The sequence below is a fragment of the Bufo bufo genome, chromosome 9 (genome assembly GCF_905171765.1).
Source record: "Bufo bufo chromosome 9, aBufBuf1.1, whole genome shotgun sequence".
In the NCBI taxonomy this organism is placed as follows: Eukaryota; Metazoa; Chordata; class Amphibia; order Anura; family Bufonidae; genus Bufo; species Bufo bufo.
This window is the reverse complement of record NC_053397.1, coordinates 68,892,647-68,964,735: the sequence shown is the minus strand read 5'-3', so window position 1 is coordinate 68,964,735 and position 72,089 is coordinate 68,892,647. Positions and strand designations below refer to the sequence as shown.

General features: G+C 45.0%; 2 protein-coding genes and 1 long non-coding RNA gene across 7 annotated transcripts in view; 1 reads left to right on the top strand and 2 right to left on the bottom strand.

Annotated features, from left to right (window-relative positions):
- LOC120978744 (carboxyl-terminal PDZ ligand of neuronal nitric oxide synthase protein-like) overlaps positions 1–19,159 on the top strand; it is a 106,026-nt gene extending 86,867 nt beyond the window's left edge. For both annotated transcript variants that reach the window (XM_040407060.1, XM_040407059.1), the window contains exons 11-12: positions 15,136–15,436; positions 17,247–19,159. In XM_040407060.1, coding sequence (XP_040262994.1) covers positions 15,136–15,436; positions 17,247–17,757 — 812 coding nt within the window. In that variant the 3' untranslated portion in view covers positions 17,758–19,159. The remainder of the gene's footprint in view (positions 1–15,135; positions 15,437–17,246) is intronic.
- Positions 15,908–22,662, bottom strand: LOC120978745. Its single transcript, XR_005774182.1, has 3 exons — positions 21,967–22,662; positions 20,806–20,815; positions 15,908–15,917 (listed from the first exon to the last, which is right to left on the bottom strand). It is a non-coding gene; the product is annotated as an uncharacterized LOC120978745 (long non-coding RNA).
- A 19,831-nt stretch (positions 22,663–42,493) lies between these two features.
- Positions 42,494–62,639, bottom strand: UAP1 (UDP-N-acetylglucosamine pyrophosphorylase 1). Of its 4 annotated transcripts, none has more exons than XM_040407354.1 (11): positions 62,505–62,639; positions 60,937–61,232; positions 60,420–60,624; positions 59,782–59,957; positions 55,173–55,345; positions 50,205–50,398; positions 49,989–50,129; positions 49,370–49,558; positions 47,594–47,641; positions 44,289–44,355; positions 42,494–42,946 (listed from the first exon to the last, which is right to left on the bottom strand). In XM_040407354.1, the coding sequence occupies exons 2-11, from the start codon at positions 61,214–61,216 to the stop codon at positions 42,848–42,850; spliced, it is 1,572 nt and encodes a 523-aa protein (XP_040263288.1). In that variant the 5' UTR covers positions 61,217–61,232; positions 62,505–62,639; the 3' UTR covers positions 42,494–42,847. The 4 variants fall into 4 exon arrangements, with proteins under 4 accessions (XP_040263288.1, XP_040263289.1, XP_040263286.1 ...); XM_040407355.1 differs by lacking the exon at positions 62,505–62,639 and adding an exon at positions 61,923–62,138; XM_040407352.1 differs by lacking the exon at positions 62,505–62,639 and adding an exon at positions 61,449–61,667.
- Positions 62,640–72,089: the final 9,450 nt, after the last annotated feature.

Below are 72,089 nucleotides of genomic sequence, written 5' to 3'. Positions count from 1 at the left end.
TCCCATTCAGGTGGCCACATTATGTGCTAGTTATCAGGACTGTTTGCCCAGACAGGATCTTCTGGCCACCTATATGGCATTATGGGTGCAGCAGGAGATACTGTAGAAGGCAGTATACGGCATCTGATTGTAACTTTTAGGGCTGGTCAGATATACAAAGTTGTCTCGTCTGCTGACCAGCAGAGTCATGTGAGATGTTCTGGTTGATAGGAATGTCTCGGTTGGAATGAAGCTGAAGGAGAAGATGAGGCTTGGTTATATAGTATTGGTGTAAAAATAAATTTAGGAGAGCCATTTTAAATAGGGCCTCTCACCTCTCCTGACCTCTGGTTCAGTAACTACTTTTCACCATTTAACTCTAATACCTATTCTTATGACTTTATGTTGTGCCGCTCCTCAATTCTTCCTGCTAAAAGTTACTAATGAATTGCTAGCAGGTTGCAATGAAGGCTACCAATTGGGCGTGTGTCCCTGCCCAGTCTGACACTGGCATCACTGACTCTATCAGACTCTACAAAGACTCACCCCTGGTAACACGCAGTTGGACCTTTACTGCAGATGGCTAGCAATTCATGCAAGTAGGAGTACTAGAGGAATGTAACAACATAGAATTAGATGAAGATGCTCCAGAATTGTTATTACATGGAGAATGCACGTAGCTACTAAACCACATGTCGGGAGAGATGAGAGGTCCTCTTTAAAGTGGTATTCCCATCTGAGACTATGGGGGCATATCGCTAGCTAATGGTGCTAATTGGTGCAGGTCCCACTGCAGGGGCCCGCACCTATATCGAGAACAGAGCGGGGAAAGTGGTGACTGGAGCTCTCTGGTCCGGCCACCACCAAGCGCTCTCCCCATAGAAGTTAATGGGAGCGCACCGCGTGTGACCGGCCACCGCTCTCATTTATTTCTATGGGTCTGATGGAAATAGCAGAATCATCTGAAGGCAGACCCTTCCTGGCGGTGTAAAATCAATAATTCCTTAGCTGTTTTCTTCTTGAATGGTTTTGTGTGTACCATTTATTTTTATATTAGCTGGGTCCTTGTAGTAACTCAGGGGTTCCTTTTTGGTTTTGTTAACGACATCATGTTTTGTACTCCGGAGTAGTGTTTCTGGTTCCTCTTCCTTTCTGGTGCGTTTCTTCACATCCCCAGCAGGAGGCGCTTGCTGCCAGCTGTTTACAGTTTAGGATGATCAGGTAGGATCTGAGCTTACGTGTGATGCTATACCATGTAGTATTCATTTGTTGGAATAAAACGACTCTTCATTACCAGAGTGGCGCCTAAAACGTATCAGCTTCTTCCATACACCTGTGTAGTCTTTACTGTCATACAGTCTATAACAGGTCAGACTTCTCCTCGTTCCCTTTCACTTCAGTTCCTATAGCCCTCAAGAGAAGGCTTGTTTGTCCCCCTATTGATGTCTATGGGGACGGAAGATGCTCCAGTCTCCCTGCTGGCACCCATGGGCCACTAAAAGCCATGTATAAGCCTTACAACTCTAATCCCTTAGAAAAACTATTATAAAGAACAGTAAAATAAAGAAAACACTAAGAGGGAAATTAATCAAAACTGGTGTAAAGTAGTACTGGCTTAGTTGCCCATAGCAACCAATCAGATTCCAGCTTTCATCTTCTAAAGGAGCTGTGAAAAATGAAAGGTGGAATCTAATTGGTTGCTATGGGCAACTAAGCCAGTTTTCCTTGTTGTACTTGCTGGTGTTATGATATGGTGTTAAAATAAAAATAAACCAGTTTTCCTTTACACCAGTTTTGATAAATTTCCAATTTATCATTGGATGTCCCCTTTTAAAGGGCATCTGTCAGCAGTTTTGCACCTATGACACTGGCTGACCTGAAGACATCTGTGTTTTAATATATGCAAATGAGCCTCTAGGAGCAACGGGGGCGTTGCTGTTACTCCTAGGGGCTCTGCTCCCACTGCACTTTGGTTGACAGGGCAAACATCATCATGCCTGTACCTGTCAATCAAAGTGCAGTGGGTGCGGCAGTTGCAGAGAGAGCTGAGCCTCTAGGTGTAATGGCAACGCCCCGGTTGCTCCTAGAAGCTCATTTGCATATATTTAAACTTCATTTTTCTCAGCAGTGCGGGCACATATGAACATGAGACCAGCACAGATGCCTTCAGCTGCCAAGTGTACATGCACCCATTGACAATGTTTTTAGTGCCGAATCCGGTTTGTTCCGTTTTTTTGTTTAATACAACCGCATCCAAACGGAACGGATGCATCCTGACACTGAAGCGTTTTGTTCTGGTTTTGAGATCCTCTGCTGGATTTCAAAACCGGAATGCAAAATTCATATGTGAAAGAAGCCTAAGATGTTCCCCTGCACTCATTATAGTCCCCCCCCCCCCATCCATTCCTGCATTGGTGCGGCTTCGCCGAAACATAGAAATCTTTGTGTGCCTGCAGCTTTACCTGGCAGTGTTCCAGCAGCGCACCTGGAGATCTATTCATTATCTGAAGAAGGACTTGAGGACAGAGCGTTGACCTGATGGGACCACTACCCCTTTAGGGTCCATTCACACGTCCGCAAATGGATCCGCATCCGTTCCGCAATTTTGCGGACCCATTCATTTTCTATGGGGACGGAATGGATGTGGACAGCACACAGTGTGCTGTCCGCATTTGCGGAGCGCGACCCCGATATTCAGGTCCGCAGCTCCGCAAAAGCTAGAACGTGTCCTATTCTTGTCCGCAGCTTGCAGACAAGAATAGGCATTTCTATAGGGGTGCCGGGCGGGTGTGTTGCGGATCCGCAATTTGCGGGTCCGCAACACACCACGGACATGTGAATGAAGCCTTACTCTGTATCTATTGCTTGGAGCTGCTTTTAGTCCAGTAAATTGCACAAGTGATATTGCAATCCCAACATAACGTGGAGAATGGTGGTGACCACATGTGCGGTGCCAGAAGCACTTCTATAGGTACATCAATATGCCATCATATGAGCTTTCCAAGCAGAGGAGCTTATTCAGATCTTCTCGCTTCCTTTTGCTGTGTTTGTCCTGAAAACTAAAATCTTTAGCTGTTTCATTAAGGTCCAACCTCGTCGTAAGTGTAACGCTCCTCACCAGCGCAGCTTACCCAGTGACTTACGGCTTAGGCCTTCACGTTGTATGGATGAAAGCATCTGCCAGACACCTGGTGTTGTATATAACATAAGGGGACGAGGGATCAGACTGGTTAAAATCCAACCACTTTGACCTTGGTTTACTCCTGAGACGTTAGATTAGTGGTTGTCCAGTCGCAACCATCTGCTGGCATATACGGTAGCTCATGTATGGAAAAGATCTGTAGATTTTATATCTAGAGCGGAATGCAGAGCCAAAGTTGGTGCTCTAGTTCGGTTCCCTCTGGACGGTAGATCCTAGTATATTTTGGGTTCCATCCGTTTTTTTAATTCTGATTCAATATTATTTATTTTTCTCAGTAACCAAGATTTTTTTTTACTATAATTTTATTACATATTTGTTTATTTTGGCAGCTAAGTCTTACACTTGGAGAAGCCTGTCGCATTGATTTTCTGTTTCCTATGTGTATAATATAATACTGTACAGATGTAGATAGTAATGATAAAGCAGTGATGCCTCCCTCCCGTCCCTGGTCTTAGTACTTGACTCTTTGCTGCCCCCTGGTGTGAAAGACCTGATCTACATGTAAATCCTCGTGTTGGTAATTCTTTAGAGAAATGCTGACTTTTCCGTGTCTGTATTAAGTGCACTTACCTCTTCTTTGTTTAATGACAATAAACCTTATATTTCTATCATTTCTCTCTGTCTTTTGTATTCTTTGCCCTCGCTGTATCTTTTTCTGACTCTGTGCATTAACACGTTTATCTGCAGTTTCTTGTAATCCTTTCTCGTTTCGTGTTTTTAACATGACGCTACATCTTTTTTCTTCTCTTACAAATTGTCCCCCCTCCTTTTAGTGAGTCACAGGCACAAAATGATGAGCATCCTCCCGATCACTAGAATAGAATTGCAGAAATGTTGTAGAGATGATTTACTGAGTAACGCGTGCCAAACTTCCTTCGCAAATTGGAGTACATGTCGTGCCGAATTTACCAAATGTAAAAGAAGACCCCGCTTGGGGAGAGCGCTGCTCACACTTTTCAAAAGATGCCAATTGGCTACTGTGCCCAACTTGCCCTAAACATATTAGAGTGAAATAAAATTGATCCTTTTATTATATAATTCATTAAAAAGTAGTAATGATGAAAGTGCGTGAAAGATTAAAAATAGCAAGCCTAGATCTGTATTCTTTGATGGTGCAGCTAGGCATAACAGGTGTGCACAACCTGTATAATCCCTATACTGCTGCTTTTAGTAATGGTCTATTTGAACGGATCAGTTCACTTCACTGACTGGATTATCGAGTGACTAACATCAGCTTGACACCTAAAATCTAACCACTGCCCCCCAACATGTTTCGCCAGTTAAATTGGCTTCATCAGGGGTATCGGACAGGAAAGGTAAGAGACGCCAGAGAACTAACTTAGGGCTCTTTCACACTTGCGTTGTCCGGATCCGGCGTGTACTCCATTTGCCAGGATTACATGCCGGATCCGGAAAAACGCAAGTGAACTGAAAGCATTTGAAGACGGATCCGTCTTCAAAATGCGTTCAGTGTTACTATGGCAGCCAGGACGCTATTAAAGTGTAGTAGGACGCTATTAAACTGTCATAGTAGTAGTGGGGAGCGGGGGAGCAGTATACTTACAGTCCGTGCGGCTCCCGGGGCGCTCCAGAATGACGTCAGAGCGCCCCATGCGCATGGATGACGTGTCCATGCAATCACGTCATCCATGAGCGTGGGGCGCCCTGACGTCACTCTGGAGCGCCCGGGGAGCCGCAGGGACGGTAAGTATACTGCTCCCCCGCTCCCCACTACACTTTACCATGGCTGCCAGGACTTTAGCGTCTTGGCAGCCATGGTAACCATTCAGAAAAAGCTAAACGTCGGATCCGGTAATGCGCCGAAACGACGTTTAGCTTAAGGCCGGATCCGGATTAATGCCTTTCAATGGGCATTAATTCCGGATCCGGCCTTGCGGCAAGTGTTCAGGATTTTTGGCCGGAGCAAAAAGCGCAGCATGCTGCGGTATTTTCTCCGGCCAAAAAACGTTCCGTTCCGGAACTGAAGACATCCTGATGCATCCTGAACGGATTTCTCTCCATTCAGAATGCATGGGGATAATCCTGATCAGGATTCTTCCGGCATAGAGCCCCGACGACGGAACTCTATGCCGGAAGACAAGAACGCAAGTGTGAAAGAGCCCTTACAAAGCCTTCTATGCTACTCCCTAAAACATTAACAGGGAGTAACATAGAAGGCTTCACACTAATCTGTTTGGGGCAGGTTGGGCACAGTAGCCGATTGGTATCTTTTGAAAAGAATTCACCAAATGTAACGCAGTTCCCTCCAGAAATAGCGGATTCTCCATGAAAACTGCTGTATGGTATACATAACATACGTGCGAAAGAAAAAGCCCTTGACACAGTATAGCGGTGTGACGCTTACTATAATCTTTCACTATTTTCTGCACATGCATTTACGGTCGCTATGCAGCGATTGTTCTCTTGCGCTTGCCTCCAGTCTCTTGGACTCTGTCCTCTTCCTTCTTGGTACAGGGTTCTGGAGCACTGACTGTGTTGTCTGTCTCCCAAAATAATTCTAATTTCTGATAAAAGACAGCACAGCTGAATCCTTCCCTGCGACCTTTTCTGACATGTGTCAAGTTCAACACGGATGAGACAGTCAGCAAGCAGCGCAGCCGTATCCAGTCTCTTTTGGTACCAGTGACTTGCATACCCTCAGGGTGTCCTGGGTATTGGGTGTTCTTGTTGTTAATGCTGGGGCTTGGATGACAAGGTGGCTGTAGGGTTTTTGGAGAGCGGGAGAATTTAGTGGGCTCTTGTCCATGTTTTGTCATGGAGCTCAACTTTTTTTTTAGATGGACGAGATTCTGAGAACAATAAAAATGCATTGGTTTTACAAAATATTATTTATTGATTTCAAATGGCCGCCAGCAGCCTTTCCTAGAATGTGAGCAGGACTGGTTGCCATCACTTGCAGAGCTGCCTAAGACGGGTGAGGGGCCTCACTTCATACTACACTGTGGCACTTACATCTACTACATAGTGGTGAGTGTTCCTGTCAGGCTGCTCAGCCATAATGGCATATTGTAGGCAGGATTACATCATTACTAGAGTAATGCAGTGTCTAGTGCCCCCCACCTAGTCAGCCTTGCAAGTGGTGACAATCAGTCCTCCACACATACTAGGCCAGGTGGCTAGCAGCCCTTTGAAATTATTATGATTCCTGGAGAACTTCTTTAATGTTCTTAGGTGGGACAAATGGGAAAACAAATTGATCTGTATAGATGAGTAATACAGCCAACAATTCCTTTCCTGCCATTGTTGGTCACTGGCACATTCTATTCTTCTGAAGATCAAGATTTCAGCCTGACTATCACACACTGCTCTGTTAGTCCATGCACAAAGAATATTATTTACCACCCATGAGCTAATAAATGACTGGTTTCCATCGCTCCCTTGTTGAATGATCCATGGATGATTCATCATGGTAAAACTTTGAGAGAAATGCTAAGCACCTTAAACATCTTAACCCAAGTTTCTCCTCCGGTCTCTCGGATGATGTTCCTACAGGAAGCTGCAAGCACAACACGCACTACCAGTGAGCAAGTGGAAAGTACCGTAGTTATTACTACCCACAATTGATCAAATTCTGGCTTTTACTTACTGGACCTATATTATTGTATGTGATTAAATCATACTCAACATGTGAATCCCAAATCATGGGACAGCCCCATTACATGCAATAACCTCACCCTACTCTGTACTGATGAGAAGCAAAAACTCTGAAACAGTCATTTCTACAGAAGGGCTGAAATCTCTGCTCCTTTTTAAAGGCAATATAAAGGGTTGAACATTGATCTTACTGGGTAGCTACCCATATGTGGTACTAGAGAGATATCTTTTGGAGGGGATCTAATTGGTAGACATTAAATTCTGCCCCTTTCTCTGTCCGCTCCACAGTCTCATGAACAACAGAACTGTTAGGATATATGAGAAATACATTTTTCACTATCTTCATAAAGGTAGACGTCAATGACCAGTTCTGTCTCCTGATGAACAGCCCTTATGACACTTGTACCTGCCCACCAGTAACGGAGCAGAGCAAGCATTGGGTCATATTTCTTCCTTGTAGTAAGTTTTCCTTCCTGCGATTGTGCTCATCTTTCGTCCTAAGAAACTCAAGAGGCTGAGACTTCATCAGCTATTTACCGTTTGACTTATACAGAAATTAGGTATAAGGGAAAGATCTGCACCTGTTCTTGGTTTGGACCTACACCTGGTTTTGGCTCACAATCACTGATGGAAATCACGGCCCAAACACTGACTGTGTGAAAAAGGCATATAGGAGTATTCCATTTTTAAAGGGGTTACCCAAGAGTCGGACAGTCCTGCCAGAGTGGCCAACTCGCAGTGGAGATCATACTTACTGGTCCCCACCACTGGGTTTGGTGTCTTAACACTCCCGTACCGACTCCTCCTCCCCCTGCTTTGCTGAGATCAACATCTGTCAACGGGGGACACGCGACTGCTGCAGCCAATCACAGAGGTGACCTGCGGATTTTTGTCCGTCCATCACATAGCGGTTGTTTTTGTCTGGCCAAACCCTGGCATATTTGCCAGGTAAGGGCCGGATCTCCGCTGCACCCCATTATAGTCAGTGGGGCCAGCGGGCATTGCAGTAACATCCAGAGAGCTCTGGCAGGCTGTTCTCTGCCCAAACAGCCTGCTGAAACTATACCGCAATTGTGAAAAAAGCCTTAGGCTCTTATTTATCAAAAAAGGTGATAAGCAGGGAGCTCTAGTGGTGATAGATAATCAGTTCTCACCTCTCCTGTGTTCTCTCTTGTCCCTTTATACTATAAACAGTGATAAGCAGGATGCTCTAGTGGTAATAGTTAATTACTTCTCACCTCTCCTGCGTTCTCTCCTGTCCTTATACTATAAGCTGTGATAAGCAGGATGTTCTAGTGGTGATAGATGATCAGTTCTCACCTCTCCTTCGTTCTCCCCTGTCCCTTATGCTCGATAGCTTCATGCTGTTCCAAGGTTCTTCGTTACAATGCCTGAATCTGTGCTGCACATGTTTAGTAGTAAGTTCATCCTCTTAAGACCAGAGCAGGAAGTTAACTATTGGTTTTGCTTGCTGCAGTCATCTCCGAACTGCTAGGCAGAACAGAAAGACTGCACTACAGGGGTTTATCAGGAATAAATAACTTTTCACAGGTACCCGCTGCCTGCCTCTGCCATGGATAGAATCTTACTTACCTTCTCCCCGCCGCTCTGTTCCTGCACGCTGGCTCCTGTGTGTTGGTCTTCTGGTCTACGGTTTGTTTAATTCGTCTTTGGCACAGTGGTGATGTGTCTCTTGTAAACACGTCACTGCTGAGTCCAGTCATGATCATTCCCATGGCAGAGAGTAAGTAAACAAACCGAGGACCAGAAGACAGACACACAGGAGCCAGTGCACAGGAACGGAGCTGCGGATAGCAGGTAAGTATGAATCTATCCATAGCAGAGGCAGGCTGCGGGCACCTATGAAATGTTATTTTTTCCCGGACAACCCTTTTATGGCAAGCACTTTTTTTTTACATGTTTCTTCTATTTCCATTTAAGCTTCCATGATTCCCTGTGTTAGGCTGGCAACCCATGTTCACCACTGTCCTGCTTTCCCAGGCAGACAGGAGGTAGCAGTCTGGTTGGTTCTCTGCAGCGAAGTCCAGATCCCTGTACATGGGTTAACAAGTGAATTCCAGGAAACCGCCAGGACATTGCCCTTAGGTTTAGCCCAAAGGCAAGCTGGTTAGTTGGCATAATGGGTCCACAACCACTGTCCGTTTACACTTTGCATTTCCAGGAAATGCATTATAGAGCTTTTTTAACTTTTTCATAGATTTCTTTCAATTATTAAGTGTATGAAAGTGTTTTTGAGTTACTTACATGATGGTGAGAAAAAGGCCGATGTTAACATTTTACTACAGTACATTTACTTACTGACCCCACCCCCCCACTGTGCAGGGCACTTGGGCACCTCACATTTAAAGGGGTTGCGTCACTTCAGCAGATGGCATTTATGATATAGAGAAAGTTAATACAAGACGCTTACTAATGTATTGTGCTTGTCCCTATTGCTTTCTTTGCTGGGTGGATTCATTTTTCCATCACATTATACACTGCATGTTTCTATGGTTATGACCACCTTGCAATCCACCAGTGGTGGCCATGCTTGCACACTATAGGATGGTGCTTTTTCCTATGTGCGCTCCCATGGTCCTGGCCACTAGAGAGGCGCTTTTTCTTAGTGTGCAAGCACGACCACCGCTGATGGACTGCAGGGTGGCCGTAACCATGGAAACGAGCAGTGTATAATTTGATGTAAAAATGAATCAACCCAGCAAAAGAAGCAACACAGATAATACCAATACATTAGTAAGTCAGTTGTAGTAACACTCTCTACATGATAAATGCCTTTTTCTGAAGTCGGACAACCCCTTTAAGTGAATGGGGCTGTTTCAGTTTTTTGCACTGCTGTGTGGCTGAGGTGCCAGTGTGCAGGGAAAGACTGTGAAGAGGATCAGGATCGGTGACAGTCAAGAGGTTGGAAAGGAATGGCATACCCTAGTGATATCCAATCACTATATGAGATAGGAACTGGTCGGCTGCATCTAAGGCTTCTCATCCAGTCAGAACCCTCGCTGTAGTGTGGAGGAGTAAGAGCTCTGAAGCCGCTGTCTGCAGATGGGTTGTTCCTTTTGGAGGAGTCTTTGCTTTGGCTGACATGAGCTAAATTTCATACGTTTTTCTTATGGCGCATTGCCTGAAAAATTAGTCTCCATACACCCGCGGAGTCATTTTGATGAAAACCCGTACCCCCCCCAAGTGTGTTGCTCTTGCAGTACAGTATAACTGTATTCACTCAGCGGCTGCTTTCTCTGGATGTGATCATAGTTCTGGAGTTCAAGGGTTTCCTCCCACTGGCCACGTTTTCCGTTGAGAAGCATCGTCAAGTACGGGTTATTATTCATTAAGAGATCTTAATAATCTGATCCTGACATGATAGCTATTATAGTAGGCAACTAGTGTTGAGCGAACTTCTGTTTTAAGTTCGGCGTCTAAAGTTCGGCTTCCGGTTAGCGGAGAATCCCGATATGGATTCCGAATTCCGTTGTGGTCCGTGGTAGCGGAATCAATAATGGCCGATTATTGATTCCGCTACCACGGACCACAACGGAATTCGGAATCCATATCGGGATTCTCCGCTAACCGGAAGCCGAACTTTAGACGCCGAACTTAAAACAGAAGTTCGCTCAACACTATAGGCAACTCCATATTTTACATTGAGTTTGCTTTTGAAAGGTGCTATTATATGGCCATTAGTGCTTGTGGTTTACTGCTATTTGCCAGGCTGCGGCCAGACATGCAACGTGACATAATGACCAGGTGCAGCTAGCGCTAAGGCACACGTGTGAGAGCGCATTCACGCCTGGCGGAAAAATCCACCCGACAATACGCAGCCTAAAGACTCCCCCCATGGTTTATCCTATGAGTTTAAAAAGTGCTAATCCCTGCCCTGTAAATAATGATGTGATGCCATCCGTGTTATGTCAGTGGATTTTCACAGACCCATAGGCTTCAATGGGAGTGTTTGGTCAGCATCACGGACCAAAGTAGTGCATGTCTACATGATTTTTTTGGTCAGTGGAAAACCACTGATGTGTAAACAAGCATATTACAATCAATGGGTACGTGTTCTGTCTGTGGAAAATGTGAACGAGGCCTTAACCAAAGAGAGTCTACGTCTCTTTCACTTGAACCTTGTATAAGGGCTCATGCACACAATAGTCTGTGGCCCGTGCCCGTATTGTGGCCCCCAAGACACGGATTGGTGCAGAGTGGAAGCATTACGGAGCACTTCTGTGGGATTTCTGTCCGCGCCTCTGCACCACAAAAAAACAGACTGGATCTTGTGGATTGCGGACCCATTCAAGTGAGTGCTATTTGTGGTCCGCAGCACGAGTATGGGGCGCACACATTCGTGTGCATGAGCCCTAAAATGTATGATTTTCCAGTGACTTTTAAAGAGATTCTGTCAGCAGTTTTGACCCCTCTAAACTGCTGATAGCACTATATAGGGAGAGCAGTGTAGACATTCCTCGTGTGATGGCCATGCAGGTTACATAGCTGAGGAGCCACCATCACAGGTGTCTACGAGGCAATCCCTTTATGTGCACTGCCCCTCCCCTCCGCACTGAGCGACAGCTGTAGTGTCCAATCACTAGACTGCTAGAGCCATCACTCGGATGGGCTGGGAAGTGTTCCGTGCACTGCACATGAAGGGTCCACCTCCTGGGCACTTGGGATTGGTGTCTTGCAGCGTTGTATAACATTCACACAAGGTATGCTAATACTTCCCCAACCCCATCACATATATAGTGCTTTCAGCAGCTTTGAGGGGTCAGAACTGATGACAGACCCCTTTAATTCACTGAATACTTCCTTCTGTCATGCAGTAAATGTCCAGTAACTAGACCAGGTGACCGGTTCTCCTCTAACGACACGTTGTTAGGAATCTGTTCATTCTTTTCTTATTTAGATCTGTTTGTGAAAACGCCTGCCACCCTGCTTGCCCATACTTCGAGGTGGCCCATCTGCCCAGTCCCATAGCAATATACCCCCTGCATGTGTAGTGCTTCATAAATTATATATTTTTGGATTCAAATGTTTTTGTATTTCCTCCTTAACTTGCTATCCGGGTATTCTGAGTAAGGTAAGACTTTCATGTTGCCCTTTGATGGCCAGTTGTGAAAAGTTGTATTTGTGGAACCTGAAGGCTACCCCCTCTGTGACTTGGGACTCTGTGCTTTCTGTGACTTTCTTGTTATTCTCTTGTCCGCACACTACTTTTTGCAGTATCGCTGTGTTGTTCTTGGCTGTAACTTTGTGGTGACCTTGCTGTTGTGGTTGTCTAATCTATCTGTAATCCATTCATGTTGGCCGATCCTTTAGGTTTTGTTGATCTGATATGTTTGTAGGACGTCCAGCCCCCTGGGTCAATTGACCCTTGGAGGAGTTCCATGATAGGAATGGCTCTAGAGGTGCCTGGCAGATGCTTTTCCAACCTCCTTTAGAGGCGTTAAGGTATGATTATATTACACTGTATGCTAGGTATGGATCATGGCAGGCTATGTCAAGAGGTAATTCCCCCTCCCCAGTATAACTTTGTATACTATATTGCTGTAGATTTAAAGGAAACCTCTCACCTACATGTTAATGTGCACCCATTTCTAAGAACGTATACATTAACAGGGGTTTACGAGATTTTTTTAAATCTGATCAGTGGGGTTTGACACCCGGGACCCCCACCGATCAGCTGTTTGAGAGGGCACCGGTGCTCACAGTGCCGTGGCCTTCTCTCAGCTCACTGCGCCTACTTCATGTGATCGATGATGTCACATGACGTAGATAGGGCTGTGAGAAGATTACTGCACTACTGCGAGCGACGCTGCCTTCTCAAAAAGCTGATCCCAGGTGTCAACACCCCACCGATCAACTACTGATGACGTATCCAGAGAATAGGTCATCCGTTAAAAAAAATCTCTGAAAATAGTACAATGTGATCAGCGGCTAGAGTGAGCCCGCATATCAAGTTTAACATGTAAGCTCCTAAAAATGGGTGCACACAAGGGCGTAGCTATAGGGGGTGCAGAGGTAGCAGTCGCTACCGGGCCCAGGAGCCTGAGGGGGCCAAAGACCCTTTTGCCACATGACAAGACACTAGTATTATAGAAAGTGTATGCTAGTCAAGTTACACGACCTCTGGCAGGAGGGAAGGTTAGGTCAAGAAAGAATTTGGCATGGGTTTGGAGGGGATTGCTGTTCCTACCTTGCCCCTGGCCGCAAAGCACTGAGAGAAGGGGGCCCAAGCTGAACTCTTGCACCAGGGCCCCCTGAGCTTCTCGCTATGCCCCCTGGTGCACGGTAACAGCATGTCTGTCGCTACTTTATACGGCCCTCCGAGACCTGAAAGGATACCTTTTAATGTATGCCCCAAACACAGCGCACAATGAGCCTAAAGTGCATGATCATGCTATGTGGGGGTTTTGGCCAGAGAAAGACCATTCAGCCAGTGTTGGGTATGTGGAGAGGACTTGGTATAAAATACATAGAAACAGGAGTATAACTGACAAGGTAGCTGCTATGGGGTCCAGCAACTAAAGGGCCCCCTTCATTTAGAGCTGAGACGCAGCTAGTTATAGCATTGGATAATAGAAATTGAGCCTTGATTGACCACCGACCAATGGGAAGAGGAAAGGACAGTGTGGAGACCATAATAATAATCAGCTTTTTGCATCTGAAGTCCTTTGCTGCTACTGGTGCTCATGGTGGCACCGCGGCCCAATCTATTTTTTCCTATGGACCCAGTAGTTTATTGATAGTCCCATAAGTGCAAGTAATATGCAAAAAAAAATGGATCGGCAGACACAGCTTGCCTAAAACAGGTCATAGACGGAGGGTCCTTTTACACAGGCTGATTTTCTGGCTGTAATGAGCTCTGATCAATAATCTAGCATGGAGATTAGCTACAAGCAGCAAAGTATGGGGACGAACGACCGTTACTACGATCATTCCTCACCGTGCAGTTTGGATATGTTGGTAGCTTATCACTCGTATACACAGGGAGATGTGCTGCACAGAAACATGACTTTTTTAATGCATGTATTTGCTCATTTGTTGGGTGATTGCTGGGCACGTTTGGCAGAGGTCAGGATGATCAGCCCATATAAAAGGGCCTTTAGGACATGACCATTAGTGATCCTCTGTGACAATAATAGTGATTTAAAATGGTTTTCCAAGACTTCAGAACCTTATGAATAGGTCGTCAGTATCTGATCGTGGCGGTCCGACACCCGGGATCTCCGCTGATCAGCTGTTTGAGAAGGCAGTGGCGCTCTTGTGATCACCGCGGCCTTCCCCCTGCTCACCAGGCACAGCACTGTAAATTGTATAGCAGCTGTTCTTGGTATTTCAGCACGTTCCTCCAGCTCAGTGAGATGGACAAAAAAACGGAAAAGAACAAACAGCAGGTGGTGCTGGACACATACATTTCATTGAATAGCTCACTGGCTATACTAGATCTTTTAATTACAAGCAATTACAAAAGTATTCAGATCCAGGTGGTAGTTTGAAAAATGTAGGATATGTTTCGTGACACAACCCATCTGAGGGGTTTTCCCACTAATTATGCAGTGAATTTGGCATTTCAAATGAAGTATTATTGCAATAGACATGCAAAAATAACATTCTGAGATGTTTTTTACATAACATTTTGCTCTCTGATGGCGCCCCATACAAATTCTCCTGCGGTCAATATTCTGGTCCACCTTCTCTTGCATTTAGTGATGGTCTAATGTGCTCAGTGGCTTCCCTGCTCCCTTCCTTCTCTCAGTGGCGTAGTGATCTTGTATTGAAGTAGGTCAAGCAGACCAGACACCATTCATTCATTCATTCATTCATTCCTATCTGTAGACAGTGAAGAAGGAAATAATGGGGGGCATTACATACCATAATCCATAATGCTATTTATTAGAGAAATTGCCTGGGCCGTGTGTCAGAGAATATTTTCTAGGAAGGGGTTAACATGAGCTGACTGCAATGCACTCCTGGGAAATGTGGGTGCTTGATTGTCACATGGGATAAGCTGTGGCCCACCCACAGAAAGGGAAGGGACAAGTGCTGCATATATGTGAGCAACAAAAGAGAAAAAGAGTGAAAATGACATAGGAGAACAATGAGTTTTGCATCGCTATACTTAAAATATAGTAACTCGAGCCATTATTCTATTCTTAATTTGAGATACAACACCTTTAAGATGCAGTTAAAAGAGGCACTGTATGTACTGTCTGCTAGTGTTCAGTGTCAACTTGATGTCTTCTGCATTGTACACTGATGTTCTAAGATAATAATTTATGTTCCCTTACATTTAGTAACCATTACCATTTATGTTTCGTTCACAGTTGACCAAAGCATGTTCCAGAACTCAAATGCCTCACCCATGCCAAAGCTACAGCCAAGCTCTTCATTAAGTCAGTTGACAAAATCTACTCCGAGTAACTCTGATCTGCCAGGAGTCGGCATTTTAGCAGGCAGTACCCAGCACTTAAAGAACCTGGGAAAGGCAGTTGGAGCCAAAGTGAATGATTTTCTACGAAGAAAAGAAGCTGACCGAGGGGATATTGGTATCACAGAAGTCAACAAGAACGTAGCCTCTGTGCTGGCCAATAAGGAGCGGACCCTCAGTCTTGGAGATGAGGAAATGTGAGTCCTGGTCCATTATTGCATTGATTTGTATATGGATGGAATTGCACTTTAATAATTCCTTTAACGGTGAACCCCATTTATCCTTTATACTGAATCTCCACTTTTTAACAACATGCCATTTTTTAAGTCCAACCTTCTTAGCTGATTATTGTAGATGTCAGAATGCCATTTTTCAGATACTGAGGTCACATTCCCTGCATAGACATAATTAAATAATATATGCTGTCGACTGGTATTTACCACTAGAGGCAGCTTAGGAGCTTGTTGCACATGCTTTTATTATTAAAGGCTATGGGCACATTGCTTCCTAAATTCAAAATTCAGCATCTTTCTAAATAGTCTTCATTTAAAAACAAGTTCTACTATTTTGCTGCTGTAGAGGCTGTACAACCACTTCAGATAGCCGACTGAGCTGTTGCTTCTGAAATAAATGCCACATTACACCGTTTCTGGCTGTGCCAGCTCTCTCGGCACTCCCCTTTCCTTTTCTCAGTGTCAGAGCTAGTGCAAGGGATCGGAGGAGATTGTACCCAGGAGAGAAGAATGTGGTTAGTAAGGGAAGCATCCAAGGCTTCAGGGAGGGCAGGTCATACAAGCTGTACTGTATGAGATGCGCATAGGGAGGAGTGTAAAAAGGGCAGTTTGCACGGGGAGGGGGTGAATCGCAATGTGTATCAGTGAAAAAAGGACAACCTCTTCAAACTTTTGAAGGGAGGAATCCCACACCCTGAGTATCAGCATAGGGGAGATGAGATCCATTATGAGCTGCAGAAGGGAAATGCAGTACAGAATCAAGCTGTGCTGATAGATGAGAGCTAGCGAAGACAGCAGCAGTCTGGGCACACAGACCTCAAATTCAGCATGTATTAGGCCTCTTGCACACAAACGTTGTGCATCCGTTCCGTGCATTGGGGACCGCAATATGCGGTTCCTAATGCACGGGCAACGTCCGTGCGGCGGCCGGGACGGATCGAGACCCATTCAACTTGAATGGGTCCGTGATCCGTCCGCAGCGCAAAAAATTCTCCGATCTGTGCGTCCGTTCCGCATCTCTGTGATTGCGGACCCATTCAAGTGAATACGGCCACGGCACACAACGTTCGCGTGCAAGAGGCCTTACTGTTAGGAACATATCCACGAAAAGAAAAGTCTGAAACTAGGAATCGGTTGCAAAATGCATATCAGGGGCTGGAAATGAAGGGAAAAAGTTTGCAGACTGAAACTTGGCACTTCTTAAGCTAACCACTGACATATCTAAAAAAAATTCTCTATATCTAAGGCTTCATAGCAGTCCTCCCGTTATTGGTGGCTGCAGGCAGCCAAAATCTGAAATTTATGTTCATCTCTAGGCACAGAACTTGGGGCTGAAGCGAAATAGTCTACAAATGTGTTTGATGTACTGATATTGTCTTCTGCTAGAACTGTGGTTTGCCTCACGCACCCTGGGCACAGATACACATGGAGATCCATAGGCCACACTACGAGTGTGCTCTGAATACCTGTACTGTGTGTTTGACATTCTTACTGTCTCGAAGTCGGTATGCATTTACTATTACACCATTATTGGGAGTCCAACCATAGACCTGAATATAATTATGTATGTGAGGTCTGATATGAGTTACATAAAATAATTATCCAATCACACAGCATGGTTTTTCACACCTGGATTCCCTTGTATGCCTTACACCCATTTCAGTTTGCACAGTGACCGTTGTATTCATGGTGTAATTTATATGTGTGTTTTAAGATCAGATTTATTTTCATTGCTGAATTACCACACTGAATATTGTTGTGTCAACTGTTTCAGATCCAAGTTTATTGAGACTTTCCCCAGACTTGAACCACCTCCACCAGTAATAAAAAAGAGAGTCTCCCGAGCTTTGAAGACAACTCAAGATATGATGATCTCTCCAAACCCTGTATTGAGCAGTCCAGAAAAGCAAGTTATTTCTCCTGCAGTTAGCTTGGATTTAGCCATTGATGTCACTTCTGAAAATGTCACTGAAATCAGCGATCCTCAAACGCCCACATGCCTTCCAGATACATTACCTAATGGAAAAGCTGAAGCTGATGTTTCAGAATCTACAGAGAGCCAAAATGAAGTCTTTCCGGAGATAGCACTGTCTGTCCCCGACCTTATTCACAAGGAGTCCTCTGACACAAATCTTAAGGAATCCTCTCACAACTCTGACAAAATAGGGGTGAAATCCTGCTCCAGCCACGAGGACCTTATAGAAGGCCAAGGCAACCATTCTTGGCCAAGGAAACCAACTTTAGATAACGAGGGTCCTCATCCAGACCTTCTGTCATTTGAGTAGACTGTTTTCATTGTAATTAACTTTTTAATAGTCTCATCACTGGACACTAGACTCAAAGCCGGTTCTATGTGGTCTTCTTGGCCCAGGTCATAGCTGTATATATAAGGCTCTTATGGACAAGGATATTGTGATTCTGTTGTAAAACGACATTCGTGAGAAGGAACTTCTGCACGTTACTGGTCTATAGGTATGCCTATACTATTAACCATCTCAACAGGCTAACTAATGGTGGAAATAAAGGTGTCCATACATCTTACGTCTATAGAGGTGAGATGACTTTCCATGAAGGATGATTTTGGGGAAAGAAGAATCAGGCATGTTGAATTTTAACACCTGATTCTATTGTTCACAAGGGAGGTAAGCCACAACCAGAGGCGGCTGGCAGTGGCTTATTCCCTTCTCACCACGACAATACCTGCATACTAGGTTCAGCCTGGTAAAATAGCTGTAGGTTGAAAGAGTGTTTGACCACCAGCTATTGATGGTGTATGGGCGCCTTAAGAGAGAACTCCATCCATACCTTTATCCACAATGTGTTTCCATGATGAGTTCATCATTAATTGCACATGGCAATAGAATAGGGTAAGTAGACCTCTGAGGGCATTGATGTGGAAGGTGTCAAACTTATGTTCTTAACCCGGCCTAGCAAATCTCAAGAGCCACTCCATTGTCCATAGCTGCCAATTAGAATCCAGGTCTCATTTTCCAGAGGCCCTTTGGGATCTTGACTGAGAATGCCATAATTGAAAATGGATATTTTTTTTTCGGAGAAGGCATTGTTTAACATCAGTCGTCAGATATATTCACTGTTGGGTGACATGGAAGGTAGAATATTTCTACAATCGGTGACTTCATATGGGAGTCTATATAATAGAGCTATAAATATAGTATTTCTGCAGCTTTCAGCTACGTGACAAGAAAATCCTATTTTTAAATCACCTCTGTGTATCTACTGTAATAGTGGCATGTAAGATCTGCGCTCATTTATAAAAACCGACGTGTAGAACATCTCATTTGTTATATTATAGAAGCCACGGGCCAGTATAAAGGGATTAAATCCCACTACTAACCCTTGTCACACTGCTAACATGACTATGTAGTTTACACTGCCCGTTTTATGTATGCAGCTCCCTACATTCATCTCTGGTCATATGGTAAGACTTAGTGTTGAACAAAGCGAACTTCAGATGCTTCATCCGGAGTCGCTTCGTTCATAACTTCAGAATAATACTGTACGGAGATTCGTCTCCGTACAGTATTGGAATGTATGGGCTCCGATGAGCCGAAGTAAGTTATTTACGAAGTTGCGCGTGACTTAGTTGAATAACTTCAGTAGTTGATTTTTAAAGTGGGAAACCACTTTAAAACTTAAAACCGAACTCTGCTTTGGTTCCGAGGTACTAGTCGTACTAGTCGGTTTCAAGTTTTAAAGTGGTTTTCCACTTTAAAAATCAACTACCAAAGTTATTCAATAACTTTGGCTCATCGGAGCCCATACATTCTAATACTGTACGGAGGCGAATCTCCGTACAGTATTATTCCGAAGTTTTGAACAAAGCGACTTCGGATGAAGCATCTGAAGCTCGCTTCTTTCAACACTAGTAAGAATATTTTTATACTTTTTAAAGATAAAGTTGCATCCAATCATGTTACAAACACGCACTTGTATATTTCATCCATACACACTAGATAGCTGTCACAGCAATATCTCCCTACTCCCTCTTAGGCCCCATTCACACGACCGTATTTTTGGTCCATATCTGATCCGCATTTTTTGCATTTGCATTTATTTGGGTTCGCAAAAATGTGTAGTCCAGCAAAAAAGATAGAACATGTCATATTCCTGTCTGTTTTACGGACAAGAATAGGCATTGTTGCAATGGATCCGCAAAAAAAAAAAAAAATGCAACACAGAGTTCAACCATATTTTTTGCGGACCGCAAAACTCATATGGTCGTGTGAATGCCCCCTTAAATGTACAATCTCGGATTGGCACTGCATGCATGTGTCCTGAACAGGGAAAGGAGAGAAAGCCAGTGCCAGATTATCTGAAAACAAAAGGATCAAGCATGTTGAAATCCAACAGCCTGATCCTCCTCTTCCCTGAACTCTGCCGTCAGTGGAGAGTCGGCTGACCCCCATACACATTAGATGGTGAGCCGGTCCCACTGAAATAGACAGGTTCTGCCAACCTATGTCTAATGCCTTACTGTATATCCTACAGCGCTGGTATATGAGTGATGGCTGTGTAGATGGGGGAGCTCTGGCCATGTAAATTCAGAATGGTTTCTGGATAAGGCCGTGTTTAAATGCACATATTATGGGCTCATTTTTCATTGTGTATCTTTTATCCAGAATGGGAACAGATTAAAGCGAGGGAAGGTTTGACAGTCAGCCGATGGAAAGTGGACCTGTATGATGCTTGCATAAACAAGGCTTAAAGGGGTATTCTGGTTCATCAAAGAAATGTCATTTTATTGTATATTAAAAATTTTACAATTTTCCAGTATACTTTCCGTGCCATCTCTGCTTGCTACCATTCATAAGGAATCTGTCCTGGTCATGTGACTAACACGCAGGCCCCGCCCATTAGAAGATAACAGTGAATTTTAACATAAAGCAGAGATCCGGAAAATCATGAGCAGTTGGTGCAGCTAGTATACTGAAAAAGTCCTTAAAATAATATCTATTTGATGAAACTGGAATATGCCTTTTAAAGGGGTCTTCTGAGATATTTTAACTGATGACCTATTCTCAGGATCAGTCATCAGTATTTGATTGCTGAGGGTCCAACACCCGGGACCCCAGCCAATCAGCTGTTTGGAAGGCGCCATCAATCGCAGTAGCTCGCCGAGCTCACATTGCATAGCGGCCGTGCTTGGTATTGCAGCTCATTCACTTCAGTGGGGCTGAGCTGCGCCTAAGACATGAGACCGATGAACGTGATGTCACCTGGCAAAGCTGCAAGAAGGCAGCAGTGTTCTTGCTAGCTCTGGTGCCTTTTCAAACAGCTGATTTGGCGGGGGCCCTGTGACCCTCACCGATCACATACTGATGACTGATCCAGAGGGTAGATCATCAGTTAAAATATTCTGGAAAACCCCTTTAAGACTAACCATGCGTACATCAGTCTGCACAGTGCTATTACTACTACAGAACAGTGAGTCTCACACTGGGTGATAGTTATTGTTTTTATGCTGCTTTTCATCATACTCGGATAATGTAATAACTTCATATTAAAATGGACCTCTCTCCGCTCTCCTGAGATGTCTACTTTAGCAAATAGTTGTATTCTCCATGAAATAGCATTTCTAGAGCATCTTCTTAGAATTCTGCATTGTGGTGTTCCTCTTTTATTACTCCTATAAATGCATGAATACATTTACAACTGGGTGTTACCAGTTTGGGGTGTGTCTCTACACAGTCTAAGGCCTCTTTCACATGACTGTATGGCTTTTTCAGTATTTTGCGGTCTGTTTTTCACGGATCCGTTGTTCCGTTTTTTGTTTCCGTCGTGTTTCCGTTCCGTTTTTCCGTATGGCATATACAGTCTACAGTAATTACATAGAAAAAATTGGGCTGGGCATAAAATTTTCAATAGATGGTTCCACAAAAACAGAACAGATACGGAAGACATACGGATGCATTTCTGTATGTATTCCGGGTTTTTTTTTGCGGACCCATTGACTTGAATGGAGCCACGGAACGTGACTTGCGGGCAATAATGGGACATGTTCTATCTTTCAACGGAACGGAAATACCGAAACGGAATGCATATGGAGTACATTCCATTTTTTTTCTGGAACCATTGAAATGAACGCTTCCGTATACGGAACACAAAAAACGGTCGTCTGAAAGAGGCCTAACACTTTCCAATCACTGCTAGTAGTGTGGACATTGTAGGACCAAGGAACCCCAGGTTTTCAATTTATTCATAAATTTCTTGGAGGGATAACAGAGGAACAGCACAGCGTAGAGTTATGAGAAAAGATGTTCCAGGCTTGGTTATTACATGGGGAATAGAAATGTTTACTAAAACTGACATGTCAGGAGACGTTACAGGTCCTATGTAAATGTGAATGAGATTTTATGAACTGATGAGCTGTCGTTTTTAACTTCTTAAAGGGGTTTTCCATCTAAACATTTGTGGCATATCTGGTCCTATCTTGAGAGCGGGGCCTGTGAAGTGAAGGAGAGCACACAGCGCACATGGAGGGCGGCTGTGCACGTGTGGCTCCTCTCCCTTCACTTTGGGGGATCTGTTCTCGAGATAGGTGTGAGTCTCACCTCTGGGACCCTCTCCTATCTGACATTTGAGGCATATCCTAGATATATGGGACAACCTCTTTAATGGGGTATTCCAGTTATAACAAGGATAGGGTATAACGATCACTGGAAACCCCGTATCCTGTGGATCCCCCCTGAAATGAACAGAGCAGCTGGTTAGAAACGCACACCGCCTCGTCATTCATTTCTGTGGGAGCTCCGCAGATGGCAGGGTTGTCCCTTATATCTAAGATATGCCACAAATGTCGAGTGTAGGTCCCACCTTTTGTTATAACCAAAATACCCCTTTAATAAAAATTAAAAAATAAAATAAAAATCCCTGCTAACGGAAAAATGCAAATCCTCTGAGGACTCCTGACTCAGTGTCCCTCCATATTGTACTGACCCAAAGGTGGGGCAGCACTTCAGGCTGGAGATAAAAAAAAAAAAAAAAAAAGTGAATATCCTTTAGAGCTCATGCACACGGCCATTGGATGTTTCGCAGTCCGCATATTGCAGACGCGCAAAACATGGATACCAGCCGTGCGCATGCTGCTTTTTGCGGAACAGAACTGCCGGCCTCTAATAAAACAGTCCTATCCGTGTCCGGAATGCGGACAAAAATAGGAAATGTTCTATTTTTTTTATTTGCGGAACGGCCACGCAGACATTTCAGTTTTTTTGCGGCCCCCATTGAAGTGAATGGTTCCGCATACGGGCCACAAAAAAAAAACTGAACGGACATGGAAAAAATACTTCCTTGTGCATGAGCCCTTATTCCCGTCTCCAGCATTTCAGCCAATCTTAGCGGAGCCTCACTTTATAATTATTGCTCCTCTACCCAATGAGTTAATGAAGGAAGAACATATCCATGTATTGTACAGGCAGCACTACAAGGGAAGACCCCTCTATTACCGCCAAACCGGATTTCAGTTAAACGCGCACAATGCTCGGTGCTGTAGCTTCTGCAGATCTGCACCAGGTTTGTGTAGTGTAAACCTTGCCTTATGTTTACGTGCCTCAATATACTAATGTGCCTTTCATACTGTATTGCCTTGGATTTTAAGCTACTTTCACACCTGCGTTAGGTGCGGATCCGTCTTGTATCTGCACAGACGGATCCGCACCGATAATGCAAACGCTTGTATCCGTTTGCATTATTCTTTAAAAAAAAATTCTAAAGTCAAAACGGATCCGTCCTGACTTACATTGCATCAGTTTGGCTCCGTTGCGCCTCCATTCTGCTCTGGAGGCGGAAACAAACAGATCCGTCCCCACTGACTTACATTGTAAGTCAGGACGGATCCGTTTGGTTTCTCATCGTCAGGCGGACACCAGCGGTTTGGTGTCCGCCTCCAGAGCGGAATGGAGGCGCAACGGGGCAAAAATTGACGCATTCTGAGCGGATCCTTATCCATTCAGAATGCATTGGGGCTGAACTGATCCGTTTTGGGCATCTTGTAAGAGCCCTGAAACGGATCTCACAAGCGGACCCAGAAATGTCAGTGTGAAAGTAGCCTAATGTGTGGCGAGGATCTCTCAAGAGACCTGAATGTAGCTGATGATGTATCGTGATGTGAACCATATTGTAAGCAGTTGTATCATGTTATTTTACCTAACGCTGCACTGGATAAAATGAATGTCTCTTACCTGCTTCTACTGCAAAGGTTTTGCAGTTCCAGAGGGAGCAATCATCTGAGGCACCCCAAAAGTATATGTGTGCCAAACCTGAAAATATATTATGATCTGTACAAAAAGTTTAGTAATTTTTGTTACTTCTCTTGAACTGATCAAGAGTTGGAGTTTGTATTATAGGCCAGAGCTGTATTCACAATTCTGCTGGTTGCTGCTTCAGTACGTCAGAATTGTAGACACCTCATTACCAGCTTGTCTAGATTTTTGTAAGGGAGACCACTGTACAAGCCTAGTATAAACACTGTGGGGGCATTTATTAAAGGAGTCGTCTGGCCTTGGAGCCGACATTGGGGTCCTCCCCTGTCCCCCGAACATATAATAACCCACAAACCTGTAGGACCCTGCATTACAAGGAAGTGGCTTGTTTCCGGGACCGCTGTGGACAGTCACAGGGGCTTAAAGGGTAACTGTCATATTATTATTTTTTATTTGCTAGTTTATCAGAGCTAGGCATGTTTACCTGAGTTAGGCTACTTTCACACTAGCGTTCGGGGCTCCGCTTGTGAGCTCCGTTTGAAGGCTCTCACAAGCGGCCCCGAACGCATCCGTACAGCCCGAATGCATTCTGAGTGGATGCGGATCCGCTCAGAATGCATCAGTCTGGCAGCGTTCAGTCTCCGCTCCGCTCAGCAGGCGGACACCCGAACGCAGCTTGCAGCGTTCAGGTGTCCGCCTGGCCGTGCGGAGGCAAACGGATCCGTCCAGACTTACAATGTAAGTCAATGGGGACGGATCCGTTTGAAGTTGACACAATATGGCTCAATTTTCAAACTGATCCGTCCCCCATTGACTTTCAATGTAAAGTCTGGACGGATCCGTCTGAACTACTTTCACACTTAGAATTTTTTCTAAACTATAATGCAGACGGATCCGTTCTGAACGGATCCAAACGCCTGCATTATAGGAGCGGATCCGTCTGTGCAGACAGCAGACGGATCCGCTCTGAACGCAAGTGTGAAAGTAGCCTAAGTCTGTCAATGATTGCCAAAAGATCTGTAATTTCCTTATAATAACAGCTTTCAGTAATGTCCTCTGTCCCTTTCCACTGCTCCCTTAAAAGACCGTTGCTATGGCTCATCTGTCTCCGGCTAGGAAGACAAAGGGGGCGGTCCCTGACACTGCATGCCTGTGTTCCGTTACATTTCCCTACCTCATGAGATTTCCCTACCCTCGTCACTTTCGGCCGCACCGGACATGACGTGCTTTTTCCCTACCCTAACCACTGGTGAGGCTCCCAGCGCATGCGCAGTGTCGGCCGGTGTCCAGCTAACTCTGCTGTGAAATTTCCCTACCGCGTCGTTGTGCGCCTGCGCGGCGCGGCACACCTCCTCGCGTCATGTCCGGTGCGGCCGAAAGTGACGAGGGTATGGTAATGTAACGGAACACCTGCATTAGGCTTCAGAGTGAGGAGGCCTGTGTCTCAGTAATCTAATCTGATTGGCTGTCAGGAAGCTGCTGGCTACAGCAAGTGTGTATGTGACCTGAGGGAATGCAGTTTTGGCCTCAGAGAACTGTCAGAGGAGCCATCTTGAGAAGATCCTCATAATGTAGGAGATTCAAAACAGCCGTAACTATGGGGAAAACTCAAGGAAAACAGTGCTAAGTGAAGGAACTAAAGATTGCTGCAGCAGTAACATATGCTAAAATGGATTTTTTTTTTTTATGAAAATATGACAGTTATCCTTTAAAAACTATGTCACAGTTGTGGTGTACTATTCAAGCAACTGTGATCACTGAGGCCTGTGATTGGCTGCAGCAGTCACAGGACTAAGCAGCTTCCTGGTCCTAGGGCTGTGATGGCTAGCCTCCGGCAGTCCAGATGTGGTAAAACTACAACTCCTAAGATACACAATTGCTTGGCTGATCTTAAAACTCCACAGAAATAAATGGAGCATGCTGGGAGTGCTGGAGGTTAGCCATCACTGTCCTAGGGGGGACCGGAAGTGGCCAGGAATGGAGAAGCAGCTGGACCACGCACAGGTGAGTGGGTTTTTATGTTCAGGGGACAGGGAAGGATACCAGGTTTTGTTGGCTTCAAGGCCAGACAACCTTTTCGAACCTGGCATACAGAGGGAAAAACTTTAAGGCCTCATGCACACGAACGTATGTATTTTACTTTCTACAAAATACAGATGATGTCTGCATTGGAACTTTTTTTTCGGGGGGGGGGGGGGGCATTAACTTTAATGGCTCAGTGGTCCTCCTCATTTTGCGGCCAAGTATAGGACACGTTCTATCTTTTTGCAGAATAGACATACCGATGCGGAAAATACATGGATCGTACTTCTGCTTTCTGCATCCATATGTCTGTTCCGCAAAAAGAATGTCTGCAAAATGCGAACCACGTCAGTGAGTCCGCAGTAAAAATGCAGAACGCATCCGTATTTTGCGGATCTATGATTTGCGGACCACAAGTTGGATACAGCTGTGTGCATAAATCTGCCTAAGGCCTCATTCAGAATTGCGGAAAGGATGCGGACCCTTTCATACGGCCGTCTGAATGGGCCCTTACAGAGAGTAACAGTGCATTGGTAAATCTCCCCCAATATCTCCCAGAATACAAATTATTACAACGTGCTGTGTGCAGACACTGATCAAGCAGTATATTCTGGCTGATGTGAATTTTAAATGCAGCTGTAGAGGATCAATGGACTCGCTCGTGATCAGTACAAGATGAATATAATCCATTTATTTGCCGAGTGTCAAATTTCTTTGCATTTTACTCTATGTATAGAATGAAGTGGTGTTCAAAGGTGAACTTAGTTGGTGGTTTTATGTTTTTGTTAATACAGTTTAGTGTCTTGGTTACTCCACATCAGTCAGTGGCTACTTGTAGATGTATTTTAGATGGGGTCAGTAGATGGCTCCTTGAAATCACTTTAGTGCAGTACGTAAAAACTTAGTTAAACGTTCACTTTTGAACACCATTTTGGTATTTTATATTAATAGGTCCAACAGTATGTGCTAATAAATGTGATACTATGTCTATAGAGTGGCCAAAACTCCAAGTTTCCTGCATAGACAGGGTGGAAAATGCACTGGGATCCTGCGTCCACCACTAGAGGGAGATTACTGTTTACACATTGAAGCCAATCATAAGAGATTGCAGTTAGCTCCCCCTTGTGGTGGCTTCAGGCAGACAGAATGTTATCCTTTTACTCTATGGCTCTGTATGGGATTTGGATCTGGGGCCCTTATAAAGAACCAAGTATAATCATTGTTTATTTAATAACTAGATTAAACCCTTTCACTTTTATGAGATGCCCATTCACCACAATGGTGAGCTTACTTTCAGCTATTGATTTGTATTAGTTTTGTTCGGAATAATGTGACCTACATTGAGCAAATATATTTTTAATACAATATAGAACAATGACTAACCAACTTGCTATGCCTCTTAAATAGATATTTTACTAAGTTACCATGTACAGCAATACAAATGTCAGGTTTGAATTGTCATAGCCTGTGGCTATATACGCTATTTTTTGGATACCTGATTAGATTTAGGTAGAACAGATGTTTTTAATCAGTTTTGTCCAGCCCTCTGTCCATGTCCTAGTAGCCTTAAACTAGACATGTGCAACATGGCGTCATGTGGGAACTGTAGAGCCGAGGACAGGATTTGATCCCATCGGGCATGGCCATTTGATTGCAGTCTTAGAGAATTAGGGAAAGTTAGCCAAACCTGCCGATTTCAGCAGGATCAGCCGAATAAAGTGTATGGGGGGTGTATATCGACTGTCCCCCAACGGCGGATGTCATGCAGGAAATAGGATTGGCATGTAGAAATCGGACATCTCCTTTGTTTCCACAGCAGGTTTGGGTTCCCACAAAGTTGTACCAGGAACGGATAAAGTTGGAAACAATTTTTAGACATTTGGCACATAAAGGGAGTCTGTCACTAGGAAATTCACTGTTACACCAGGCACAATGCCTCGTAGGGCTAGCTCAGCTGAATGTAAAGGCACCTTTTACTTGGCGATCCGCTGCTTCATTCTGGAGAAAAGGCACTTTTAATCCATATGCAAATGAGCATGGTTCTCAGAATATTCTAAAATGGCCGCAAACAACCTGTCCTAGAATGTGAGTAAGATGGGTTGCCTCCATTTGCAGAGCTGCCATGGTGTAGGGGGCTTACTACACACCACACAGCTTTACAATAAATGGTAATGATGTGATCCTGCCTGTGATATGCCATCAAGGCTAAACTGCCTGACAGGAGCGCTCCCCAAGTGCCAGAGTGTAGTATGGCCCAGTCCCCTCTGCCTCCTATGCAGCTCTGCAAGTGAAGGCAACCAGTCCTGCTCACATTCTAGGACAGGTTGCTTGCGGCCATTTTATATAATTCCTGGAGAATCCCTTTAAATGCACCTAGGGCTGGCACAAGCCACTCTGTGCACCCTTGCAATCACCCTTCTTGATTGACAGCATCAGGTTCCTGGATAGTCATCATTTTGGGCCCTGTCAAAAGAGGGAGGGAGGGGCTGGCAGAGGAAGCAGGAGGTGCAAGGGTGCACCGAGCGGCTTAGACCCGCCCTCAGTGCACGTCACTGCTCATTTGCATACAGAATACAAGTTCTTTTTCTCCAGAATGAAGCAACAGATCGCTACGTGGAAGGTGAGCAAGCCCTTTACAGGGTGTGTGCCAACCCTAAGAACTGATCGGTGGGGGGCCGCTCAGACCCCTACCAGTTCCAAGAATGGAGGCCCAGTTTTATTTAGAAGTACAGCATTTTCTTTTGAAGTGGGAGGGGTGCAAGCGTACATCAGTTTTTTAGTTTTCTTTTTATATATAATATATATATTCTCCTGAGTAACAAACCTAGTGATTTATAGGAACTTTAAGTATTTTTTTAAATTTTGTATTTCAATGTTTTCATAGTAATTCCATGTAATTTCTGAGATCCAGGCACATTGAGTAACGCCAGATATTAGTCATTTACACGTCAACCACCATTTCTCTTCTTTTTAGTGAGTCAGAGCTGTAATCGTCTCTTTGATGACATCACAGTCTTTCAGAGTGAATTTTATGTATTTAAGATGCCGCCTTCTAGGACAGAATTGAGCAAGAGGAAAACATGAATGTTGAGTATTTTTGTTTTTCATTTGGTCTTATTCCCCATTTCATGCCAGTAGCAGCTATTGTAGCAAAGTTCAGGGATTGACAACTGTGAGCCCTGAACTTATGGTGAAACTCAGAGTCTTAAGGTGGCGACTCTGTGGTTTTGGGAGTAGTCCTGCTTAAACGGTGCTTATCCCTCCCTTCAGTGATTCACAGATGACTATTTTCAGGCTTTCGGTCAGAAATAGTTGATATTTATCGTGCTTGTCATGTTATTTGATACTATGATTTGGGTTTCACTTTTTAATTTTCACATCCTGAATAATTCAGGTTTCACTGCAGTTAAAGGTGTCTTACAGGACATAGATATTGGCGGCTTAGGCCGGGTTCACATCACCGTTTAGTTGTCAGTTCTTCTGATCACGCAGGACTTTTTTTTTTCTGTCTAAAATAACGGATCTCCGACGGAAATGGCTACAACGTATGCAAAATGTGCAAAACTGAGCATAACTGATGCAGATCGTTTGTTTTTTGTTTACTTTTCTGTTCTGACTGATCAGAAGAGCGGAAAACAAAACAGTGATGTGAACCCAGCCTAATCCTCAGGATAGATCATCGCTATCACGCCAGTGGAGGTCCAGCACCCCCACGATCCAACACCAGAAACTATACAATGTATGGAGCTGGAAGCAGACAGCTCCATACACTGTGTAGTGGCCATGCTGGGGTATTGCAGCTCAGCTGCTGTTAAAGGGGTTATCAGGTCATTTCTATTGATGACCTATCCTCACGATAGGTCATCATTATCAGATAGGCGTGGGGTCTGACACCCGGGACCCCCAACGATCACCTGTTAGAAGAGGCTGGCACTCTGTGAGTGCCGCGGCCTCTAGCTAGGCTGTGTGACATCACCATACATTGATCACATGGCTGAGTTGCAGCTCAGCCCCATTCAAGTGGATGGGGCTGAGCAGCAATGACAAGTACAGTCACTCTACTATGTACGGTACTATGCTTGAAAGCTGCCGGGAGCCAGCTGCATTTGCCAGAGCTCCAGTGAGCACAATGGCTCCCTAAAACAGATGATCAGCAAGGGTATTCAGATAGGTCATCCTTATCCTGACCTGGATAACCCCTTAAAGTGAATGGAAGCTGAACTGCAGTACTGTGGAAACTACAGAGTGTCCCCTTCTGCTGGGGTGCCGGGTGTCAGACCCCTGCCGATATATTGATCACCTATCCTAATGGTTGAAAACCAACATTTCATATCCTTCTTTACCTACCATTTCCTTTTGGAAGAGTCTGCATTTTGGCTGATATATGTGGTCTTCTTTAGCCTTCCCTATACCTAACTGCTCTGCAGGCATATAGGTTCTACCTTGATCTAGCAGGCGATCTTTTTTTTTTTTTGTATTTTGGACACTTTTTAGGAGGAAAAGGAGTAGACCAAAATGTGAACAATTATGAACAATGATTTTTATGGTTTAAAGTATTGTATATTTACTAGAAAACACACACATAGGTCAATGATTTAGAGTGCACGGTATATTTTAGAGTCGGACTCTTCTGCATATAACAGGGGAGATGGAGCATGGTAGGCCCAACTGAATTTTCCGGATTTTAAAGGAATTGGTGACATTACGTTGGCTGTATTGTACCTACGTCCACTGTCCATATTCTGTATGTATCACCTGGGCCTCCCGTGGTCCAGTCCAAGTGTTAGAGGTCCTTTCACATGATTTGACTTTTCAAAATCCGTACTTGGCACTGTAGCTGATGTTTACTAGATGAGAGAGGGCACATTTTTTTCCAGATCTGCTGCCCCGTTTCGCCGCTGTGCCCTGCGCCATGTATGCTAATCAATAGCATCGTACAGGGAGGAAGAGACGCCAGCGCTTCTCAGTGGGCGTCTCCTCCCTGGCTGTGAGCTGTCCAATCACAGCAGACCGCATTACAGCCATTGAGGAAAAAAAAAAAAAAAACATGCCCTATCTCATCAGGTACTGTCGAATCACGTGAAGCTCCTCTTTTAAATGTAGAATATGGACGGTTAAAAGGGATTTGCCCCTAGAAACAGCACTGTTCATGTCCATGAGTTGTGTCAGGTTTTGCTGCCCAGCCCATTCTCTCAAATGGCAATGAGATGCAATACCACACGCAGCCCACGGGCAAGCCTGGCACTGTTTCTGCAAAAAAGAAAACGTTTTCTGGACAGCCCCTTTTAAACACAGGTGCCATATCTCCATCTGAATGTTCCAGAGAACACAAATATCAAGCAGGTCCATTGTGACATAACTGGTTTATAGCCTGAATGAAATATTACTCTCACCACGTGCTGTTTTTTTCTGCATTGTACCCGTCTGGAAGCTGGCACTGTACGTGGCACATGTGAAGGATTGTATTTTGTGGGAAAATTTTGATGATATTGAAGGGTAAATCTAAAACTGTATAATTCTTTTGTTATTATGGACTATCTACTAGAAATAAATCGAAGTACATGCTGTATTTATGTTTTATAGCCAGATGTTCTTTAAAATGTTTTATAAATGAGCAGCTCAATAAATATCCAAACTGTACGTACTGTTGGTGATTATTTGCTGTTGTACAAAAAAAGAAAAATTTGAAAAACCTTGGCAAAAATGGAACCCGTGTCACTTTTTTTAAAAATGAAGAAGTGGATGCCTGCATCATCAAAAAACTTAATGGCCCACATAAACTTAGATTTATAAAATTATCAGTGCCAGTCTTGACTAACTTCACACAAGGGGTTAATGTAGCAAAAATTGTTGACTGTACTGTTCACCACCAAATGTATCATAACTGGATTGATCAGCAATAAAAGAAGGTTGCCCGGCCTAATTAATCACATTTTTCCATACACCTCCACAACAGCACTAGAAGGAGGTTATTCCACCTCTAAGGGACATTAAAAAAAACGTGGAGAACAACAGTTTAAAAGCCCCCTCCCATTTACCTGTTGTTTCCTGTCCCTTGGGATGAAGTGGAGATACACACTGCAGGAGTAAGTCCTGCACAATTTTCCGCGCAGTCTAAGGCTACTGTCACACTAGCGTTCAGAGCGGATCCGTCTGGGGTCTGCCCAGACGGATCCGCTCATATAATGCAGACTTTGGATCCGTTCAGAACGGATCCGTCTGCGTTATATTGTAGAAAAAATTCTAAGTGTGAAACTAGCTTCAGACGGATCCGTCCAGACTTTACATTGAAAGTCAATGGGGGATGGATCCGTTTGAAAATTGAGCCATATTGTGTCAAATTCAACCGGATCCGTCCCCATTGACTTACATTGTAAGTCTGGACGGATCCGTTTGCCTCCGCACGGCCAGGCGGACACCCGAACGCAAGCAGCGTTCGGGTGTCCGCCTGCGGAGCGGAGGCTAAACGCTGCCGGACTGATGCATTCTGAGCGGATCCGCATCCACTCAGAATGCATTAGGGCAGTACGGATGCGTTCGGGGCCGCTTGTGAGCCCCTTCAAACGGAGCTCACAAGCGGAGCCCCGAACGTTAGTGTGAAAGTAGCCTTAGTTTGCTCTCCCTGGCGATGGTCAGGATGACTGCTGCAGCGCATCCAGGCCCGGGACGATGTGCAGTCCTTCTGAGCACTTAGGCATAAGTCCTGCAGATGTAGGCGACCCTGGGCTTCATTACAACTCCAGGGGAGTTGTTCCTAGGAGAATGGCATCATGGCGGCAGCAGGAATCCCTAGGGCCAGCATTCCCACAAGATTGGGTGATACAACAGGCGTCCATTGGTCACGTGGACCCGGAAGTTGCCAAAAAAAAGAGGGAGATAGGGAGCACTATGGAGTTTGCTCCACTTGGATTTTGTCCTTAAAACTCCAGTCCTCAGTGATTTTCCTAGCAATGTCGCTCTCTGCCGATGGTGATGTAACTCGCAACCCTGCGGATTCTCCTAAGGCCCTCAGCCCAGTAAGCATCCTTCGTGATCATGATGTATACACTGGTAGAGGCACCTATTCATGTGTGAGGTTTGTGTGCTCACTGCTTTCCATAGTGGAGGTTCCCTATTCAGTTCTTAGTACTCGAAGGAGGATTTTTTTTTTTGTATATTGTAGGGCAGAGATGCCGTAAGAGTGGGGAACCTTCACTAAGGAAAAGGAAATGTGCCATATGCAAGAAGCAATTAACACAATCTCATAAAAAACATCACTTTTGACAGAGGAATCCCTGTCATTAGTTGACAATTTAAGATCTCTTATAAAAGAGGAAGTCCGCTCCGCTATTGATGCCAAGCTATACCCCAGAAACCATCTACGTCCAGGGCTGATAGTTTGACCTAGATGAGGAAGTTTTCATCTGACTCAGGGATGATTCAGGACATCTGTTCTGTTCCATAGAAGAGACTGAGTTGCTTCTAAAAATTATTAGAGCAACTATAAATATTGAGGGAACAAAAGAGACCCATTCTATACAGGATCAGATGTTTCGGGGTCTGGGAGATGGAGGCATGTTTTTCCAGTACACGATAATATTAGGAAATTAAATGAGTAGAGAGATCTGGAAAAAAAAGATCTGGGGGTGTCAAAGGTATTTAAAACAAAGTATCCCTTTAATTAAGGGTATTCGACCCACTGGGTGGATGCTCCTGTGGCCAGAATATCGAAAAAAAACCCATCTCTGCCGTTTGAAGATATGGGACTGTTACGCGATCCTATGGATAAAAAATGTGAATCCATCCTAAAAGAGCTCATGGGAGTCCTGTATATCCATGTTGAGGCCTCGCATCGCGGCAACATACACAGTTAGGACATTGTCAGTGTAGTTGTCTAAGCTAGAAGAACATCTGCTCTCAGGCACACCAAGGGAGGATATTTTGTCCTCCATTTCAGTATTAAAACAGGCATCAAATTCTATTGCGGATACTTTGGCTGACTTAGTAAAGCTCTTGGCCAGATAAGCGGCCCTATCTAATGCAGCCTGAAGAACAGTCTGACTGTGGTCCTGGTTAGGGGACACATCTAAAAACAGGTCGTGTGGGATTGCCTGTGTAGGTGATAAATAGTTTAGTTCTGTTCTAGATGACATTCTTGACAAGGCTTCAGATAGGAAAAAATATTTGAGAATAGCTCTGTTCAAAGACTATTGCCTCTTTTACCTACAGTTTAAAGTATTGCCGTTCAGCCTCTCAGCACCAAGAATTTTTATGAAGGTAATCGCAGAAGTCTCAAGTTTTCTATATCAGAAAGGAATAGTTTTCATTCCCTATCTGGACGACTTCTTGATTGCAGCCCAGACAAAAGATTGCCTCAAGAACAATCTTCAAATAGTCAGAGAAACGCTACAATCTTTGGGCTGAATGATAAACTTAGAGAAGTCAGATATCCTGCCAAGCAACCAAAGGGTCTTTCTGGGAATAAAATTAGTTTCTCATCTCATGACATCTTTTTGTCCAGAACAGAAAAAACAAAACCTAATCAAAAAGATATCTACATTTCGTCAACAGCAGAAAGAATCAGAGAAATAATGACGATCCTAGGTTTAATGACCTACGCGATAACAGAAGTAAAATGGGCACAGGCACATGTAATGACCCTACAAAATTTTCTTTTACAGGCTTGGGACAAAAATCGGTTCTCCCTGGACAAAAAAGTGAAGTTGCCTTTCCTCGTGAAAAATTTACTAATTTAGTGGCAGAATCAGAAGAATCTAAATCTGGGAGTATAGTGGCGACAATTGAACCAAGTTATTACAACAGACGCAAGCGGTGTAGGATGGCGAGCCCATTACGATCAACAAATGATACAGAGAACCTGGGGACCAGATCTGCAGCAAGAATGCTCAAATATAAAAGAGCTCACAGCAGTACTATTGACCCTCAAAGCTTTCCTTCCAAAAATCCATTTTCAGAATGTGAAAATCCTCTCAGACAACAGAGCCATGGTGGCCTATGGTATATCAACAAATGGGGGAACAAGGAGCAGAAGACTGGCTCAGACTGCGGCCTTGGCGTTGGGTTGGGCAGAAAAACACCAACTCAATTATCAGCAGTTCATTTAAAAGGGGAACACAACCTCCTAGCAGACAGAGCCTAAGGGAGGGGGGAATGGAGTTTAAACAAATCAGTCTTCTCTCAGATTTGCAAAAAATGGGGAATCCCTATTCTAGACCTGTAGGAAAGTAGTGGCTCAATTTTGTTCCCTCGCTTACCAGGACAATCCAGTCCTAGTGGATACTTTTTTCAAGTCCATGGTCTGTTATATGCCTTCCCTTCATTTTCCTTGATATCAAAAGTTCTGACAAAGGTGGCCGAGGAAAAGAGCCATCCAATATTGATAGCCCCATTACTGGCCAAGGAGGACATGGTTCCCTCTTCTTCCATCACTATCAGGAGGAAGATTTTGGATCCTTCCTCGGATTCTGGACCTTCTACATCACGGACCGGCCTGGCAGTTAGGGGTGAGCGAATTGACTTCGGATAAAACATCCGAAGTCGATTCGCATAAAACTTCATTTGAATACTGTACGGAGTGAGCGCTCCGTACAGTATTAGAATGTATTGGCTCAGATGAGCCGAAGTTATTACTTCACGAAGTGTCACGAGACTTCGGGTATTAAACTTCAAAAATGAATTTCTACTGTTAAAAATCTTTTCCCGAACTCGGATTGGGTTCCAAATGGTTTGAATACTGTACGGAGCGAGAGCTCCATACAGTATTCAAACTAACTTTTATGCGAATTGACTTCCGATGTTTCATCAGAAGTCATTTCGTTCATCCCTACTGGCAGTTGAACGTGCCTCGGCTAAAACTGACTGTATGGATGCTGAATGGGCCATTCTGAAAGGTAAAGGTCTATCTGATGCGGTTATACCCACTTTAATAAAAAGTAGAAAGCCTATTATGTCAAGAATTTACCACAGATCTTGGAAGGCTTTTTTTAAATTCTCGGCTGACTCATGGGATCCCTCCTTGGCTCCAGATGTTAAGGTAATTCTGGATTTTCTCCAGGAAGGTCTGGATAAAGGTCTAAGGGTTAGTACACAAAGTCCAAATTGCGGCCCTCAGTGCCTTTATGGGTGTTAGAGTGGCAAATTTAGACTTAAGCAACTAGGATACATCCATCCTTCCACTCCACTATGCCACCATGGGAACTAAATCTTGTTTTGTTTTTTGTTTTTTAAAGACAATTTTTATTTTCATTGAAAGGATATAACATAAAATACAAAAAAAATACAGAGAACAAAGCAAAGCATGCCTGTTACATATAATTTTCCATAAAGCATACATTAATGCCTGGTTAGGCAGCAGAGATATATAACAAGCTGACCCCAAGAGACAAGTTCCTCCTAAGGTGTTTCCCCCACCCCCTCCAACCAAAAACCTAAACCCCCTCCCCCCCCATCCTCCCAACCCCAAATCAAAACCAATTAACTTTCTTTTCTTTTTGTCCTGCCAGAACAATTGCCAAGCCTCATGGCAGACAAGGGCCAAAGATATCTAAATCTTGTTTTATCTGTACTCCTAGAATATCCATTTGAACAAATCAGAGAAATATCTCTAAAAGCCTGCTTTTTCTAAAAACAGCCATCTTTCTAGCAATCACTACGGCTAAGAGAGTGGGAGAGATCCTAGCCTTCTCCTGCAAACCTCCTTATCTAACCATTTTTGAGGACAATAGTCTTAAAACATGAACCTTTGCTTTCTTCCAAAAGTTTATTCTAAATTTCATTGTCAACAGGAGATATCGTTACCTACCTTCTGCACACAGGCCACTTCGGACAGGGAAGCTAAATACCACAACTTGGACATCCATATATCTGCTGTCTTACCTTAAGGCCACCAAAGAAATTAGAAGATCAGATCGTCTGCTGGTCCAATACTTGGGGCTGAATAAGGGACATAGTGTCTAAACCATATCCCATTGGATAAAAATTACTATATATGAATATAATACAAGGGGTGTGGTTCCGCCATCAGATTTCAAAGCCCATTCAACCAGGGCAGTATCTGCTTCTTGGGCTAAAGGAGCTTTAGCATCCCTGGACCAGATATCTTGTGCTGACACTTGGTCTAGTCCTTCTACCTTCTTCAAACACTAAAAATTGAATGTCTCATCAAACAAGGACTTATCTTTTGGACGGAAAGTCTTGTCTGTTGCTGTACCACCCTAATTTAAGTTTCCTCTGTTAGTCCTCCTGCTAGTGCTGTTGGGTAGGCGTATGGAAAAGATTACACTTCCCGTTAATTGGACTTTCCATTTAGCCTCCACAACCCGCCATTTTTTAAGGCAAATGTTTTGTTCATATATACTGTATATAGATAAAATCTTGTTCTGCATCAACTTGTGTCCTAGGTTAGTAACTTGAGCAGGTAAATGGGAAGTCTGTGAAGGTGCCCAGGCCCCTGGGTGATTTTCATACGAAGGCACTCCCCCCCCCCCCCCCCCCCCCCCCCCCCCTCCGCCGCGTCTGCCCGCCCTTAGTCTCTGTTCTAACCTCCCTCCTCCCGTCCGTAATCCCGCGCATGCGCCGATGAACACGATATCGGCGCGTGCGCATTGAATGAGCACTGTTGGGCCGGGGCATCGCAGTTTAGCGTGTGCATGCGCAGGATTACGGATGGGAGGAGGAAGGTTAGAACAGAGATTAACAACGGGCAGACGAGGGGGAGAGTGCCTTCGTATGAAAATGACCCAGGGGCCTGGGCACCGGCCGTTGTAACGCCGCCCCTGGGCACCTTCACAGACTCATTTGCATGCGGATTAAAAGTGTTTTTCTCCACAACGATGCTAGCAAGGAACAAACGGTAAGCACCGTTTTAATAGGGGGGATGCCGTGGACATAACACTGTTAATAGGGTGAATCTGCGTAAAAGACTCCCTTTAACATGTACCTCCTACCTAAATACTGTTGCAAAGCATATGCACTTCTTGATGGCAGCAGGAATGGTTTGAGGAAAATACGGTAAGTTACTCTGACCTGGTCTACAAATTCCCCAGATCCTAATCTGCTGGAGCAGCTATGTGATGCAAACATCTTGGTGCTGAAAGCCACAAAACACCTTTTGAGGGCTTGTGTAGTCAATGTCATGATGGGAAAAAAAAAAGCTGTTGGATGGCAAGAGGAGAACCTCCACAGCATTAGGCAGATGGTTTTAATATTAGGGCCTATCAATTTACATCATATTCTGGCATTTTTCTACCACAGCACTCTCCAAATGGAGCATTTTTTTTTTCTCTATAAAGTTATTTTAGCCTAAAACACATGTATAAAATGACATTTCAGGAAACCTAGATCCTGAAAACAGAATAAACATCATTACGTATATTTTAACATCTGGCCATTGCATAATTACTAAAACCACGCAAGATCTGATACGCGTAAACGAAGCCTTACGTGTAAAATAGCTCCAGTCCCTTTCTACAAGTCATTGCCTCCAATTTAATATGTAGAATTACCTCAGGTTTAAAAGGAAATATGCTAACAATTCGAGTAGCCTCCTCCCTTGGCCCCATCTAACAACCTTTACCCTACATTTCAGTAAGAACACATGGTTCTCATTATGTATGCTGAAGATGGACAAACTCGATGGTTACACAATGTAAAGTCCAATCCGGCTTCCCTTGTGCCACCTTACAGAACACGGATGGTGCATCTCACCCTACCATATTTTTCCGTAAAATGAGATTTCATGTTGAAGTACTATTAGAAAAGGGTTGTCAAGCCCCAAAAACTATTTTTGTTATGCCATGGAAGTGTGTAAATGAAAGGGATAAAAATGTATCTATTCACCACTGCTCCATTCCAGCTCTGAGGCAATCATCCCTTCTCCTTCCAGTCCCTGGCTGACTGGAAGTGTGACTTTTCATCCATGGTCATGTGTCCCACTGCAGCCACTGATTGGTGGTAACATGTCCCCCAAGCAGCACGTGACAACAGAGGCTCATTGTTCATGTTCCTTTTGTGGACATGTCCCCTCGAAGGCGACTGAATGGCTGCAGCAGTACCTGACCATGGGTGGGGCATCACACTTCCAGCTCCTTTTGATCAGTAGAAGTGTTGACTCCCCATCAGTGGTCACATGCACTGCTGCAACCATTCACTGGCCTCAGAGTTCCCAAGAGGCACATGACTGATGAGCCTCTGTGGTCATATGCTGCCTGGAGACACATCACTGCTGAGGCCAGTGAATGGTTACGGTAGTATACATGACAACGGATGGTACATCACACTTTCAAGGCCAAAACTAAAATTGGTTTTGGGATCCGACAGCCCCTTTGCTGTTCCAAATGCCACAGATTTTATGCAAATTACTTAAATGATAAAATCTTCATTCACAGTCAATTATTTGAAAAAATTAACCACTGAATAAAAATGATCTTGGGTCTCATTTATGCAAATTTGCCATTTTCAAAGCCAAAACCTGGAGTAGGTCAAAAACACAGAAGACCTGCAAAGCTTTCCATTTACAAATGATCTGTTCCTCCTGGTTTTGGATTAAAAATACAGATGCAAGTGTGAGGCCTCAGCCTGGAGCCTAGTTTAAGGAAGATGAGGATTTGTGGTTGGTGCACCCCTGCAGAGCCCCCAAGACACCAGAGGCTCCTGAACTACTGACAGATGGGAACATTTACAATTCATTTCTAAACAATTAGGATACAATCTTGAGGCACATCCCCCTCCATCCATAAGAAAGCATGTGGTCAGAGGGGGTCTGATTACTAGGACCCCCACCACTTACAGTAGGGGTTTCCTTTTGAAAGAATGGTCCAGACTGAGCATGCAGGCTGCCGCCTCATTCATTTCCTACGAGACTGCCGGCGACAGTGAAGGACTAACTCCAGCAGTCCGATAGAGAACGAGTGAATAGTCAGCGTGCATGCTCACCCTGCAGGGCCCCCATTCTCGTGATTAGTGGGGGGGGTCTCTGATCAGACCACAACCCAAGAAAAGCGCATGTGGTTTTTGCAACATATGTGTTTATGCAGAGTTTTCTTCCAGCAAAGGGGGGGGGGGGGGGGGGGGGGAAGCATAGCAAACTTGATTTACATTAATGTATGGGCTCATGCACACGACCGTGTGCCTGCTTTACCCGTATTGCGGTCCGCACTGTATCACTTGAATGGTTCCGCAATCCAGAAGATATGGTGCCGTGCTGAATGGAGGCACGGATTGAAAGCCTTTGGAAACACTGAGTGCTTCCGTGGGTTTTCTATCCGTGCCTACGCAGCGCAAAAAAGTAGTGCAGTCCAGATCGTTTGATACGGATCGCCGGTGCATGGTCATGCCTGTACATTGTGGACCGCAATTTGAGGTCTGCAGCACGGGCAAGGCCGGCACACAGTCGTGTGAATGAGGACTAATTCAAGTTTGCTGTGCGGTTCAGAACCATGTGGCGGCACCCTAAGAAGTGAGCCTACATAAACTGCTTCATACCAAATCAATTCATATTGGTTCCAAAATTAACTCCCCTGCTATGAATAGGGATGAAAACAGACACCTGCTGATTGTAATGTGACCGGCTGTCCAGATTCAGGAAGCAATACTCCCACCCAATGCCTTGACCTCTGCTCTGTAAGGAAAGAGGATTTAAAAAAAAAAGTCTGACAATTAAACAGGAAAATTATAGAGGATGTTCCTACAGCTATACGCTGACCTAGCATTCCCATCCCATGCTTGTAAACGAGAAAAAAAAAACTGTGCAAATTGCCAATCCTTTAGGGTTCTCATAAACCTAATAGTAGTGTGGGTACATGGTCAAACACAGAACTGCAAAACGGCGTGGCACAATACCAGAAGGCCGACATCCTTAGAGCAGAACACACTGGGAGTTTAAAAAAATAAAAAAATATAAAAGTGCTGCTGTGGCATGGCATCTTGGCTGGCTTTTTACATTTGGGCAGATCTTTGTTTAAGGCTTCATGCACGCGTCCGTGCCGATTTTAGCATTTCAGGTGCGGACCTATTCATTTCTATGGAGCCATTGAAAATGTGGATCGTGCACCGTTTGCCATCCACGTCTGTGATCAGAGGTTCCAGTTCCGTCAAAAAAGGACCCTGACCAGTTGGTGCTTTCAGTGGTGGAATTGACAACTAGGTGTTACCATTTGCCTGGTCAGTTTATTCATACATTTCCAGGAGGAATACCAAAACAATTGCACAACATAGGCCACCAAGAAAAGATGTTCCTACAGTATTTTAGAGGAATGCAACTATTCACTAAATGGTCCTTTGGGAATGGAGGGACTGATGGTCTAGTGGGATTCAGACTGCCAGTGTCCGTTCACCCCTTAACCATGATCTAATGTGGACACTGTTCCATTGACGTGTTAATTTGCTTTCCTGGGACAGTAAGCGGTGCTTCCTCTTCCTTGCTATAATGTGCGGTTTTTTTGACATTGATACATCACTAGCCCATTACTCAATGTCCCCTTGAGCATGACTGTATTATGGACATGTGTGGTTTGGCAGTGACAATGCTTCCCTCCTCCTTTTAATAGATATAGCTCTGTAGGAGGTCATACAGCGACTAATCACTCCACCTATGGTAACCGTGGTCGATTGCACTTTCGATCCTTTGGCTTCTCTGAGGCCCCTGTAGCCACCTCAGGTTTCCATATTACCAAAGCGCCTCCCCCAGCTGTCAATCCACTAGACCAGGGATCAGCAACCTCCGACACTCTAGCTTTTCTGAAACTACAACTCCCGGAATCCTCCTTTCACTTCTGTGGGAATTACAAGAACAGCCGAATAGGTGTGCATGCTGGAAGTTGTAGTGTCACAGCAGCCGAAGTGCGAAAGGTTGCTGGTCCCTGCACTACACCACAGCAGTGTCCTCTGAGGGTGGGGTGGTCTTGCACACACCCACACTTCCCATTGGTGCACCGCACTGACATCATTTGGGGCAGGAGGGAGGGTCACCTTTATATACCCCACCATATAGTCAGCTGCGCATGGCCTTCCTAGCACCGGCAGGTGACCACACATCAGTGGTGGTACTCCATTGTTTCTCATGATATGCACGCTTCCTAATGTAATTCTTGAAACACCTGGCTTAATCTTGGGCATAGAAACGAGTTGAATCGGCAATAGGAAATTAGTTTGCTGAGATAGTACCTCGGTGATATTGTGGATTGTACTACAGTAGCAGAGCCCTGCCCAGCAGCATATACTCATTGCAGTCTACACCTAAAAAGGGGGGCTGAAGGGAGAGCACTGATTTGTTTCAGATTCATTAAAATAGCTGTAACGTCATACATATATGGCTACTCTGTGGCTGAATACTTTTTGCCTGACCGCTACCTATAATGTCAGGACAGTACTTTGCCTGCCCTCACCTTACATACCTTTGTTGTGGACATTGTTTGCATGCTGGGAGTTGTAGTTTTACAGCAGCTGGAGTGCCGAAGGTTGCCGATGCCTGTCCTATAGTATATGGTCGTCTGATTACACTTACCAGGGGTGACATACCCTCACTTTTACCCTTATTGTACATGACTTTTTAAAGTACTATTAAAAGTTACATTTTAACACTTCCCCTTTCAGTTATCCACAAGTAGACAATGCAGTGTCTACCTCCTCACCTGCATTCAGCGAGCCCCTCACCCCTTAATGTTCACATAATTTATAAATACAGAATAAGACACCAGTTTAATGCCAAAAAATTAAATATCAAGGAAAACAGATAAAGGCTATCTGCTCGAACTGAATTTATAAACAGATGCTGCAGTTTATTTAAATTTATTTTATTTTTTTCAAAGAAATAACCTTAACCAAAATTAAATACAAAAAAACAGTAAAAGATAATGCAATACTTTAAAATAACTCTTGAATGTAGAATAGATTACTATATACAAATTTAAAAAAAATAGTTAATATTCACCTTCATGATGGAGCCTGCTATAAATAGGGACATGTGTTTGGCAGTTAAAATCTAGGCTAAAAGGTCTGAAGTCCAGTTCTTGGTAGAGATGGGCCAGGAAGACCCACTGAAGTCATATGTTCAAGTACCCTTCAATTACTGGCGCCCCCTCCCCACCAGAAATATTACTACATATGCAGGAAGGGGCTCCGCTTCTGGCAGCTTCTAGTGACACACGCCATTCCTCACCAGCTGTTGGACTCCGTTCTCATCGATTATAAGTGGTGCGTGGAGCTCCTGGTCTTTGGCATACAGTTCCAGACCCTAAATTGAACAAGGGTGAAGTGTTAATGTCAAATCCTATACAGCTAACAGCTTGAAGTGTACGTAGAAGGAAGGACAGAATCCCCATGGGATATGCAACATGCGCAGAGATACACAACTATAGTGAACTGGTCTGGGGCAAAACTCTTTGCACTTATGGTAAGTGGAGTAGAGCTGCTGAATGAATGTGGAGAAAACTGCAGATTCTGGTGGATCAAAGAACAAGATGGAACAACTGTGTGCAAAGTAGCCGTCAGACATCACACTGCCTTCAGCTAGGGCTACATGGTACCTTTTAAGACTGCAAAGTCACAATGCTAAATCCCAACTAATGATGTAGTGGTGTTGAAATCTAGGTTTGGATTTTTGGCAACCACCATCTAGCAGTCATACTAATGTGCATGTCGCAACGCAACCACATTCACTTACATTAGGTGTGATTTAGCATTGCGACACTGCAACCTTAAATGCTGCATGGGGAAAGCCTTCTACCCGGCAGGACGACCTGCAAATAAAATGCAAGCTCCAGAGGATGTAGACTGCGGGGCCCTCACCAATCTGTACTACTGGGGCTCACTCACACAACAGTGATAAGTGGACATCAGATGGCTGTTTTTTAGGATCAATTAAAGTCTATGGGGCCATTCACATGGCTGTTTGTATAAGAGCCAGTAAATAGAGGCTGTCAAAAAAGTAGGACAGGTAGAAACCAATGGGTTTACGGTTCAATCATTATTTTATTAAAGCGTATAAATGAGTAATGTATAAATATATCCAATACGTATACATAAACATAAGAAATACAAAAGGTCGACAACTGGTCATACAGATAAATCTGAGGTAGTAGTACATTCTATAATTAGCATTACAGAACATTATTTTCAAGTAACAAGCCCATGGGGGCTTCTGGAAATGAGTATAAGAGCACATATGGTATACATTCTCTAAATTCTAGACCAACAACCACATAGATGGGTCCACTTTTAATGGCTGTTTAGGCAGGAGTGCAGCCTTCTAACGTCGGTTAAAAATGGGTACTGTGTAAAAACTTTAAAAAAAAACACCTTAACCATTTGCAAGTGCAGGGACGCTCACTCACTGGAGGCAGCACACAGCGTGGTGATAACGCTGGGAGCATCAGGTTCTGGTGCTTTTCCAGTGAAATTCTTCAATTGCAGTCTTTAACTGCTGTTAAAAAGGGATAAATGGGCAAAAAAAAAAAAAAAAAAGTGCACACACTGATGCACGATACAAATGGCTGCAGTGTTCATGTAGACCTAGGGAAGCCTGTGCATGCCAGAGCCATAAACACAAGTCTGGTGGTGCAGTGCAAGACACTTACCTCTCCAGCGTAGGAAACAAGTGGAGAGATTTCACATTGAATTGGCAAGTCACAGACATCCTTCATGCTGGAGAGAGAAAAGAGTATACATATATGTAAGGAATAGCAAGAGCGGTTATGAAGCAGTTGACGCAACAGAAAAAGGCAGTGGAGACAGTCGTTCTTGGGCCAACCCCAGAAGATACAGCAGGTGAGAGAAAGAACATGCACCGAGCGATTAGTAGACACTGTGAGATTTCGTTTTCTCTCGTTACTTGGTAAACAGAGTTCTTCTAGACCAGGCATGCCCAACCTGCGGCCCTCCAGCTGTTGCAAAACTACAACTCCCAGCATGCCTGGATAGCCTAAAGCTATTAGGGCATGCTGGAAGTTGTAGTTTTGCAACAGCTGGAGGGCCACAGGTTGAGCATGCCTGTTCTAGACCATCGTATTAACCGGCTGCAGCAAGAACAGCGGTGGCTCTACCCACAAGTGGCATTTAATGCCGTTTTTTGGCTTTGTAATGAGAAGTTGTCAAGTTTCACAAGGCTGAAGGCTGTCCATAGCAACCAGTCACAGGGCAGCCTTCATTCTTCCAGAATAGTTTAATAAATGAAAGCAGACCTCTGATTGGTTGAATGAAAACGCTGGTGTCACCAGTATCAACTTGCTGTGTACAACCAAAGGTCCAATACAGGTCCTGATCATGTGTAACCGGCACAGGTAAAGGCTGGTCAGAGCTTTTCTGGTACTTTCATGGCTTCGCCTAGGCTACACTATCAGATAAATGAGACCAACTCCCAGCATCTCCACAGTCCCTTTTATTGCTCACTAGGTGTGGCGCCATACATTTTGTACTCCTGAGGGTGGCTGCACGCAGCCTGGATTAGACGTGGAAAAACTACAGCGCAATACAGCACCAAAGTGAAGGAGGTTTGACAGAATCTCATGCAGACTACTTTTCTTTAGATGTGGAAATGTACCTGTTGTGCGGATTTTAAAACCCCAAGCATGTTCTCTCCATAGACTTCAAGGGGATCGTCAAACAGAAAATCCGCAACAAATTCGTGATAAATAGCATGCATCAAGGTTAGTGCTGAGCGAATCGAAGTCAAATGAATTGACTTCCATCCGAATTTCAGGAAAGATTTGAATCACCATGAATTTCCTGAAATGGCAGTAAAAACACTATACTTCCCTCCATTCGCTTGTGGTGAGGCACTTGTGGCCACCTTGACGTCACGGTGCCCCGTCCAGCGTGATGTCATCATGTCACAGTCTTCACTCAAGATGGCTAGAGGCCTCTCCATAAGCAAATGGATAAGTACGTTTTTTTTTTTTTAACCTGATTAACCCCTGAAAGGCCTCAATTGTAGCATCAGATGCCGCGATCAGCGTTGAATGGGGCATCTGAGCGGTTCAATGACGGGGGATAGCCATTCCCCATAATTGCTCCCACTACATACAAAGAAATGCGCTTCGTGACCAAGTAATTTGTCACAAATAGAGTCTGAAATTTAGCAAAGCAGCCAAATCAAATTTCACAACTTCGCTCATCACTAATCAAGGTAAATCCATACCTCAGATAAGGTTACACAGTAATCCCATCCCTAATACGAATGCATGTAAATCCAAAGGGTGTTGCTGTGTCCAGGATGCTGGTCTGTATCATTTCCAGTTTGGTTTTGATTTTCTTACTTTGGATTCATATGCATTGGCATTATGCTACATACACACGACCGTATGCGTTTTGCTGTCCGCAAATTGCGGATCCATTGTAACAATGCCTATCCTTGTTCATAAAAACGGACAAGAATAGGACATGTTCTATTTTCTTTTGCGGGGCTACGGAACAGACAGCACACGGTGTGCTGTCTGCATTTTTTACGGACCCATTGAAATGAATGGGTCCACATCCTATCCGCAAAAAATACAGAACGATGTGGAAACAAAATACGTTCCTGTGCACGAGGCCTTAGGGATGGGATTACTGTAACCTTATCTAATTATGTTTTTTCCTTGATACATGCAATATTGGATGGTATCGTATAGTGTCCCGTTGTATACGGGTGCCACTTACTATGACTGGCAGTGGCGTTTATTTATTGTGATGGATCAGGTTCTTGGATAACAGCGTCTTTTCTGATACACCATGTCTCATTACTGCATGTTTCAATAAAGACATATCCAAGTGTCATACTTAAGTGTGGCTTTAGTTTGCTCTTTTTTGTTAGTGTTTATGGCCCTTTAAGAGGATCAAATCTCTATGTAATGATCCGTGGACATGATCAGGTTTCCCGTCGCTGGTTGTAAACTGAAGAGCTTTCATTTATTCACAACAATCAGACTGTGAAACTTCTCATACAATGATCAGGTCAACATAGCAGTGTGTGATATTTCTGCCCCCACATGAACTGTGTGACAAGTCTCACATGGTGCAGAAACGGTTACACTGGTAAATTGAAATTAAAGGCTATGATATATTCAGGTGCAATTTATTTTTTATTTTTAGGGCATTCTACTTCTTTTGAGCAAAACATTTTTTCCATTGGTCTTTATTAAAAAAAATAAAAAATAACTCATACACTTTACCATTATAATGGTGTAAGCCATTAGAGCAGTATTTTCTGCGTTTACACTGAATCCAGTCATCTGATGGCTCATGTGAATCCCTTATCTGGGATCTCACAAAGTTCATAGACACTGGGACCCGCACCTATATCAAGAAAGGAGCAGCGCAAAGTGGTGGCTGGAGGACTCCGGTCCGGCCACCACTAAGTGATCTCTCCATAGAAGTGAATGGGAACGCACCGCACGTGACCGGCCACTGCTCCCATTCACCTCTATGGGCCCGAGCGCAGCCATTTGAGGCGGCAACCCCATAGAAAATGAATGTAGGGCGGCTGAGCATGCACAGTGCACCTTCCACCACTATTGCGGCTTTGTTCTCAAAGGTGTGGGTCCTGCACCTATAAGACAATGGGGTCATATCCTAGCGATATGCCCTCATTGAGAGGAGACAAACCCTTTAAGCCTAATCTAGCAGGGTGACAAAATTGAGCTGTAATGAGTATTTATGGGCTGTCAAAGAACAGGGCTACAGACTGAGCAGGCGGCCCTGCTGGATGGCTGGACTCACGGTAAACACAAACTGACACATACACTCAATTAACCCCTCTACTACAACTGCTGGAAATTTTTAATAAAGACCAATTTTTGAAAACTATGGACATCTCTAGATTTTTGCTATTTCTTCCCTCCACCAAGTACAGAAGCCCTTGTTAGTTGCTCTTGTAGAAGACCCTGCACCATGCAACCATAGTTACTTGTTTTGTGTGTGGCCATGCCCGCTTCCGGTCTCTTGTTTGGGACGGCTGTGTTAAAGATAAATGTAATAAAACATGGGATTGAAACTAAAAATAATTACACAGAAGGTAAAAAAGAAAAAGTACATAATGTAATTTATAGCAACGTCTGCATGGGATCTCTCCTCTTTTGGCAAGGGGTATTACAAAGAGGATCTCCTCCTTCTGAAGACCCAGCATGTCAATGCATACCATACAAATCTTACATTTCCTCCGCATCACATTTTTTGCCAACCTAACTCGCAGGAAGAGACTGTCCAAAATGGTCAACACACTTATAAGGGAATCCGTCATCCCGATTGGGCCATTGTCTACAGTAAGGCCTTATTCACACCGCCACGTCCGTTGTTTCTTTCCTGATCTGTTCCGTTTTTTGCGGAACAGATCTGGACCCATTCATTTTCAATGGGTCCTGAAAAAAAACGGACAGCTCAATGTCTGATTTTTTTTCAGGACCCATTGAAAATGAATGGGTCCAGATCTGGTCCAGATCTGTTCCGAAAAAAACGGAACAGATCAGGAAAGAAACAACGGACGTGTGAATAAGGCCTTAGCCTTGTGCAGTACTGCAGATAAGGAGTCCAGATCACCATTCCTATTTTCCTACTGTCCCCGCTTCCCAAGTTGTCAGTGCTCAAAGCTGCAGTGAAATACAGTCCCGACTGTTGTGCTGTTCTAACATAATGGAGAGGACTCATGTGCATGAACAGCAGTCCTGTCCATGGATTGGCATAGCTCTGAGCACTGACAGCAGGGTATGAGGGGTAAGAAAATAGTGGTCTGAACTCCTTATCTGTAGTACTACTCATGTATTACTGTAGATAACAGTCCAAAAGCGGGGAGACATTCCTTTTGAAGCAGTCTTCACTCAGACTGGACTGTAATACTTAAAGGGGTTTTTCACGAGATTAATATTGTCTAAGTCAGACTCTCGGCACCCCTGCAAATCACATGTTTGTTAAAGCCATGGTGCTCTGGTAAGCATTGCGGCTTCTTCTTAAACCAGCGACGTGAAATTCATCGGTCACGTGGCCTAGTGAATGGGTCGGAGCCGCAATAGTAAGCGCAGATGCTATACAGTGGACAGTACTGTGCAAAGAGGCCGCAGCGATCACCAGAGCGCCACAGTCTCTTCAAACAGGTGATCAATGATTATACTGCATGTTGGACCCAGAAGAAAATAAAGATCGGGCATGTTGATTTACAACGTGTGCAATCCTTTGTTCCCACTGGAGATAAGCTGCAGCTAATGGGGTCTGGCAGTGGCTTATTCCTCTCTCCTAGTGGAGAACACATGCATACTGAGCCGAGTAACAGCTGTCGGTAGGAGAACACATGCATACTGAGCTGAGTAACAGCTGTCAGTAGGAGAACACATGCATACTGAGCCGAGTAACAGCTGTCGGCAGGAGAACACATGCATACTGAGCCGAGTAACAGCTGTCGGCAGGAGAACACCTGCATACTGAGCTGAGTAACAGCTGTCAGCTGAGCTAAAGACATGTGGTCACTGGTTTCATGCATGAAAACAGTAATATCAAAAATTGTTGCCCACAGTCACCACATGCACTTAAGGACCGTTTATAAAGCAGGCTGGATTTACGCTTTAAAGTTATATGGTAATACGAAGGGGTTAAGCCAACCTAGAACCAATAGCACATCATTTACAAGCATAAAGGCAGATATTGTATTCCACTCATCATCAATGTGAACCTTCTATATTCAGCCAATACTTACAGGGGAATAGCTGGGATTCGGGTGCAATTCTCATCCACAAAGTGTCCTCCTGCATTGAGAACCCAGCAGTGATGTAAAGACATAAGTGCATGGCGTGCAGTACTAGGATTGTCCTTCCCATTTTGGCTGTCTGCATTCTTCAGAGGAGAGAACTCTTCCTCCCGAAGCACCTCAAACACCACAAACTTCCTGTGAGCACAGAAACGAGCGAGGAATGTCAAGGTCAGACCGGAATGGCCATCCTGACCACACGACAAGCAAGTGTGGACATTTTAAAGGGGTTAGCCCATCTTGCACATTGATAGATGTGGGTTTCTGGGACCTGCACCCATTTCTAGAACAAGGCCCCCCAAAGTGAAGAGCACACAGCACTGCGCTCTCTATTTATTTCTATGAGGGTTCTAAAAACAGTGAGGCTATTCCTGGAACTCCCATAGAAATGAATGGAGAGCACATCACGCAAGTGCGGCCTCCTCTCTATTAACTGAGCCAGTGCACATCTATAAGGGGAGGGGAGGGGGGGGGGTCAGGCTTGCTTGGTCGTTTACTTTGTGGTCCCTTTTCTAGAGAGATATGCCACCAATGTGCCAGATGGGCTGGCCCCTTTCGATATACTTACTTTGCAAACTGGAAAATGTCAAACACAAACTTTTCCATCTTTATCCCATTGGGTTTTTCAGGGTGAATAAGCAAACCCCGAGCGTCCACATGAGGGATTTTCTTCACAGCGACATGGTGCTGCAGCTGAGGTTCATGCACCCTGTAAAACACTGAACATATTAGGACAAGACTCTTCAGAGCCCCCCACGGCACTCGCATCTTCCAGGCTACTTACTCCACCACTTGCTGCAGGAACCTTCTGGTGAAGAAGTGGTTGGCAATGTTGCCTGCATTATACATAAGTCTTCCATCCGCACTTCTTTTTTGAGCAGTCGCCAGGGTGATCTCACTGTACTCCACCACCTGGTACACACTGTCCACACGGCAGACCACGCCGACTGGTTCAGTGGGATTCATCTTCTCCACAACCTGGAGGGGGGAAAAAATAAAATAAAAAAATCATTAGACACTAGAATAGCAGTTTACAGTGTGGCTGGAGATAATGGAAAGGAGCACTGGAACTTTAAAGGGGTTGTCCCATCCCATATTGCTAGGACTGTCTGATAGATGCAGGTCCCACATCTGCGCTGGCTCGGCTATTTCCATCAGCCCCATAGAAATGAATGGAGGGCAGCCATGCATGTGCAGTGCACTGTCCACGACTTTAGAGGTGGGACCTAAACCTATCAGACAATGGGGGCCTAGTAATATGCCCCCATTGTCTGAGATAGGAATACCCCTTTACAGGGCCGGCCTTTGGGGTGTGCGGGCTGTGCGGCCACACAGGGCGCCATAGTAACAGGGGCGCTGGGCGGCCGACAGCTTGCAATGTAATATGCGGCAGCAGGCGAGGCTGCACTTGTGTTCTCCCTCGGGGCGCCCCCTCCATCTCCCCCTCCCCTGTCTGACCTGCCTGCTGCCCCCGCCAATAAGAAGAGACAGGAGGAGGAGGGGAGGGGCTCTGGCCACTGCACCCCCAATGAAGATAACTGACCTGAAATACAAATACAGGAGGCGGGTGCCGGAATCAAATAGCCGGCACCCGACCTCTGTGACGGAGCTGCGATCAGCTGCAGTTGAGTTAACCCTTCAGGTGCGGTACCTGAGGGGTTAACTGCCGCTGATCGCAGCTCCCTGTCAGAGGTCGGGTGCCGGCTATTTGATTCCGGCACCCGCCTCCTGTATTTGTATAAGAAACGTTGGTGGCACAGTGCGCCCCCCAAACACCCCAGTATAAAAAACATAATTGGTGGCTCAGTGCGCCCCCCTCCCCCCAGTATAAGAAACGTTGGTGGCACAGTGCGGCCCCCCCCCCAGTATAAGAAACATTGGTGGCTCAGTGGGAAGTGCCAATGAGGGTTAAAAAATAAAAAAAAATTAACTCACCTCCTCCAGTTGATCGCGTAGCTGCCGGTCTTTCTTCAGGACCTGTGGTGACATCACTGAGCTCATCACATGACCCATTACCATGGTGATGGATCATGTGATGTATCATGTGATGAGCACAGTGATGTCACCACAGGTCCTTTGACAGGTCATAAAGAAAGAACAGAAGACGATCAATTGGAGGAGGTGAGTTAATTATTTTTTTATTTTTTAACCCTCATTGGCACTGCCCACTGCGCCACCAATGTTTATTATATTGAGGGGGGGCGCACTGCGCCACCAATGTTTATTATATTGAGGGGGGGCGCACTGCGCAAATGTTTATTATACTGGGGTGTTGGGGGGGCGCACTGCGCCACCAATGTTTATTATACTGGGGTGTTGGGGGGGGGGGGGCGCACTGCGCCACCAATGTTTATTATACTGGGGTGTTGGGGGGGGCGCACTGCGCCACCAATGTTTATTATACTGGGGTGTTGGGGGGGGCGCACTGCGTCACCAATGTTTATTATACTGGGGTGTTGGGGGGGCGCACTGCGCTCATGTTTGTTATATTGGGGGGCGCACTGCGCCAATGTTTATTATACTGGGGTGTTGGGGGGGGCGCACTGTGCCACCAATGTTTATTATATTGGGGGGGGGGGCGCACTGCGCACAACGATGGGTTAGGGAAATTTCACAGCAGAGTGCGCATGCGCTGGGAGCCTCGCCGGGGGTTAGGGTAGGAAAAAATTATGGGCCAGTGCACAGGTGCGGTGATCGGATGGATGTTCTCAGCTGGACACCGGCCGACACTGCGCATGCGCTGGGAGCCTCACCAGTGGTTAGGTTAGGGAAAAAGCACTGGCCCGTACGTAATTTCTCTCTTCCCTAACCGCTGGTGAGGCTCCCGGTGCATGCGCAGTGTCGGCCGGTGTCCAGCTGAGAACATCCATCCGATCACCGCGCCTGCGCACTGGCCCATAGTTTTTCCCTACCCTAACCGCCGGCGAGACTCCTGGCGCATGCGCACTCTGCTGTGAATCTTCCCTAACCTGACGTTGTGCGCCTGCGCGGCGCTGCACACCTCCTCACGTCATGTCCGGTGCGACCGGAAGTGACGAGGGTAGGGAAATCTCACGAAGTAGGGAAGTATGACATTACACCGGCCTTTGGGGTGTGTGGGCTGGTAACTACTTGGTTGGATAGTCAGCCAGCCTATGCCATGATGCCAGCAACAAGCAGTGGTTTTTTTTGGGGGGGGGGGGGGGGGGGCGCCACAAGGTTAGCTCGCACAGGGCGCCTGGACACCTAAGGCCGGCCCTGCCCCTTTAACCACCTCAGCCCCCATGGCTTAAACACCCTGAAAGACCAGGCCACTTTTTACACTTCTGACCTACACTACTTTCACCGTTTATTGCTCGGTCATGCAACTTACCACCCAAATGAATTTTACCTCCTTTTCTTCTCACTAATAGAGCTTTCATTTGGTGGTATTTCATTGCTGCTGACATTTTTACTTTTTTTTGTTATTAATCGAAATTTTACGATTTTTTTGCAAAAAAATGACATTTTTCACTTTGTTGTAAAATTTTGCAAAAAAAACAAGATCCATATATAAATTTTGCTCTAAATTTATTGTTCTACATGTCTTTGATAAAAAAAAATGTTTGGGTAAAAAAATAAAATAAAAATGGTTTGGGTAAAAAAGTTAAGCGTTTACAAACTATGGTACAAAAATGTGAATTTCCGCTTTTTGAAGCAGCTCTGACTTTCTGAGCACCTGTCATGTTTCCTGAGGTTCTACAATGCCCAGACAGTACAAACACCCCACAAATGACCCCATTTCGGAAAGTAGACACCCTAAGGTATTCGCTGATGGGCATAGTGAGTTCATAGAATTTTTTATTTTTTGTCACAAGTTAGCGGAAAATGATGATTTATTTTTTATTTATTTTTTCTTACAAAGTCTCATATTCCACTAACTTGTGACAAAAAATAAAAAAACTTCTATGAACTCACTATGCCCATCAGCGAATACCTTGGGGTCTCTTCTTTCCAAAATGGGGTCACTTGTGGGGTAGTTATACTGCCCTGGCATTCTAGGGGCCCAAATGTGTGGTAAGGAGTTCGAAATCAAATTCTGTAAAAAATGGCCAGTGAAAACCGAAAGGTGCTCGTTGGAATGTGGGCCCCTTTGCCCACCTAGGCTGCAAAAAAGTGTCACATCTGGTATCTCCGTATTCAGGAGAAGTTGGGGAATGTGTTTTGGGGTGTCATTTTACATATACCCATGTTGGGTGAGAGAAATATCTTGGCAAAAGACAACTTTGTATTAAAAAAATGGTAAAAGTTGTCTTTTGCCAAGATATTTCTCTCACCCAGCATGGGTATATGTAAAATGACACCCCAAAACACATTCCCCAACTTCTCCTGAGTACGGCGATACCAAATGTGTGACACTTTTTTGCAGCCTAGATGCGCAAAGGTGCCCAAATTCCTTTTAGGAGGGCATTTTTAGACATTTGGATACCAGACTTCTTCTCACGCTTTGGGGCCCCTAGAATGCCAGGGCAGTATAAATACCCCACATGTGACCCCATTTTGAAAAGAAGACACCCCAAGGTATTCAATGAGGGGCATGGCGAGTTCATAGAATTTTTTTTTTTTTTTGGCACAAGTTAGCGGAAATTGATATTTTTTATTTTTTTCTCACAAAGTCTCCCTTTCCGCTAACTTGGGACAAAAATTTCAATCTTTCATGGACTCAATATGCCCCTCACGGAATACCTTGGTGTGTCTTCTTTCCGAAATGGGGTCACATGTGGGGTATTTATACTGCCCTGGCATTCTAGGGGCCCTAAAGCGTGAGAAGAAGTCTGGAATATAAATGTCTAAAAAATATTACGCATTTGGATTCCGTGAGGGGTATGGTGAGTTCATGTGAGATTTTATTTTTTGACACAAGTTAGTGGAATATGAGACTTTGTAAGAAAAAAAAAAAATAATTCCGCTAACTTGGGCCAAAAAAATGTCTGAATGGAGCCTGACAGGGGGGGGGGTGATCAATGACAGGGGGTTGATCAATGACAGGGGGGTGATCAGGGAGTCTATATGGGGTGATCACCCCCCTGGAAGGCTCCAGGGAGACGCCTGTATGTGTTTCGCGGATCCGATCCATCTATCAGTGGATCCGTAAAAATCATGCGGACATCTGAATGAAGCTTTACAGGGGGTTATCAATGACAGGGGGGTGATCAGGGAGTCTATATGGGGTGATCAAGGGTGAATAAGGGGTTAATAAGTGACCGGGGGGGGGGGGGGGGGGGGGGGGGGTAGTGTAGTGGTGCTTGGTGCAACATATTACTGAGCTACCTGTGTCCTCTGGTGGTCGATCCAAACAAAGGGGACCACCAGAGGACCAGGTAGCAGGTATATTAGACGCTGTTATCAAAACAGCGTCTAATATACCTGTTAGGGGTTAAAAAAAAACATCTCCAGCCTGCCAGCGAACGATCGCCGCTGGCAGGCTGGAGATCCATTCTCATTCCTTGCGCGCCTGTGAGCGCGCACGCGCCTGTAAGCGTGCGTACACAGGAAATCTCGGCTTGCGCGAGATGACGCATATATGCGGGACTCTGCACAGGGCTGCCACCTCCGGAACGCGAATCTGCGTTAGGCGGTCCGGAGGTGGTTAAGGCTATATGTAAAGTCATAAAGGCAGAAGCTATGTGTTTGCTTGCACTACATTTACCCATTACATGTACACAATGCCGATAGATATCTTGTGATTTACACAAACTGTATTGCCATGCAATTGAAGGGTGACCAGATTTACCTTGGCTCCACAGTCCGCTTCCTTAGCCGCACAGAAGCCAATGAACACTGGATCCGCCACCTTCACCAAGATGTTGTCTACACAATAGACATGTATGTAGTCTATGCCTCGTTTCTCCATATCTTTGAGCACTCCGTGTGCACCCAAAGCTCTGTACAGTCCTCCATTACCATCTGCAAACAAGAGAGCGCGCTTTAAGGTCACCGTCTATGTATGGCTACGTGGGCTTCAAATGGATTTTTTTTACGTTTCATTTTTAGCCAAAATTTGCAGTCAACCAAAAATGTGCTGTGACTAGGGCCTTATCCCCTTCAGGACCCTACCATTCTTTCACCTTTCTACCCAGGCCATTTTTATAAAATCTTATACGTGTCACCATGTGGTGAAAACTTTAACACTTACTTATCCAAGCCATTCTGAGATTGTTTTATCACATATTGTACTTCATGACAGTAGAAAGTTTGAGTCAAAATATTTAAAGGAAAAAAATATTTGGAAAAATTAGCAATTTTTGAAATTTCAATTTCTCCGCTTTTAAAACAGTGATACCTCCTAAAATAGTTATTACTTTACATTCCCCATATGTCTACTTCATGTTTGGATCATTTTGTAAATGATTTTTTGGGGGACGTTAGAAGGCTTAGAAGCAAATCTTGAAATTTTTCGGAAAAATTTCCAAAACCCACTTTTTAAAAGGACCAGTTCAGGTATGAAGTCACTTTGTGAGGCTTACATAATAGAAACCACCCATAAATGGCCCCATTTTAGAAACTACACCCCTCAGGGTATTCAAAACTGATTTTACAAGCTTGGTTAACCCTTAAATTTCAGAATTTCACTTTTTTGGTAGATTTTCCATTTTAATCCATTTTTTCCACTAACAAAGCAAGGGTTAACAGCCAAACAAAACTCAATATTACCCCGATTCTGTAGTTTACAGAAACACCCCACATGTGGTGTCTACTGTACAGACACAAGGAAAGGAGCTCCATATGGTTTTTGGAAGGCAAATTTCAACTGGGATAATTTTAAGCTGCCGTGTCACATTTTAAGACCCCCTGATGCACCCCTAGAGTAGAAACTCCAAAAAAGTGACCCCATTTTGGAAACTACGGGATAAGGTGGTACATGTGATTTTTGGTTGCTCTATATTACACTTTGTGAGGCAAGGTAACAAATAAAATTGCTGTTTTGGCACAGTTTTTATTTTTTACAATGTTCATCTGACAGGTTAGATCATGTGCCATTTTTAAGCGAGCAGGTTGTTATGGACGCAACAATACCAAATATTTTGGGTTGTTTGTTTCAGTTTTACATAAAATATATTTTTTTCAAAAATGCTTTTAGCGTTTCTATTCTGAGATCCATAGTTTTTTTCTTGCCTGATTTTATGTAGGGGCTCATTTTTTGCAGGATGAGATGTGTTTGGTACTATTTTAGGGTGCATTTGACTTTTTGATCGCTTGGTGTTGGTTTGTGATGTAAGGTGACAAAAAAAAAAAAAAAAAAAACTGCTAAGGCTACGTTCACATCACCGTTCAGCCTTTCCATTCTCCTTCTCCGTTTAGGAGCAGGAGAAAGGAAAGGACGGAAAAGGCACATAACTGACGCCAAACTGAGTCAAACGGAGCCCTTAGGACCCCATAGATTATAATGGGGTCCGTTAGGTTTCCGCTCAGAAGAGGATTTTTTCCTGCATGCACAACTTTTGTCTCCGCTTAAAAATCATCTTCTGAGCGGAAACATAACAGACCCCATTATAGTCTATGGGGTCCTTAGGCTCCGTTTGACGTCAGTTATGTGCCTTTTCCGTCCTTTCCGTTCTCCTGCTCCTAGACGGAGCAGGAGAACGGAAAGCCAGAATGGTGATGTGAACGAAGCCTTAGCAGTTTTTATTTTATTTTTTTCTACAGCGTTCAGGTGAGGGGGTAGATCATGTGTTATTTTTATAGAGCCGGTCGTTATAACGCAGCAAGACCCAATATGTCTTTTTCTTAATTTTTTTTCACAATTTTATGCGTTTTATTTTGGGAATTTTATTATGAAAAACACTTTATTTTTGTCCTACTATGGGACTTTAACTTCTGGTGTCTGATCCGCTCTGCAAAGCTTTTATGCTGACAGCCTAAGGGCTAGATCTCACAGGCTTCCATAGGAGGCAAACCCCGATGCCTATGGAAGTGTCGGGCTTGCCTTCTCTGCCATCAGGTCCCCACCACTGCAGCACAGGGACCCGATTGAGATGCAGAGGGCACCCGTACCCTCCACAAACCCTCTGCATGCCGTAGTCAGCTTTCACCGTGGCATACAAGGGGTTAATACGCCGGCATCTGTGTCTTCACCAATGCCGGTGTATGCAGCAGGGACCCGGCTGTTAGTGACTGCTGGGTCTGTGCCGCTGATCGGGCGGGCGCAGCTCCTGCACCCGCCCGATCAGCCTGCCGTACATGTACGTCCCTGGTCCTTAAGTCACATCCAGCTATGACGTACATGTACGGCAAGGGTCCTTAAGGGGTTAAAGTGGTATCACAGCAGCTACAAAAAGTATCTCATACTCTAAAGGAGCTGGTATGTCTCCTGTGTACTGGTGCTTTTTGGGATTTCTTACACCCCTGACGATGCTCTCAGGAGAGAAGAGCAGGGACAATCAGGATGGAAAGGGCACAGAACCCAGTCAAGCCACATGCCCCTTCATTTTAGCAATGTTGGTGAAGGAGGCAATATCCCACACACAGGCGAATTAAGCACCTGACAAAGCTATGACATGTCAGCAGCTTTCTGAAGTGATGAACACTCTTAAAGGTAGCCTGGCTTATCTGACCAACAACTATTCCTCCTGAACCCCCCCTTCCCCATATACATGCACGCTTGGAATAGGGAAAGGTAATCAGTATCTAGTAGGTTTTGGTCTGACACCTGGGACTCCCGCCGTTCAGCAGTTTGAGAAGTTGAGAAGGCACAGATGACCTCTCAGCTCCCCAAGCAGAGCACTGTATAGTGGCTGTGCCTGGTATTGAGGCTCATCAATGGGGCTGAGCAGCGCCTAGGCCATGTGAGTGGTCAACAGCCTAGACCCGTGATGGCTAACCTCCGGCACTCCAGCTGTGGTAAAACTACAACTCCCAAGATGCACACTTGCTTGGTTGTTCTCAGAACTCCATAGAAATGAATAGAGCATGCTGGGAGTCGTAGCTTCACCACAGCTGGAGTGCCAAAGGTTAGCCATCACTGGTCTGGGCTAAGCTCCGAGAAGGCCACAGAGCTACTGCAAGCGCCACTGCCTTCTAGAACTGTTGATTGGAGGGGGTCCCGGGTGTCAGACACCCAGCAATCAGATACTGATTACCTATCCTGAGGATAGGCCGTCAGTATAAGTCTCAGAAAACCCCATTTACCAATTTTATTCACCATAAACAGAAAAACCTTCGTGAACTACATATATGGAGCCTCCAGGCACTCAAACAGGTTCTATAACATTGTCTTAACTCATAATTACCACCATCAATCTAGCAATTCGAATGGTATTACCACTGACAGTAAAACCAGACACCATAATTACATGACAGCCCCCATGGTTACTCATTTCAACAATAGCTTTACAAAAAAAAAGTTAATGTACCTGTAAACGTGCTCACCACCAGCAAGGATCTGAGCACTCGGGCCTGTGATCAGCTTATAATCAAGGACCTCTAACAAAGGCTAGTGCTACATGGGACACGTGTCGTGCGACTTCTTGTCACAGAAAAGTCAGGCAATTTTTGAAAAAATAATGATAGTAAATGGTGTCACACTGCTACACGTCAGTCGCAAAAAATCCATCCAAGTTGGATTTCTGTGCGACTGTCACAGCATGTCGTAGTGCAACACCATTGACAATCATTACAAAAGTCATGTAGCAGTAGTCCGACATAGGTCGCAATTAGGGATGAATTAAGGATGAGTGAATCAACTTCCTATGAAACATCCGAAGTCGAATCGCATAAAACTTTGTTTGAATACTGAACAGAGAAAGCGCTCCGTACAGTATTAGAATGTATTGGCTCCGATGAGCCAAAGTTATTACTTCGCAAAGTCTCAAGACTTCGCATAATAACTTCTGAAATTGATTTATACTATTTCCCGGACTCTGGTTCAGTTCCATGTAGTACCTTGGAACCGAACCAGAGTTCGGGAAATGTTTTTTTACAGTAGAAATCAATTTCAGAATTTATCATGCGTTCTACTGTAAAAAAAAAAAAAAAAAAAAACATTTCCCGAACTCAGGTTCGGTTCCAAGGTACCACATGGAACTGAACCAGAGTCCGGGAAATTGTTTTTTTACAGTATAAATCAATTTCTGAAGTTATTATGCGAAGTCTCGAGACTTTGCGAAGTAATAACTTTCGCTTATCGGAGCCAATACATTCTAATACTGTACGGAGCGCTTGCTCGGTTCAGTATTCAAACTAAGTTTTATGCGATTCGACTTCGGATGTTTTATCCGAAGTTGATTCGCTCATCCCTAGTCGCAATTTGTTGTGCGACTTATTGTCCTCGTGTAGCCAAAGAAGGATTCTATAGAGGAGACCCAACACCTTACTGTGCACATCAAACTGAACCATAAGCCAACCTGGAGCCATGGCAAGCTTGCCCTTTTCCTCCATAAGGATCTTCCCATCCAAACTCATAGCTGGCAACATCCCTTGCTGAAAAAGTACAATGTTTTCTTCATTCAGCCCAAAATAGCGATGTTTCTGAAAGAACTCCATAGTGGATTCCATAGTGCGACCGCTGGTCATGATGTACCTGTAAAATTCAAGTAGATTACCAGCTACTGGGAAGTTCTACCTGAGTGTAAAAAAAAAAAAATAAAAAAAAAAATAAAAAGTATTCTAGTTCTCTCTTTACAGATGATACCCACACTGAAGACACAAGCGTCATGCTACATGCACCCGACCGTATGTACTCTGCAAACCGCATGATACAGATACCGGCCGCGTGCCTGCTGGATAAACTTTGTAGAAATGCCTATTGTCCGCTAGATTTGCGGAGCGGCCACACAGATGACATCATGTGCCACTCATGTTTTTGTGGCCCCATAGAAATGAATGGATATCGGACGCTGCCCGAAAATATGGTCAGGTGCATGAGACCTTAGACACAGGACGTAGATTTCATGGTTTCTAGCCAGGCATATTGACTACATGACTGGTATTCAGCCGTCCACTGTGCCTTCCACCCACCACCACAAGCCGACGTATTACCCACCATGGAATGATACAGTCCTTCCCATGCTTCTCCTTTGCCAGCCTCTGTAACTTCAAGATACGTTCAGCCTGGATCTGGAAAAGGCTTTTGTGAGAGGGCAGGCCCACATCATACATACCCTTTGGGTACGTCACCCCCAATCGGGTCCCCTGCCCACCAGCTAGAAGCAGAACGGCTACTCTGCCCTGTGCAATATGAGTAAAACCTGAAAATAAAGACAAAAGAAAACAGATCATAAAAGTGTATGTAAAACTACAAGTCACGCCTGTCAGCCAAACCGCAGATCTGCGGTCACGTCTACATCTGACCGAGCAGCGGCTGTCAGAATATGCTGGGAGTTGTGGGTTTCCAGCTGGTGCAGAACTACAAGTGCAGGAAGCACTGGTCTTAAAGTCATGACTGCATCTCTAGAGGTGGTAGAACTGGATTCGGGGCGGTAAGTGGCCCAGATAAGTGACAGATGCCTTCAGATCAAATGACACCAATGTCCACAGAAGGACTGATGCCAAGCGGTTACCTTCAGCTTCCCAGTCACCGAGATGCCCACGGTCCCGTGTGACGCTGCCGAGGACGTCTCTTGGCACTGCCTCCATCCTGGCGTCCACTTTTTCTTGCGTAGAAGTTACAGAAAAGGCGTCCATGGCTCTGCGAAAGAATCCATTGAGCTCCTGGAAGCTCAAACCCTGCAATTCCTCCAGTAAATGAGAGCGTTGGGTTTCAGACAGTTCATCCCAAAACTGCAGCACATGGCTCTGACCAGCCTCAGCCAGGGACTGACGAAGACTTTCTACATCCATGATGAAGATCCAATTTCTATAGAGAGGTTTCAAAGGGTTAATGCGACACGCCTAAGACCAGTACAATACACACAACTACTCAAACATACATGCAGGCTCCGGAAAGGAGGATCTTGGTTTTAGTCAATGCTTGGAGTAGAACCACGGAATACAGGCTGCTGCAGCCATGGACTACAGCCCATATTCTGCAGGTGGTCTTGGGATGGACCCCTGCTGCTCTAGTAGTACTCACCTATACAGTGGATATGTAGAGTACCTCTTTATAGGGGGGGATGTCCTATCCATGGGGGGATAACCAGCTGATTTGGTGGGGTCTAACCGCTGGGACACCCACCATCCCAAAAACAGGGGTCCCCTTCCAAATCCAGCAGCAGGTCACATAAGGCCACTTCCAGTCCATTCATCATCTATGGCAGGGCTAGGCAACCTCCGACACGCCAGCTGTTGTGAAACTACAACTCCCAGCATGCATACTTGCTCTTATCTGCTCATAGAAATGAATGGTGCATGCTGGGAAATGTAGTTTCCCAACAGCTGGAGTGCCAAAGGTTACTGAACCCCGATCTAGGAGATTGTAGTGATGTGGACAGGGGGGGGGGGGGGGGGGTAACTTGTTGGGGGCGATTTAGAGGTTGTTCACTTTCAGGGGGCCTTTCCATCAGCCCCACCCTCAAGTGGCAGGACCCGCAGAGGTAATAATACTTACCTGCTCCCCCCACTGGGTTCTTGCTATGGTCCCCACAACATCCCGTTTCACATGACCTACCTGGCCGCAGCAGTGACAGGTCTCCAACAAGTCAGGTCTCTTAGTCATGTGACATTTGGGGGACATGTCACTGCTGCAGCCACGTAACCTGATGGTGACATGCAGGACTGGAGCTAATCAATGGCAGCAGGGACCAATATGCTTCCCTCCGTAGGTCAAGCAACATTTGGGGGGGTTGGGCAGGGTCTGCCCAGAAGACCCCAGAACATGCACAACCCCTTTAAGCTCTTCACTCATCAGAAGTAAGCCTACACTAACATAGCTACTGGTCCCTTACATTCTCCTTCTTCCCTTTAGAAGTCTCTCCCTGACCCCGGGATTACCCATACCACCCCCATGTCACTGGCCCGGCAAGAAGCCCCTAACAAGTAAGACTAACCATGTCCCATGCTATAAGTATGCGCCCCCACATGGCCACCGACCCACACTACTCCTCACAATATGCACCACTTCCCTTATATATACTACCTCGGGTAAATGACAGCGGTGACATGCAGGACGTGTACATTACCCCACACTCACCTTCCACCCCGGATCCTATGCACACATACACACCCCTCACGCCCTGCGACCTCTTTATATACGATACTGCCCTGGCCCCGCCCATAAACAGCTGGCTAGACCTGTCTCCATAGCAGCGTGCGCTGACGTGACGCAGCCATCTTAAGGGGCACCGAAGGGCAGTGTCGGAAAGAGGTTCTTTAATTGGCTGACGTGTAATGACGTCACCGCTGTTTCCTCCAATGGAGAGGGTGGCGCTCGTCTTTCGCCTCCCACTATGCCTCGTGGCACGGTATGATGCACAGAAAGGAAACGCGTCATGGGGCGGGGTTACGGATTATAGGGGCGTGGTCAGCGCGTCAGAGGTTCCCGGTGATCAGTGTGTGGGGAGCGGTGTGACCGGTCCTGTTCTACCAGTGCGTCACACAGACAGGCGTCTGGGAAAGAGCAGCTACTAGAAGATATCTTACCATTTCCTCTGTCACTCATGTTATGTGGTTTTCATGTCTGTAGTGAAATTAATGAGGGTATGTTCACATGTAGCGGATACGCAGCGGATCTTCTCTGGTGGAGTCCTGTGTGCAGAAAATGTGCAGCTTTTTACAGCACCAGCAAAGTGAATGAGCAGTGATGGCCATCAGATCTCCCTACCCCCCACACTGCGCAGGCAGACAACCCCCATTGGATATATATATTTATTTAACAGAAAAAAATGGCCATCAGATCTCCCTACCCCCACACTGCGCAGGCGCGGAGATCGGATGGATGTTCTGTAGTTAGCCGCGCTTGTGCACTGGCCGTAACTTTTCCCTATCCTAAGGCTGGTGAGGCTGTCTGGCGCATGCGCAGTGTCCCGGTGTCCAGCTGAACTCCGCTGTGAGATTTCCCTAAACAGTTGTTTTGCGCATGCGCACGTCGGCACAACTCCGGCCTCCTCACGTCATTTCCGGTGCGACCGGAAGTTACGAGGTAGGGAAATCTCACGAAATAGGGTAATGTAACGTTACACCGGCGATGCACAGGTAAGTCCTTACCTGTAAAGAAAAAAATAAGGGGTTGGGTCAGCACAACCTGCTGCAGGTGCACATCACTATGGCGAAATACATATACAAACGGAAAATGCAAATGTGATCGCACACTACATCCAGCACTCTGCCCTCCATGCTGGATGAGACATTGGTTTATATTTTGGCCAAAGCATAGTAAGCCACTCACCGCGTCAAGGCTGTCTCATGAGTGGTCCCTAACTCTTGTTCCTACCTGTTCATGGGCCATGACAGCCACATAAAATCCAGGGAATGCAGAGTTAGGGACCACTCATGAGACAGCCTTGACGCGGTGAGTGGCTTACTATGCTTTGGCCAAAATATAAACCAATGTCTCATCCAGCATGGAGGGCAGAGTGCTGGATGTAGTGTGCGATCACATTTGCATTTTCCGTTTGTATATGTATTTCGCCATAGTGATGTGCACCTGCAGCAGGTTGTGCTGACCCAACCCCTTATTTTTTTCTTTGTAGTATATATTGGAGGCGTGGCGATCTCCTTGGAGTCATTGCACACCTGACCAGTTAATCTGTCCTTGAGGCTGGTTTTAAAGTCAGTATAAAACTGAGTCTGCTTGTATAGAACCTACCATTAGCCATCTGGCTCCAGGAGAAGTATATGGTAGGTTCAGCATGCATGTTGGTACTTGCATCCCTGGATCCGATGAAAGCTGTAATGGCACCGGACGGGGTTACAAGCAAAGTGTACTTGGCTTGCATGCTGACCTGCATTCCCTGGATTTTATGTGGCTGTCATGGCCCATGAACAGGTAGGAACAAGAGTTAGGGACCACTCATGAGACAGCCTTGACGCGGTGAGTGGCTTACTATGCTTTGGCCAAAATATAAACCAATGTCTCATCCAGCATGGAGGGCAGAGTGCTGGATGTAGTGTGCGATCACATTTGCATTTTCCGTTTGTATATGTATTTCGCCATAGTGATGTGCACCTGCAGCAGGTTGTGCTGACCCAACCCCTTATTTTTTTCTTTGTAGTATATATTGGAGGCGTGGCGATCTCCTTGGAGTCATTGCACACCTGACCAGTTAATCTGTCCTTGAGGCTGGTTTTAAAGTCAGTATAAAACTGAGTCTGCTTGTATAGAACCTACCATTAGCCATCTGGCTCCAGGAGAAGTATATGGTAGGTTCAGCATGCATGTTGGTACTTGCATCCCTGGATCCGATGAAAGCTGTAATGGCACCGGACGGGGTTACAAGCAAAGTGTACTTGGCTTGCATGCTGACCTGCATTCCCTGGATTTTATGTGGCTGTCATGGCCCATGAACAGGTAGGAACAAGAGTTAGGGACCACTCATGAGACAGCCTTGACGCGGTGAGTGGCTTACTATGCTTTGGCCAAAATATAAACCAATGTCTCATCCAGCATGGAGGGCAGAGTGCTGGATGTAGTGTGCGATCACATTTGCATTTTCCGTTTGTATATGTATTTCGCCATAGTGATGTGCACCTGCAGCAGGTTGTGCTGACCCAACCCCTTATTTTTTTCTTTGTAGTATATATTGGAGGCGTGGCGATCTCCTTGGAGTCATTGCACACCTGACCAGTTAATCTGTCCTTGAGGCTGGTTTTAAAGTCAGTATAAAACTGAGTCTGCTTGTATAGAACCTACCATTAGCCATCTGGCTCCAGGAGAAGTATATGGTAGGTTCAGCATGCATGTTGGTACTTGCATCCCTGGATCCGATGAAAGCTGTAATGGCACCGGACGGGGTTACAAGCAAAGTGTACTTGGCTTGCATGCTGACCTGCATTCCCTGGATTTTATGTGGCTGTCATGGCCCATGAACAGGTAGGAACAAGAGTTAGGGACCACTCATGAGACAGCCTTGACGCGGTGAGTGGCTTACTATGCTTTGGCCAAAATATAAACCAATGTCTCATCCAGCATGGAGGGCAGAGTGCTGGATAAAGTCCTTACCTGTGCCTGTGCGCGAGCCGGTCGGAAACAAATGCGGTCACTGGGAGAAGGCAGTTCCGAGAACAGACGCTGGGGGCCTTCATCGGGCTGTTCTCGGAACTGCCTGCTCCCGGTGACCGCATTTGTTTTAGATTGGCTCCCGTCACAGGTAAGGACTTACCTGTGCATCGCCGGACTTGTGAGTTAAGATGGCAGCCCGCATGTGCTTGCGGGCGAACACGGCAAACTGGCCATCACTGTGAATGAGGTTTAACTTAAAGGGCATCTGTCAGCAGATCTGTACCTATGACACTGGCCGACCTGTTACATGTGCACCTGGCAGCTGAAGGCATCTGTGTTGGTCCCATGTTCATTTGTGGTCGGGGCTACACCTGAAATGGAACCCTAACTAGTAGTTAGCTAAACGGTTTGATTTGTGCCGTAACGCAATGTCGTAGGGATGACTGAAGGAGGCCAAAAAGAGACCACATGTAATCAGAAAACTTTATTTACCATTCACACTTACAGTACCAGGTTCTGAAAGGCGAGAGACATCTCAACGTTCGGGTGAGGTATGTATTTGGAATAACAGGAGGAGCGCCACCACCCTAATTTTCTGATGACGTGAGCAGGAACTCGGTTCTTGGATGCTGCGGAAGCGGCGCCAGTCCGAAAGGAGTGGCTAGAGACAGACGCCGGGTCTAAACCTAGGTTGGCCACCAGGGAACGAATATGAGGAACAAACTGGGTGCTTGTGTGATGCGCTGCATTGAACGGCAACAGTGGCCTGTGGGGTGGTGTACTGTCAATACTTTTTAACAACTGGCGTAGCACTTGAACAGGGCACCAGCGGTGGGTGGTAGGGTAGTACGTGATCTGGGTAGGAGGGTCTGACTGTGATGTTTTGGTGAACGTGAGCGAGAGAATGAAACTATCTGTATTAGCCTTCAGTTGACCGACAGTCAGATACCTGAGGCTACTACGGGCTGAGGTAAACTCTCCTGGTCTCAGGAAGCCATAGAAAGCCAGGTATATGGCTGCTTTTATCACTAGACTCTGTTGGGCGCCAAAAGGGCTATTGTCTAACATGTCAGATAACTGACGAAATGTTTGCCCGGTGATGGCCTGACGGCCCGGACGTATACAGTGGGATGCGAAAGTTTGGGCAACCTTGTTAATCGTCATGATTTTCCTGTATAAATCGTTGATTGTTACAATAAAAAAATGTCAGTTAAATATATCATATAGGAGACACACACAGGGATATTTGAGAAGTGAAATGAAGTTTATTGGATTTACAGAAAGTGTGCTATAATTGTTTAAACACAATTAGGCAGGTGCATAAATTTGGGCACCACAAAAAAGAAATGAAATCAATATTTAGTAGATCCTCCTTTTGCAGAAATTACAGCCTCTAAACGCTTCCTGTAGGTTCCAATGAGAGTCTGGATTCTGGTTGAAGGTATTTTGGACCATTCCTCTTTACAAAACATCTTTAGTTCATTCAGGTTTGATGGCTTCCGAGCATGGACAGCTCTCTTTAAGTCACACCACAGATTTTCAATTATATTCAGGTCTGGGGACTCCTATGGCCATTCCAGAACGTTGTACTTGTTCCTCTGCATAAATGCCTTAGTGGATTTTGAGCAGTGTTTAGGGTCGTTGTCTTGTTGAAAGATCCAGCCCCGGTTCAGCTTCAGCTTTGTCCCTGATTCCTGGACATTGGTTTCCAGAATCTGCTGATACTGAGTCGAATCCATGCGTCCCTCAACTTTGACAAGATTCCCAGTCCCTGCACTGGCCACACAGCCCCCACAGCATGATGGAACCACCACCATATTTTACTGTAGGTAGCAGGTGTTTTTCTTGGAATGCTGTGTTCTTTTTCCTCTATGCATAACGCCCCTTGTTATGGCCAAATAACTCCATTTTAGTTTCATCAGTCCACAGCACCTTATTCCAAAATGAAGCTGGCTTGTCCAAATGTGCTTTAGCCCACCTCAAGCAGCACTTTTTGTGCTGTGGGCAGAGAAAAGGCTTCCTCTGCATTACTCTCGCATACAGCATCTCCTTGTGTAAAGTGCGCCGAATGGTTGAACGATGCACAGTGACTCCATCTGCAGCAAGATGATGTTGTAGGTCTTTGGTGCTGTTCTGTGGGTTGACTCTGACTGTTCTCACCATTCGTCGCTTCTGTCTATCCGAGATTTATCTTGGTCTGCCACTTCGAGCCTTAACTTAAACTGAGCCTGTGGTCTTCCATTTCCTCAATATGTTCCTAACTGTGGAAACAGACAGCTGAAATCTCTGAGACAGCTTTCTGTATCCTTCCCCTAAACCATGATGGTGAACAATTTTTGTCTTCAGGTCATTTGAGAGTTGTTTTGAGACCCCCATGTTGCTACTCTTCAGAGAAAATTAAAAGAGGAGGGAAACTTACAATTGACCCCCTTAAATACTCTTTCTGATAAGTGGATTCACCTGTGTATGTAGGTCAGGGGTCACTGAGCTTACCAAGCCAATTTGAGTTCCAATAATTAGTTCTAAAGGTTTTGGAATCAATAAAATGACAACAGTGCCCAAATTTATATACCTGCCTAATTTTGTTTAAAAAATTATAGCACACTTTCTGTAAATCCAATAAACTTCATTTCACTTCTCAAATATCACTGTGTGTGTCTCCTATATGATATATTTAACTGAAATTTTTTATCGTAACAACCAACGATTTATACAGGAAAATCATGACGATTAACAAGGTTGCCCAAACTTTTGCATCCCACTGTATTTGGATTGCATTTTTCAAGACCCCTGAGAGTAGCCTTGACTATATGAATGGAGAATAGTGAGGGAGCTTCTGGTTGACTCGAGGCTCGGAAATGCTGTACACCGGCTAAGTAAGGCTTAACTGTGGAGTATGACAGATTCAATTCAGAATGACAATAGCCGATGAAAGCCAGGATGTAGTTGGTAAAATCGAGACTGCCTTGGGGAAACTTGTCTTGGAATTTAAGAAATGCCCTCCAACCTGTATGGTAAGTCCTGGCTGTGTTGGGTGACAGGGACTTGGCCAGTAATGAACGAGCTGTAGCTAAGTGAGAGTTTAAATCCAGATCAGTGACGGGAACGGAGGAACTGTGGCACCGTTGACGTCTGCGTCGGGAAATACCTGCGAGAAAAGGCCAAAATTAGCTCTAGATAGAGCATCAGCTGCGACATTCTTTTGCCCAGATATATGTGAGCATATGTATCGAAACTGGTGTTGCAACGAAAGAAGCACTAGACGCCTGAGAAACAATAGCACCTGAGGGGATTTAGATGACCCGTTATTTAGGATATCCATTACCGCTGCGTTATCGGAAACGAATAACACAGTGTGACCGGTCCACTTGTGCCCCCAAAAATGAGCGGCTGCAACTAAGGGGTAAATCTCAAAGGAAGCTGAAGACTGAAGAAACCCCGGCAGTGTCTTGACCTCGTCGGGCCACACGTTCGCTAGCCAATGTGCCAAAAATGGCTGCGAATCCAGAACTGGAAGCGGCATCGGAGAAGACTATAGGGGAACTGTTAGACACTACCGGGATGAGGAGAGAAGTACCATTCCAGTTACTAAGAAAATAGTCCAACATGGCTAAATCGGCTACTATTTGGTTGTCAAGGCATATGAGGCTGTCTTGGGAAGGAGCTGAAGGAAGAAGAGCTAGTAGTCGTGAAACAAATGGCCTACCTTGGGGCATGACTCGCATAGCAAAGTTTAACATGCCTAAAAGAGACTGTAAATCAACTTTCTTAATAGTTCTGGTCTGCGTAAAATTGTGAAGGACGACCCTAATCCTGTCCAATTTGTTTTCCGGTAATTTTGCGACCATGTTTATTGTATCCAGAATGATGCCTAAGAAAGTGATAACTGGGGATGGAGCTTCAACCTTTTTTGGGGATACGGGAATATCAAGTTGGTGGAAACAGCTTAGAAGCGACTGTAGTGCACCCGGGGTGTTCCAATAATAGAAAGTCATCCAAGTAATGGATAACAAAACTACAATGAAACTCGTTGACTAGTATCCAGTGGAGAGCCTGAGCCAATTTGTCAAACAACCATGGACTGCTTTTAGATCCGAAGGTAAGTTTCGAGGCAAAGTAATAAAGATCTCTCCACTTTATACCATGCCACTGCCACAGAGTTGGACTGATGGGGAGTAGCTTAAAGGCGTCAGATATATCAGCTTTGACAGAATAGTGTTACGGTCTAACTGCAGTATTATGGCGATAGCCTGATCTATGGAGGAATATTTCATACTGACTTCTTCGGAGGGTATGAGAGAGTTGATACTAGGGTCTGTGGGGCTGATAAATCGATGATCAATCTTTCTTTATTGCTAAATTTGCCTGTGACTACGCCTATAGGGCTGACTCTCCACCGATCAAAAGAAGGGAAAGAAAAGGGGCCTATTAGGAACCCCTTGGCCAACTCGATGGAAATCAGTTCATCTGCTGCCTGGGGGTGAAGCTCCGCTGACAATAAATTCCTGCATTCATAAGACGATTCGGGCAGGGCAATTAGGCCAGTGTGGAAACCTGATCTAAATCCTGACATGAGGAACTGTACGAAGCTAGGGTCGTGGTGGTTGCGTAGGAAATGCAGCAGGCAATCAACGTTAACGACACTCAAATATGACTTATCCGCCTTTAATGTACAGACCGATTTGGGATTGGCTCTGAAGCAATTCACACAAACATGTAACAGCCTACACTGACTATAATTGCAGGAGGAAAAATTGAAATTATTGCAGATCTGTGACCGGCCGAGGTATTGAATGGGCCTTCCTAACTTGTCAACTAAACCTGAGGCATTCTGGGGTTCAGGGTGCCTAGACGGCTGTGCGGAAGGGCTACTATCGGCACTTGAGGCAGCCTTGTGACACCATTCTGCTGTGTGGTAGATGGACTGACACAGAACAAGCAGGAGCCCTAAGGCCAGCAAAGTGTCTGCAAAATATTTCAGTATCGATATTAGCCCAGTTCGTGAGGAATTAAAATTGACCGAGGGCCGCCGCGGCCTAGGCAGAAAAGGAACAGTGATAATCGTAGAACGAACTACCACCATATTTGTACCCCAATTCGGTTACCCTGAACAAATAAAGATCTAATTCCTCCCTGTGGTCGGGCCGTATGGAGCAAATCACATCTCTATACAGGCTGAAAGCTAGAAGGAACTCAGGGATGGTAAGCTTTCTGTTTAGCCTGAGATCACGGCCCCTGAGTACTACTGAGACATCACCGTACGCGATGACTTTGCTGTCTGAGAAATCCCGAGTAGCAATCAACAGGGAAGCCAAGTTGACGTCCCTGCCTTCAAGAATATCTTTATTGGTGTTGGCCGGTATGAAGTGAGCCGGAGTGATATTAGGAACAGAGACAGTCGTACCGGTACCCCCAGCAGCAGACGTGGACGGGATGGCCAACTCTGGACCCGGAGGAGTGAGAATAGCACCATGGGACTCGACCGTGTCCAGTCTGGATTGAATGTCCGTGACTGATGACGTGAGATTGTTGAGCATAAGGTGAATCTGGGCGAGCGACGTCTGGACTGTGGCCATCGAGACTTCCTCCTGACGCTGAGGACTCGAAGTGGACATGAGTAGGCGGTATAATTCTTCCTTTCTGGCCGAGGCTGAAAACAGGATACCCTTCCTGGACAGCTCCGCCATCAACCTGGGTACGGTCCAATTCCGTAGTGACGGGATGCTACCCACTTCGGACAGCCTGGCGGCATTTTCATTGACCGAGGCCTCCATGATATAAGAGGCATGAGACATGGCCCTGTAGATATAGTATGTAACAATAAGGCTCAACCATGCGACCCGAGACCAGACACCAGTGACAACCCTACCACCGAACGATGTGGTGTGCGCACGCATGCCATCGTGAATGGTGTCACCTCGTGATCAATAATTACTGCCACCGACAGACTAAGCTGACTTACCCACAGCACGGGAGGAGCGAATAGCGGGATGAGGAAAATACCTAAGTTAAAACCGTGAGATATTTAGAAGACAGAATGAGGAAGCGAACCTACCACTAAAAACTTCCCTATACTACCTGTTGGAAACGAAACTGGGCCACCCAGAATCGACAGTTGACCCTGAAAGGAAGGAACGTCCCTGGAGAGAGAACGGAGAAAACATACTTAAACAGACAAGGAAACGGCTATACATGACTAGAGACGTGAGCGAGATTGATGAATATACAAGCGTGTTATACATAAACTATGAAGGTATGAAGCGAACTAGCGTAGTAATTCCGTACCTGAAAATGACTGAACACGACCTAGTGAAATGGGAAAGGAGAGCCTAGCTAAAACCGTAGTACATGCATATGTACCACTGTATTTTATTTAACCCCCCCTTTTTTTTTTGTTTTAAGCAATAAATGAGTTATTCCTTTTTTTTTTTTTACATAGGGAGTGTGTGTATAAAAAGAAAACATAGCCAGACGTGATATGAGTATGTGTATATATATGTTTTTTTTTTTTTCACTTTCATCTGCAGTAGCCATATCCAAGCCTGCCACAAACTGTCCTGTGAGCTCCCCGACCTGCATTCTCAACTGTGGCCACCAGGGGCGCAAGGACCCGGATAG

Excerpts from the sequence above, each read along its gene's own strand:
- UAP1 (XM_040407352.1), bottom strand. The coding sequence starts at position 61,501 with ATGGATAGGACATCCCCCCCTATAAAGAGGTACTCTACATATCCACTG. Across the intron at positions 60,625-60,936 it reads CGGTGACTGGGAAGCTGAAG|GTTTTACTCATATTGCACAG; the intron begins GTAACCGCTTGG and ends CTTTATTTTCAG. Across the intron at positions 50,399-55,172 it reads AAGCGGACTGTGGAGCCAAG|GTTGTGGAGAAGATGAATCC; the intron begins GTAAATCTGGTC and ends TCCCCCCTCCAG.